At 41.6% G+C, this 72089-nt stretch overlaps 1 protein-coding gene across 1 annotated transcript; it reads right to left on the reverse strand.

Moving 5' to 3' along the window:
* Positions 1–7604: 7604 nt before the first annotated feature.
* Positions 7605–59097, reverse strand: RCL1 (RNA terminal phosphate cyclase like 1; the record flags this gene model as incomplete). The annotated part of the gene is made up of 9 exons (XM_084238465.1): positions 58863–59097; positions 46349–46420; positions 43093–43268; positions 36452–36526; positions 35402–35526; positions 25412–25537; positions 23576–23732; positions 19109–19212; positions 7605–7755 (listed from the first exon to the last, which is right to left on the reverse strand). Exons 1-9 carry the CDS (start codon positions 58996–58998, stop codon positions 7605–7607), a joined length of 1122 nt encoding a protein of 373 aa, XP_084094591.1. The 5' UTR covers positions 58999–59097.
* Positions 59098–72089: the final 12992 nt, after the last annotated feature.

Below are 72089 nucleotides of genomic sequence, written 5' to 3' on the forward strand. Positions count from 1 at the left end.
AGGGTGAATACAAGATTATGGTATCACATCCTCCTGGTCACAATGATTGGTCTGTGTATGGGCACATGACCAAGCAAGGTGATTTAATGTCTTCCCTAGGAGTTGGAAAGAGAAGTTCTCTTTCTGCTAGGGTGGTTAAACTGAGATGATTATTAGTTTGGAGCACCATTTTACCCTCTTGGTGAAGAGACCTGCTGCATAATGAAATTAAGTAGAGACAAGAATTTCAAAGAATGAGTACTCTGAAGATAACTTCTGAACCTTAGATTCTATCCTACCTAAAACCAGATCCATTCCTAGATTTTTTTTCAATTACCTAAGCATTTCTTTATCATTTCTTTGTTTAAGCACAGCTGGAACTGGGTTTATATCACTTACAAGCCTAAGAGCCCTGGCTTGAACAAGCTAATTTCTATTTTTTTCCATCAAAATACTAATACAACAATGTAGCTTTGACATCTGCCCCTATAGGGAATTAACAAGGCCACTATTTTGATAAGAGTTTCAAGATACTGCCATAACTCCTTCTAGCTCCACTTGCTATAGGTCCTTCAGCCTTTGGTCTCTGTTATGGGTTGAATTATATCTCCCACACACACCCCCACCCCAGAAAAAAAAAATATGTTGACGAGTTACTCCAGCATCTCAGAATGTGATCTTATCTGTAAATATGGTGATTGAAAATACAATTGGTTAAGATGAGGTCATCTTCAGTATGGTGGGTCCTTATATGAGACCAATACAATTGGGGTCCTTATATAAGAACAGGTGAAGAGAGTGACTCAAAAAGACACCACGTGAAGAGGAAGCATTAAAGTGATGCATTCACGAGTCAAGGAAAACCTACAGCCACAAGAGTTAGAAAAGAGGCATGTAAATGATTCTCTGAGCCCTAAGAAGGAACCAAATAAGCCAATATCTTGATTTTGGACTTCTAAGACAATAAATTCTATAAGACTATAAAATTTGTTATTTTTAAGCCACCAAGTTGTGGTACTTTGTTATAACAGTCCTGGAAAATTCATACAGTCCTCAAACCATCCAATGCTAGGTGAATGCTGGCTGCAGTACAGCTCAAGTATAGGAGTTACATCTTATCTCCAGACTTCTGAAAACATCCAAGTGCTATAGATGTAAAGTTAAGCCCTATGACTCATGTTGACATTAAATTGTTAGATGACAGACTGCTTTGAATATTGACTAAGGATTGAACAACTAAAAAGAACCCTGAGCATTTAATATATAGCCCCTTTGTTTATTAAATCTTCTAATGACCAGACTGAAAGGTAGGTATTTCCCATTTTACACTTGAGGAAATTAATCTCAGGTAGAAGGCCAATGCTACATATCAACCCGCATGGTTAGTACTCAAATATGGGTCTCATTCTTAAGTTTTTATTTCCACAGTGCTCCACCAAATCTCAAGAAACCAAAAGCCAAAAGCATTCCTCAGGAATGACTGAATTAATCTTAAAAAAGAAAAGAAAAGAAAAGAAAGCTTTCCAAAAAGAAAATCAAAAACAACTTTAAAGTCATTAGCTACACTAAAACTTAAAAGATGAACCCAGTCCACACCTCCACAGGTTAAAAGAGAGAATTAATCAATAGCTGAGTGTGGTGAGTGTTAAGATAGGGGAGGCACCCAGAGGTCTATGAGAACATGTAGTAGGGGTGGGACTCCCCCAGGAACTGCTGGGTGATTAAGTAGGTGGCTCACTTGAAGGGGTGGGCTCACAGAGCAGCATTATCAAACCACACATGTTAAAATGTAGACATAGCCCAAGTTTCTGAAAGACTTTTTACAATGTAGTCTTTTAAATTTGCTGGATATCCGGCAACTCATCTAATAATCAGCTGACTCCTTGGCAATTCTGTGTGCCTACAATTTCCTGCAAAGAAACTCTACGGTTCTCACTACTTTGACAAATTAATCTGGGATACATTTCATTTTGTAGATAGCTAATTAGTTTGCTCTTTTCTTTGCACAATTTGGAGTATTTTTCCTGTTTTTCTCGCAAACATTTTCAAAGCTTACATCTTAAGCATGCCTTTAATTGCCTAATGGGTAAAATAGCAGGTTAGTCAAAAAGGGAGCCTGTGACTGAGAAGTATGGCATTGGGGCCAGGAACCAAGGGTACTTAGCACTAACAACAGCCTTAGGTGGGCTGACTTTCTTCACTTACCAAGTCAGATACCATTTTAAACTATATGGTCCCACCAGTATCTTTCCTTCAAAACTGTAAAGAATGTCAAGTTGTCCTACCATTCCCAGATGCAGCAGGAAGAGGAGTTCCCCTTACCATCCCCCTTTCTTTGGAGTATCAGCGATTAGATGCCCAGATGGCTGCCACTGAGTCCAGCAGCAGTCCCGCCATTGTCATGCATGTGGTGACAGGGCACTCACAGGGCAGACATATGAAGCCACCACATGTCATTGCTGGGCTGGTTCACTATTTTTTGTCTTTAAGTTGGCCTCTGATTTCTAGAAATTCACCTATCTTCAGCATTTTGAACACATTGTAGCAGGAAGAAACTATTAACAAAGTAATTAATCTGAATATTTTTAGATGTTAAGGTCTTCAGAGGGGATAGGGATGGGGATTGTTCTGACCTCAGAGAAACATCTAGTGTGTTTTAAAAAAATACTCATAAACTCACTAAACTAACCACCTCGCACCACAAATAAACATGTGAGAATGGGGAGGGAGGGAGGAGGCAATTAGGGGCATCAATTGATCTTCTGGTTACTATCTCACATCACATACCCACCCTTATTCCACAGAGGAAGTGGGGGAGGTGAAATATTTAATGTCATATTTAGTGTCTCGAGCTGGGCCAGAGCACAAGCTGTGACATACCTCCTGAAAGCAACATCCCTCCTCTGCAAACTCAACAGAATGGTTTCAGCAGAGCAGGATCCTCATCCATAACCACTAGTATCAGAACAAGCAGAAAGAGAATGTTCCAGGTGCCAAGACTCTGACAGTGATTCATCAGCAGCCTATGCTCACGCTTGGGTTTGGACTGCCAGCTATGGGTCAATTATGACAAGGAGTTCGTAGCTTCAGACCCAGGCAGTCCTGGACAAAAATGACAGTTTTTATTTACTTGAGTAAAGGAATGATGGGGCTTGGCCTCTGTACAATATCAAACACTGATAAACTGTTCCATTCAAATGTTTTTTCAGACCTGGCCAACTACAGTACAAAAAGGCCCAGTTTCTTACAGAGATTCCTAGTCACTTCTAAAAAGTAGGTAAGGGTGGTCTGAATATGGAACCTCTAGGGTGTCCCTGGTGGCACAAGTTAAGCACCATACTATGAAGCAATCCTCAGCCTCTGCAGCATGAGTTCGATCCCCGGCTAGCCAGTGAGAAACCCACGTGGTGAAGCAGACCTCTCCTGTCTCGCCCGCTGCTCCCCCTCAGCAGTGTATTTCAGTCAGTCTGCCTGTTCTGTTCCTCACTCTGTCTCTGGTGAATCCTCTCACCCCTCCCCCCCCCGCATCTCTGGGCTGTACCCCAGCTCTTGTATGCATAAATAAACCTTTAAAAAAAATTGAACATGGAACCTCTAAATATAAGCCAGTTTCCATCCACTTTGGAAGCAGGTGAGGAGCAGTGTAGACACTGGCTTGTGATAATGTCTGTGGTGTAGCTTTCCCATTCATCACAGCCCAGTTGTATGTCCACAGCAAATACAACAGGTAACATCAATGGAATCCCAAATTCTAGCCTCACACCATGACCAAAGCCCCAATAAATCCATTTTTGTACCCACCTTGAATCCCCACCTCACCCAGTTGAATCCTACCCCTACTTTGGGCACAGCCAAAGCAGTAGAAATTTCTTGTTTCTCTGGTGTTTCTTTAGTTTCACAATCTACCTTTGATTTTATCCACTTCAAGTCTCCTTTACTCCACCCCCTACTTCCTTCCCTGCTACTTCCGCAGCATCCTGAACTCTTGCACTCAGTCACCATAAACCTAACTGCTAGCAGTGGCTTCACCCTGGAGCCTCCCAATATAAAAGATGTAGTGGGAAATAACCACCCCATCGTCTTTTGTTGTAGAGCGACAGTAAGATAACAGTTACCATGGTACAAATTATGTTTTGTTTTTTTTTGACTGGGTCTATCATCAGTGATGACCTTCATCATATTTTATCAGAATACAGTAAAAAAAAAAAAAAAAAAACAGCTACAAGGCTCAGCTGCGCTATGAAGCCAATTTGCTGTTTCCCTATCAGCAGGCCCTGTTGTAATCCTCTAACTTCCTCCCAGTCTTTGTCTTGATGAATATGGTAAAATAACCATTACGGAGGCAGAATAGTTGGTGTTTGTGCAGAATGTACTTGAAACGTCTTGAAAGACATAAGGAGAGCCTGGATGATGACAAGAAGGCAAAATCAGTGATTCGCCATGATGCCTAACAAGATTACAGGTATAGGGGCTTCCCTGGTGGCACAAGGGGTTAAGTCTCAGCACTGTGAAGCTTTTGGCAGTGCAGCCACTGCAATGCGAGTTCAATCCCTGGCCAGGGAGCTAACCCACATGGCGCAGCAAATCTCTCCTTGTCTCACCCACTGCTCCCCTCGGCAGTGTATTTCAGTCAATCCACCTGTTCTGCTCCCCACTCTGTCTCTGGTGAATCCTCTCAACACCACCACTACCCCCTACCCCCTGCACTCTGGCGTACACCCCAGCTCTTGTATGCATAAAATAAATCTTTTCAAAAATAAAAGATCACAGGTATATCTGCCTGAAAAAAAAAAAATCACTATGCCCACTGAAATCAGTTTCATCAGCAAAGGAGCAGAATGACCAAGACAGAAATCCAAGCTTAAAGTGCAGGAATTTCTCATCAAACTACCCTGGGAAGTAGTTAACTGGAATTAAGCGGGAGAACAAGGCAGAGACTGCAGGAGCTGAATGACATTAAATTGCGCCAGCAACCAGCCTAAATGACTTCTACCCAAGGAATAGTATTGCATCTCCTGGACATTTGAGAAGGGTTTGGGAGCAAGCTGTTTAAATAAATATTAAATGTGCCTTCCTTTTGGCAATGTCATCTCATTACCACTACTGCCAGATGTTTTCACTTCAAAAGCAGCTATACCAGATGGAGGGCTAGGAACCACTAGATAGTTCCACGTTTGCAGTAGACAAGGGCACACACCCCTTTAACCACTTGCAATTATCTGCCTGGAGTCTACATGCTACCCTATATTGACCAGCAGTACTACTTCAAGAACTTGTTCCAAGAAAAGGGAAGTTCCTGTAGAACAGCATTTGATATGTCCAAAGCAATGTGACCCCATAATTCTTTATATAAGCTTGGGCAGATCTGAGTTCAAACATCAGCAGCTCTAAGTAAGAACACAGCATGTGTAGAAGGCAGAATTCTAAGATGGTCAGCCAAGATTCTCAGACTCTGGCTTTTAAGACACTAATCTAAGTATGCTGTGATCAGTTGACCTTAACATAGGGAGATTATCCAGGTGGCATTACTGTGATGTGAGTCGTTTAAAAGCAACATTTCCTCTTGCTAGAACCACAAGAGTCAGACTGAAAGCACGAGGATTCAATGCACCATTGCTGGCTGAAAAATGGAAAGAACTTTGTAACAAGGAATTTGAGTAGCCTCTGAAGTTAAGAATTGTCCCCAGCTAGCAGCTGGCAACAAACAGGGATTACAGTCCTATAACCTGAATGCTACCAACAACCTAAATGAGCTGGAAGCATATTCTTTCCCAGAACCTTCAGTTAAGGGGCACAGACTGACGAACACTCAACATCAGTCTGTGAGATTGTAAGCATAGAACCAACCAAGCCAGCTTGAACTTCTGACCTATAGGCTTGTAGTTAATAAATGGAAACTGTTTTAAGCTGCTAAGTTTGTGGTAATTCATTAAGCAGCAACAGAAAAACCAACAAAGTACATAGAGCTTTCAGAAGTAGAGTGCCACAGCTCAAAATGGCCAGACCTTCTTCAGAGTTAGCTCTACCTCCACATCCCCCCCAGACCCCAGTCTTCAGAATGAAGACTTCTGTTGCTCTCTTTTCACTGAAAAAGAAAAAAGTACCAAGAGGACTGGTGAGGCAAAGATTTTTCCTTACTTCAAAAGCCCACCCATGAAGGAATCGACATTTCCTCTTCTACCAAACTTGATCCCATATGCACACCAAATGTAGAGAGTATTAGTTGGCAGGGATGATCCACCAAACAACCCGAGTATTTCTGCATATTCTTGCTGGGTAGGCCTTTACCAGAGCCTTTACTTAAAGCTGTGTTTGCAGAAAGCAATCTTGAGGGGTAAAATACAGTGACGCATCTCTTAATTATTGGGACATTTTCTGAGAAATGTATTCGTAGACGGTATGTTTGCAAACATCATAGATATGTATGGGGCTGCTCCCTGCATAAAAGACCATTGTATTACAATAGCTACTACATCCCTAAGCCATTTTGGGACCATGCTGCACATGTGGTGTGTCAATGACTAAAACCCCATTATGCATCACATGGCTGCATGACCCTATCTGGTGCAAAGAGCAGATGTGTTATGAAAGAGATTATGTACTCCAAGCATGCACATTCATTGGGTATGATGCAGGCCCACTGTGTACATGGCATCTACTTGAGGAGTCCCCCCACATCACTGCTGTGTTATGCTGGGGGCAAGAGAGAGCACTATGATCATGAAGCTCATGCTGCTTTCTGTGCTCTGAATAATAAAGTTCTTTCTGAACAGAACACTTGTGTTTTCTCCTAGCATCCACAAAATAGTAATACTCTAACTTATTAGCTTGCAAACAGGGTAAAATTCCAAACTGGCATTTTTAAATAAGGAGGTCTAATGTACTTTACATTATAAATTTCAAAGAAAACAAAATCTCTGTTTTGAATTTTCTTGCGCAGAAAAAAATCTACATCATTGGGCTATTGAGACTAGAATGAGATTAGAATATGGCACTTAGGATACAAGAAATATCCATTAACTTTAGTTGAACCCCTACCCTCTGCAGCACCTCCACAAACACATATAAAGAACCAGATGGAGAGCAATATCTTCTCTGAGTAGCATTCTATTCAGAAAACAAGGGACAAACAGTCTAACACATCAATTTCCAACAATGAGTTTCCATCCATATTATTTCACATAATATCTACACAGATACTGAGGTGCAAAGAAGATAGTTTTGCAAAAAGAAAGACATCAGTTCTCCACAGTTCTGGAAAACAGCCACATGACAGAAGTCCGGGAATTGTGGACTGAAGAAGTATTGCTGAAATGTGGCTGTGATATTATTCTAGCAGCTTAACTATGTCCTGAAGGCCCACTCTTTGTCCAGGTAAGGCATGAAGTTCTCACGATGACTGGGCCTCCTAAGGAACATTAATGCCACTGGAGAAATGGCTGGAAACCACATGATATAGAGATAACTTTTATTTAGATATTCTGAAATTTTTCTAAATGGGAAATTGATAAAATCCTTCAAATAAGAGGCTATCCTGTCCTGGATGAATTTGGACTTGATCCCTTTGGCATCCTTGGCAGTTTCTGCTTTGCTTGTAGGCACTGAGAACTTATATTGTGACAGTATCACTTGAGGGTCTTGCTAAGGTTGGAGAAGCCAATGCCAACACAAGTCATCAGCACTTTATCCCCACCCTTGAGTTCTTCACCACATGGCTTGGTTTCAATTTTAAACATAATCTGGAAAAAGCTCTTCAAATGCCGCAAAAATTCTATCCTAAAAAACAAAAAAGGGGGGGGAGGGGAATGAAAATGGAATTCCATATTTATTTTATATTTTATTTTATATATTTCTTACAACATTTTTCATTTTTGCACAATGTATGCATTTTCATCTTGGTTATATTCCCTATACAATTGCACCCCCCTTATTTTGACGCCAATCCCTCCTCTCCCTGCCCGCCCCCCTGTAGTGTGTCTCTGGTTTATAGTTGCTTGTTGATTTTGATTTTTTCTTTATTACAGTTATTCTTTTTCATGGTCCCTTATTTAGGTTTTCTAAATTCCTGCTATGAGTGAGGCCATCCAGTATTTTTCTTTTTCTTTCTGGCTTATTTCGCTGAGCATGATCCCTTCCAGCTCCATCCATGTTGATGCAAATTGCATGAGTTTATCTTTTTTGATTTCTGAGTAATATGGAATTCCATATTAAAAAAATTCTCCTTTCCCAACCTAGAACCCAAGCTTTTAATATCCCAAATCAAGAGGAATGACTAAAATTAAGAACTCATCAATGGTGATTAAATAGTATTTATAACCTGCCAGCTTTTAAAAAGGATTTAAACAACTTGCAATTTGCAGAGATATATACATGATAAATTAAATACATTTTTTAAAAGGTGTGAAGTTAGCACACAAGAGATAAAGAGATTAAGTCATTTAATCCTACACACTTGTTAAGAGTGGACATATGTGACATTAGCATTGAATAGCTCATGCAAGAAACAATATATATACACCCTCATTATTGACAGCATCATGAGTTAAAACCAAGAATTTATTGATGTTGATGCTCAATTTGATGACATTTGAGCACCTGCTATGATGATACTACAGTCAACTAAAAATCCCTTCTCTCCTGAAGTTTTCAATTTAGTGAAAAAGACAATTTAAGTAACTGAACGATACTATAGAGATTTAAATAAAGTAAAAAGTCAGATGGGGGAAATGTGAATATAATAGTATTTGTATGCATATGAGAGAGGCAATATTAAAGATGGCTAAGGAGGAGCTCATAATAAAAACAGCAAGGAGTATCATATGGTTGTTTGTCATCCTCCTTAAGAAAGAGCAATTCTATGGAAGGACCACAGTGAAGGTATGCAGGCTTCTATTGATCTGGCTAAGCAGATTCTGCATTGCCCCAGCCATTGTTAACCTTGAGACTCATCTGCAGAATTCATTAAAACACATATTCCTAAAAGTTCTGATCAACTGACAACTGGTGGGAGGTATTTCCATGCAGTGCATATAAGAATTACAAGTCACATAGGATATTCCTTCCCTCACCCTACAATGCTCAGGGGCCAGAAATCTATTGCTAAGAAGCAACCTTGGCGATTCTTATCAGGCAAGTTTGTGCAATACTGGTTTAATTAATAACAGATGGTCTGCGTACATGCTATGAAGAGTTCAATAACTGTGTATTGTGCTACCTTCGAATCAAGCCATCCAAACTCCTTTACTCCAGCCAGATGGTTTTTAACTCCGAATACACATGGAATCATAGAGGAGCTTTCAAAATGCTGATGGCAAGCTTTCAAAATGCTGATGCTGTTCCAATCAGTGGAACAGAAGTGAGAGTCAAGAAATAAACCGCATGGTCAGGGTCAATTGATTTTCAAAAAGAGTGCCAAGATAATTCAATGGGGAAAGAACATTCTTTTCAACAATTTGTGTTAGAACAACTCCACATGCATATCTAGACACAAAAGAATGAAGCTGGGCCTATTCCTCATATTGTACAAAAAAAAAGGATCAAACACCTTCATGTAAGAGGAGCTTACATGAAACTCATAGAAGAAAACACAGGGATGACACCACATGATCTTGGGCTAGGCAACGGTTTCTTTTTTTTTTCTTTCATTAATTTAAATATTTTATTTTATATAATTCCTATTTTTAAAAAGATTTATTTATTTATTTATTTATTTATTTATTTATTTATACATACATACATACATACATACATACATACAAGCACTGGGTACAGTCAGAAGCACGGGAGGGCGAGGAATTCACCAGAGCCAGAGCGGGGAGCAGAGCAGGCAGAAGGACTGAAGTACACTGCTGAGGGGAGCAGTGGGCGGCAGGAGAGGTCTGCGCCATGTGGGACCCTCCTCCGGTGGCCGGGGAGCAGCCGGGGATTGAACTGGCGCTGCAGAGGCTGCGGGCAGCTTCGCAACCCAGCGCTCAACCGCTGCGCCACCGGGGAGGCCCTATTATATATACTTCTTACATCTTTTTTCATCTTTGCACAATGTATGCATTTTCATTTTGGTTATATTCCCCATATGATTGCACCCCCCCCCCTTATTTTGACTCTAGTCCTTCCTTTCCCTGCCCCCCCCACCACCCCAGTTTGTCTCTGGTTTATAGTTGCTTGTTGATTTTGATTTTTACTTTGTTTTGATTAGTCTTTTTCCTGGTCTCTTATTTTGGTTTTCTAAATTCCTGCTATGAGTGAGACTAGGCAATGGTTTCTTAATTATAACACCAAAAGTCCAAAAGTAGCATGACGAATAACTAAATAAATTGGACATCAAAATTAAAATCGCTTGTGCTCACTTGGGAAGCACATATACTAAAACGGGAATGATACAGAGAAAATTAGGATGGCCCCTGCACAAGGATGACACGCGAATTCATGAAGCATTGCGTATTTTAAAATAAAACCTCAGTGAAAAAAAAATTAATCTCTTATGCATCAAAGATGCTGTCAAGAAAATGAAAAGACAACAGATAGGAGAAAATATTTGCAAAGCATATTTCCAAGAAGGATCTGGTGTCTAGTTCTTACAATTCAATAATAAAAAGAAAAACCTCAATTTTAAAATGGACCAAAGACCTGAAAAGCCATTTCCCCAAATACATTATACATATGTAGCCAATAAGCACATGAAAAGATGCCCAACATCTTTTTCATTAGGGAAATGAAATCAAAACCACTCCACACCCAAGAGAATGACTACAATCAAAAAGACAAATAATAAAGTGTGGGCAAGAATGTCAGAAATTGGAATCTCATACATTGCTGGGGGGAATGTAAAATGATGCTGCTTCTGTAAAACAGTCTGGCAACTCCTCAAAATAGTAAATAAAAATTTTGAGGAGTTACCATATGAGCTAACAATTACACTCCAAGGCATGAGAGAAATAAAAACATATACCCACACAAAAACTTGTAAACAAATGCTGATTCATAACAGTTTCATTCATAACAGTCAAAAAGTGAAAACAACCCAAATGTCCACTAACAGGTGAATGGATAAACAAAATGTGGTAAATATCTGTACTACGGAATGTTATTTGGGTAAAAAAAGGAAGTGCTGACACAGATTACAATATGGATGAACCCTGAAAACATCATGCTAAGAAGCCAGTCACAAACGACCACATACTGTGTAAGTCCATTTATAGGAAACGTCCTGAGAGACCAATCTAAAGAGGCAGAAAGTAGATTAGTGGTTGCCTGGAGCTGGGTGGTGGGGGTAGGGAGTGAGGGGACAATAGGGAACAACCATGAATGGGCAAAGGGTTCTTTCCGGGGTGGTAAACATGTTCTAAAATTAGGCTGTGGTTATGGTTCTACAACTCTGAATATACTAAATATTGCTGAATGAATGGTACATTTTAAGTGGGTAAACCATGGTATGTGAAATATCTCGATGAAACTGTTCTAAACAAATACATTTTAATATATATGTAGGTGTGCATGCGTGTACGTGTGTGCATTTGTGAGGTTTTAAAAGAGGATTGATCCTGGCTCCCACCCTCACACAGTATATATCAAACTTAGTATAGAGCCTGCTGCAATGAATTTCTACCCTCTTCTATCCTCCCATCCTAGCTCATGTAGTTAAAGGCAGGAAAACGCAAAAGGAGGGTCTGAACAACTTCCTTAACCTGGTCTGACTGAAATGACTGGCATGTCAGGGGTTTAAGAGAGGAAACACTCCTTAACCAGAAAAGTAATTCTGGTGAGAGCTACATACTGGAAGAATAAACTGCCCCACTTCTCTGCTCTCCTTTCCACCTAGGATGGATACTACTTTCTGCTCATTTTTAAAATAACATCCTATTTGCCCACTTTCCTATAGTCTTCCTGAGTGAATAATCCCTCTGAATGTCTGTAGCATTTTTGGCCCTACTTGTGGTATCTAAGTAAATGCTTATGTTTTGTTATCTCCACAACTGCCCCTTTCCTCTTGGTAAATGATATACGCATGCCATTATCTATAATACCTGACAGGAACTATATATAAGACACTACAATAGGCACTGAATAGAACGTTGAAATTAGGGTTAGTTTTCAGAAATGATTTCAACATTCTTAGTAATTAAGGGGAATCAGTTCTTCCTCTGCTGGCTTTCCTGTCTGACTAACCAATTGGAATTTTCAGTTTTTTGCTCTCAGTCCCAATCTCACAACCTTCCCATTTTGTCCTCGGGAAAAGAGAAAACAAACACATCAAGCCCATAGATAAACAGTCCACATCTGTGGGCAAAGCTTCCAGCTGGCACCAGTGCAGAAAAAGCCAGCCATCTCACCCACTCGTCTGCATTTTGAGAAGAAAACAGCTTGTTCTCTCGCTGCTCTTCAGCTATAATACAGGTCTGAGGCACGCTCTGCCCCCAGAGTTTCCCCAGCCTGCTTCACTGAATCGTTCACTGTGCTGGGAAAACGAGACACCCTCCCAGCTGGCAGAATTCCTACAGGGCCTCAGTTTGCTTCTGATCTCTTGGCAAAGGGAGAAACACAGGCTTGAGTGTACAGGTCTACATATTTGCAGCCTTTTGGACATTTGCAGCCTTTGGATCAGTGAGAAAAAGCAAAGTTGGCTCCACTTGTTTACATAACGCTCTGCCAACCTCTCAGCCAGTCTGAGGAGACTGTGTAAGGGGACTGGGTTGAGCTATGTTTCAGCATGTTTATCCCCCTACCTCCAACCCCATTCTCCCTGTATCCTCTCCTGTAGCTAAGACATCAAAGAGCAAAGATGTTCAGAAGGTGTGAAATAACCATAGGCAATATTAAATCCCAGCAGTTTCTTTAAGAAAATGAAACTTAAATGAAGAATAAATGTGCCCTATATCTGTGCAGTTGAACAAAGTCACTTCCAGTGTTGATCCACAGGCCCCCGAGACTGTAGGCACGCACAGGCACTGCAAGGTACGACCTCCCGAGTGCAGAACACTTTCTTTTCCTTCTCTTCCAGACACCATAGTACAGTAGATATGTAGTAGACCACCCTTCTGAAACACAACCACATAGCCAGGCAAACAAGAGACCCACAGCATGCTGAGAGCAACTCTGTTCCTAGCAGTGTAATTGGCAGCTATTCAGATCAACTTTAGGCAACTGGGACACTATGCAATTCCTATGTGAAGGATTTTTCAGGACAACATGGTTTATTTTCAGGAAAAAATTCAAAAATCCTACTTTTCATAAAAGCCTCTAGTTCACCTGTCAGGCAGACATCAGAGAATTCTGGACACAAAGATCATTTCTCCTGTGTGTTTTCAAAGGTCAGGTTGTTCCCCACTACTGCTTCCACCACCTCCACTGCTACCACTACTGTTAGTTAACAGGCAGAAGCCAATAGCCCCATGGTCATCTGCCCTTTGAATCTCAAAAGCCTGAGACTTACCAGGTTGCCTGGCTCACCCCTAAATACAATCCCACTCACTAGGGTCCATCTTCTGAAGCTGCTAAGGAGTACAGAGTAATTATGGGCAAGTTCTCTCTTTGGTGATCCCACAAACACAAACCACAACAGAAGTTGCTGTCTCCTGCTTCACCAAGCCATTTGGATACTGGGGTACAGACTTCATAGGCCTAAGGAGTTGCTATGGAATCGAGGGGAATGATTTGGGAGTGGAAGAGAAACTCTAGATGAGGGCCCCTGTAGTCAATTCACAACAACTTTTAAATATATTAATGGTGCCTTTTCTACCAAACTGGCTTTCCCAAGGCTCAGATGACCTCTGCTCCAAGAATGCTCAATGACTGCTCAAAACAAGTTCGTGACTGAACTCATCCCAGAGCCCACATCTCCCTACGTGAAGGTAGCCCGGGCTTCCTTCATAACTGAATTTAAACTTCATTCTTGGAACCAAGACCAGCCTTTTCACCTGAAAGATAAGGCTATCACTTGCTTTTTACCATATGCCAAATATATCCTGGGACTCAAACTACTTTAAACCACTTCACAAATGTCAGGTGGAGGGATATATGCTAGCTCAGAGAGAGGAGTTAAGCAACTGAACCTTAAAAGCAGTGCACTGGGCCAGCAGGTCCCAGTTTTCCTGGAAAATTATCTCACTTCATAGTCACACAGCTATGCTGCAGATTGGACAAGCCAAGAAGCCTCATCAGGAAGCATTTAACAAGGACATTGGTTCTTGCTCCCCACACTTCACAAGGAGTGGGAAAAGGTCAACTATTAAGTCAGAAAAAATAGCATTTTTTTGGTTTATTTTAGATATCCAACCACAGATTGAGATCATCGTAGGGCAGCATTTGAAAGGAAGACTGAAAAGATGTAGCATTGCATCCTCTTTCAGAAAAGAGGGCGCCTGGAGTCCAACAATATGGGAGATCCGGCTCTTACACAAGTGCACAGTGGTCAGGGAAGCATGGACCGTGGAAGACAGTCTAGGTCTGACCCGTCCTTGATGACTGTGTGGCCCTGAGCACATGATTAGACCTCTCTGTGCTTCAACCCCCTCACCTTTAAAATGGAAAATGTAATGTATGCCTCTACTACCCTCACAAGGTTACCATAAAAATTAAATGAATTCATATTTGTTTAAAAAAAAACAACAAACATTTAAAACAACACCTAGCATACTACAAACACTTCAAGTGTTTGCTAAATAAACACCTTGCAGAATTCTAAGGGAGAGTAAATGTGTGGTTTGCTTATTAATGTGACAGTTGGAAGTTAGCCATAAATTAAAAAATTAATGGGGCTTCCCTAGTGGCGCAGCGGTTGAGCGCTGGGTTGCGAAGCTGCCCGTAGCCTCTGCAGTGCCGGTTCGATCCCCGGCCACCAGCGAGGGTCCCACATGGCGCGCAGACCTCTCCTGCCGCCCGCTGCTCCCCTCAGCAATGTATTTCGTCAGTCTGCCTGTTCTGTTCTCAACTCTGGTTCTGGTGAATTCTCTCACCCTCCCGCGCTTCTGACTGTAGCCAGTGCTTGTATAAATAAATAAATCTTTAAAAATTTTAAATTTAAAAATTAATGGATAGATTTACTGACAGGTGCGCAGACAATTTAGAGTTGATTTGAGGCTTAAAAGTGCCCAAAACAGGGCCTCCCCTGGTGGCGCAGCAGTTGAGTGTTGGGCTGCAAAGCTGCCCGCAGCCTCTGCAGTGCCAGTTCGATCCCCGACCGCCAGCGAGGGTCCCACATGGTGTGACAGACCTCTCCTGCCGCTCCCGCCGCTCCCCTCAGCAGTGTATTTCGTCAGTCTGCCTGTTCTGTTCCCTGCTCTGGTGAATTCTCTCGCCCTCCTGCGCTTCTGACTGTACCCAGTGCTTGCATAAATAAATAAATCTTTAAATTAAAAAACAAAAAAGTGTCCAGAACAAGTTTATCTGACCTCCTGGTGTTCAAAGTGACCTCAATGGGAGACTTCCCAGACTGGGGTAAGGGGGGAGGTATCCAGCCCTGATGAAGCTACATCAGGCCTACTGCACTGCTGCGAGCACTAAGCATCTGCCCTCATCTCCACAAGCCCATGACATATCAGAACCACTGACCTTTCTGTGGATGAGACTGAAGTCCAAAGATGTTAAATAACTTGTCCACGGTACTGGAGGGTAGAACTATACTGAAATCAGAGGCTGGACACTAAAGCCAGTGTACTGGCAAAATGCAAAAAGCTCTGGTAACTGCAGACTCCAATCATAAGCAATTTCTGAAAGTGCTAATGAAAGTGTTCACTGATATCCATTTTTCTTGATGTTAGTCCTACTTTTAAATAGCTTAATTCTCCAGGGGAGGAGGAGGGAGAGGTATCAGAGGGAGGGAGGAAGGAGTAGAGAGGACTGAGGTGATGTTGCACGGGTACACTGGTGAAGGAAACTCTATGGAGACTACACCTGAGGTGGTGAGGGGAAGCAAATACTGTTTAAAAATGAACAATGATGTAAAAAAATTAAATTAATATTAAAAAATAAATAAAAATAAAAAATAGTTTAATTCCTCCCTAAACTATAAAATTAAGCTTTTTGAGAGCAAGGTAGAACAACTGTCAGCAAATGTAAACCACCTAAATTGCAACAACTTAAACAAAATAGTTCTCTACATACCAGTGTGTTACCCCAAATTATTTCATTTTACTAAAAAAAATCTGGCCTTCCCAAAGAATTTTACACATACATAATTTCTTTCTCAAGTAACACAACCAATAAACAATGGCAATCTCCTGAAGACAGAAGGGAAGAAGAAAATAAAGAAAGAACATAGAGACCCTTATTTTCCAGAAAGGGTTTGAACATAACATTGAAAGGAGAAAAAAAACCGTCTTTTAATCCCAGTTCTCCCTAAGCAAAAACTTAAAAACCTGGCACTCCCTGGTGGCACAAGGGGTTAGGCAACACACTATGAAGCAATCTGCAGCCTCTGCAGTATGAGTTCGATCCCTGGCTGGCCAGGGAGCAACCCACATGGCGCAGCAGACCTCTCCTGACTCACCCACTGCTCCCCTCAGCAGTGTGCTTCAGTCGATCTGCCTGTTCTGTTCCCCACTCTGTCTCTGGTGAATCCTCTCACCCCCTGCATCTCTAGCCTGTACCCCAGCTCTTGTATGCATAAATAAATAAATCTTTTTTTTAAAAAAAAAGAAACTTTAAAACCTATTTATACACATCAAAATGTGCAAGGTGCCAGGAGAAATACATTTTCTTAAACCAAGAAGATCTTGTTTCTATTTTTCTTTGAGAAATTTGAGGTCTTCAAAAACAGATTCCTTTGACTTTAACTTCACATAAAAATATGTGAGATAGTTTGGTCTCTAAAACTCTTGAATCCAACTAGGATAAACTGTTTTCCCTACCTCAACTGCCCCAGTGGATTTTGCCCCTTTCCCACATTTAACTGTACACACACAATGTTACCTTTCCCTATCATTCCTGAAGGACCCACATTTCCTCCCATCCTTGTCCTTTATCATTTTGAACTACTGTCCCCTCCCACAGTAATGAAGGGTAAAAGGGTCCCATAAAAATGCAACTTTTTAGAAAGCCAAATCTCTTACCCTTTCTTGTGTTAACTTATGAAAAAGGGAGGCTACCCTTTCCCACCGCCTGGCAGCCCCTCTTGCATGAAGCCTGAGAGGCTAGTAATCCAGAGGTAGAATGTCTTGCAAGTCCCAACCCTAGTCTCAAAATAGTTTTGCAATTTGTCCTACTCCCTGTGTAAAGCTATATTCAGAACAGACACTTTGCTTCCAAGAGATATAATAAATGTAGGCAAGGATTCTTGACAATAAGACATTACCATTAATGTTTGATAGGGGTGAAGGGCTGAGGAAGAGAGGGTGTCAAGGAGGACAAGGGAATTTTTTATATGTCCAGTCACATTTTGACCATCTCCAGGGAGTTTGCTGACTTCCAAGTTTTATAAGGCCCTGAAGTCAAAGTGAAAAAAATGTCTAAAACAAAACAAAAGGGCAAAGAAAAATAAAAATTAAATATATATTCCATTTTTCACAATGTTCTGCCAATGCCACATGACACAGCCTAGTGCTGTGCAAGCAGCCAGGCCTTCAGCTGCAATGAGGAAGAGGCTGGAAAAGCAGCAACAATGAAACGAAAAAGGTGAAGAGAGCCATGGTGTTTGCAGAGCTATCAGGTGCTTCCAGAATGCTCTCTAGGGAAGAGAATCTGTGTACTAGGATACGGTACTCCCAACCCTCATCTCCTCCCCAGATGCCTTAACTATAATGTCTATTTTAGCAGGATGGATTCCTGATGTTAGTGTGCCTCTTAGGATTACTCAATTTCAGGTTTCCTGTCCTACGAAATACTTTACACAAGCTATCAGAAGATAATGTGGTCCTCACCAGTTTCCTGCTTATCAGTCTTCCCCCACTGCCAAACAGAATGTATTCTCTTTCATTTGTTTGTTCCAAAAAAGCCTCTCAACACCAACTCAAAAGAAGAAAGAAACTGGGCCTCCCTGGTGGCGCAAGGGGTTGAGACGCAACCTATGAAGCTATCCGCAGCCACTGCAGCACAAGTTCAATCCCCAGCCAGGGAGCAACTCACATGGTGCAGCAGACCTCTTGTGACTTGCCCGCTGCTCCCCTCAGCAGTGTGTTTCAGGCATTCTGCCTGTTCTGTTCCCCACTCTGCCTCTGGTGAATCCTCTCACCACCCCCCATGCCTCTGGCCTGTAACTCAGTTCTTGTATGCAGAAATAAATCTTTAAAAAAAAAAAAAGAAGAAATATCCCAAAGAATTTCTTTCATGCTCCAGCCCTCCACCCAACAGTCGCAGGCCATATTCTGACAGTCACTGCCCATTGGCAATGCTCACCCCTTTCTCAATGTGATGGCACCACCATTCTTCAGTTATCACAGTACTGTACCTTTCAGATATACAGCATCGGTACCATGATAACCGAAAAAGGACAGTTCAGTCTCATATCTACCTTAATATTTTCTCCCACACAACCCCTCTGCCCCAAAGATGGCCATATAATGACCTTCAAGTATATAAGCATGTATATACACACACAGGGATATAACAGTGCTCAAACAGGCTGTTTACAGCAACTTCATTTACTATCACTGGGAAGTGCTTCTTTCACTGTGCTGTTATAATTCACATCTTCCTATGTGAGCTGCTCTTTTTGGTGAGTACTTAATTTAATACCTCTGCAATCAATTTCTGTTAACATGTAATAGTCTCAGACTCACTTCTACCATCTCCCTACTAGTCCAGTGGCATTCCTATAAACTCAGTCTCTTTCTTTCTTTCCAGTCAGTTCACATCCTACCATCTTGGACAAAGCTAGAGGAAAGAGGGATTTTTAAAAAAACTAACAACAAAACCCAAGCTGTAATAGAACCAGTTTACTTTCCCTAAAATGGAAAAAAAATTAAGTACAGACACAAGTACTGTCTACTAGATATCACATTAATTTAATGGCATGGGAATAAGGAAATGACAGCAACAGGAAGCAAAATAAGCAGGAATGACAATTTCTGACTCATTTAAGGATCAGTACAACCAGATGTTCACAGTACCAGGCTATACATGGTACAACACCTTTGTCATCTTGTACAACTGGAAGATTAAACTGGACAGAATAAAGAGGTTCAAAAAAACAACTCACGTGTAGGGAGAGAGTGGTCCTAGCAGGACTTTGGAAACATCCTGCTGTCCAAGGGTCATGAGCAAAAGAGCCAGGCTCTGATTGGTCGAGTCCACACATCCACCCTATAAACATAAACACTTTAAAAGTTAATCGTTATACCAACAAGAGAGTGGAAAACCAACAAAACAGAAGAGGAAAGAAAACAGAAAAGGATACCCAGAATAGCAGAGTCCACATAAAACCAGATTGTGATGTTCAAGCAATGATAAAATACAACATGGATCTTTTAAGAGTAATCTTTACATCAACTATAGTTAAATCAATGCAAATTGTAGTAACTAGAACTAACAGAATGGACATTCAAGTCTATCTGTGAAAGATAAAACTTTCCCTTCATAATTAAAATAACAGCAGGACATATAATCAAAAAATATATAATCAGTTCTAGGAAATGTATAGTTAATTACCAAGCATTAACTCAATGACTTACATTTATTTAATCTGTCATAAAACACCACAGTCACTCAGAAATAAAAGGACCTTTATCTTAAAGGGCCTTAACAATAGTTATTCAAATAGGTCCAAACTGCTTGCCATATTACATTAGTTTCTCCTCTTTATCTTTTTCTGTATATGTTAAAATTGGAGAACTACTGAAATCACATCCTTCCATTCTTATAGCTTATGTATTATTTTTCACCACTTTTTCATCTTTTCCCACCAAATCAATAAGCACAAGTCATTTCAAAAACTTTCTCCTGAAGTACAGTTGCTTTGGTTTTCTTTCTTCTTTCACTCTTGAATTTCTCAAACATTTCAGGCATTTGCTTCTTTTGGATGCATACTACTACTGTTTAAATTAGTGGCTTAAAACTGTCTTTATTTCTTTTTTTTTTTAAAGATTGATTGATTTATGCAAGCACTGGGTACAGTCAGAAGCACGGGAGGGCGAGAGAATTCACCAGAGCCAGAGCTGGGAGCAAAGCAGGCAGAAGGACCGAAGTACACTGCTGAGGGGAGCAGCGGGCGGCAGGAGAGGCCTGCGCGCCATGTGGGATCCTCCTCCGGTGGTCGGGGAGCTACCGGGGATAGAACCGGCACTGCAGAGGCTGTGGGCAGCTTCGCAACCCAGCGCTCAACTGCTGCGCCACCGGGGAGGCCCAAAACTGTCTTTATTTCTGCTCATTCTTTCTAGTATAATTTTAGTTAAAAACCCAAGCTAATACTGTATAAAGTGAAAGCAGGATAACCTTGAATTTCTACAGATTTTGTAGACATCACAGTAAGAAACCCAGTTTCTGACCACAACACAACTGTCCAAGGCTAGACTCTTCCAGATTTTGAATATAATAGGTAGCCACTCATTGTTATTTATATAAATACACCCCCCTCCTTTTAATGCTATTTATATAAATACACCCCCCTTTTAATGAATAAAACAATTCTCAAGAACAGACAGCCATTCTGTCAGATAATGCAGTAAAAAAATAAGGGGATTTATACTACTACTAGTTTTTATGAAAATCTATTGCTTTTTCTAAACTAGTTGAATTAATAAAGGACAATATTTATCTTAATTAGCAAATTTTACAGTAAGAGAAATCACAGCATTTATGAGGGTCCAAAAAGGAAAACCTGAACTATGGAGAAGAATGAGAATAAAAATTTGTTCTTTCATAAGAGTGTCTAAAATTAAACTGTTAGGGCCTCCCTGGTGGCACAAGGAGTCAAGCACCACACTATGAAGCAATCCACAGCCTCTGCAGCACGAGTTCAATCCCTGGCCAGCCAGAGAGCAATACATATGGCAAAGCTGACCTCTCCTGGTTCGCCTGCTGCCCTCCTCAGCAGTGTATTTCAGTCAGTCTGCCTGTTCTGTTCCCCACTCTGTCTCTGGTGAATCCTCTCACCCCCCGTATCTCTGGCCTGTACCCCAGCCTTGTATGCATAAATAAATAAATATTTTAAAACAAAAAACAAACCAAAAAAAAAAGCACAAAAAAAACTAAATTAAATTAAACTGTTCTTTTTAAGTCTTTGCTCCCTATCACCATGGTTGCCATTCCACCAATCGCAAATGATTTTTATTATGTACTGGACCAGTATTTTAATCTAACAAATATGCTAGGATCTGTGTATAGGACACCATGGAAGGAGAGAGCAGGGCGATCTCTACAGCAGAGGATGCAATCCTTAGTGTGAATGGTTTCAATGTCACTGCAATAGTGATATATGAGCAGAACCTAGACACAATTTAACCTGAAGCCAAAGCTATGCAGAGCAATAGGACAGCCAGTGCTTCTTACCCTGCACCAGAGGGAGGATTTGGGGAAGAAGGAACTTAAGTGGCTCCTGAAGAGTAACAGATTTGGAGAAGGAATGAGAACAAGAGAATGTGGAAAAACACGATCCAGAGACTAAAAGGGGGCTGCATGCTGTCTTCAGATAAGTATATGAAACATAGGGAGAAGGTGAATTAGGCATATTAAGGTAGGGCTTTTCTGAGCTGGTCAAGAGTTTTTAATTTATCTTGGAAGTGAGAAGCAAATGGAAGTCTCTGAACACAGGAGTGAAAAGATTAGATCAGTGTTTTAGGAGAAGATTTAGACTGAAGGTGTTAGAAAGGATTTGGAAAGGACTTCATCTCTGCAAGTGGTGACAGGCAGTACATGTAGCCTAGGTCTGGGAAGGTGGAGGTGGGTAGTGGATGGAGACGACAGAAAAGATCAACAGGAAATAGTGCACATAGGAAGCCTGAAATAAAGTCAAGAAGTACTGGTAATCGATGAGGCATAAATGGAACAAGAGAGACTAGATCAAAAGATTCAAACTTAAGTAAAAATAAATGACAACTTCAAAGGCAATATTTTTATTATTCATTTAAATTATGTCATGATGGGCCTCCCCGGTGGCACAGCGGTTGAGCGCTGTGTTGCGAAGCTGCCTGCAGCCTCCCCCGGCTGCTCCCCGGCCACCGGAGGAGGGTCCCACATGGCGCGCAGACCTCTCCTGCCGCCCGCTGCTCCCCTCAGCAGTGTACTTCGGTCCTTCTGCCTGCTCTGCTCCCTGCTCTGGCTCTGGTGAATTCTCTCACCCTCCCGCGCTTCTGACTGTACCCAGTGCTTGTATAAATGAATAAATAAATAAATAAATCTTTGGATGAATGAATGAATGAATGAATAAATAAATAAATAAATAAATAAATAAATAATGTCATGCCACAGAATGGAGAATTATTCATAAATACATTATTTTATCCTCTTAATTAAAAATCCTAAACACATACAAAGGAACTTTTCTTAAAGATTTCAAAAAATAAAACTGGTCTTTAACTGCCAGTTACACCTGACTTGCTTTGGTTTTTTACCTTCTCTCCCCTTATGATTCTGCTGAAGTTCTTTTCTCTTCTCACCATTAAAACTTACCTAGCCTATATTCCAACCCAGCAGGGCTAGGTCTCTACTCTAAGACTAGTTTAGTAATCCATTAAACTAGTTCATGCTAAACTGTTTAATGGGCAGGATCAGGTTAACTCCTTGGACCAAGGACAATGAAATGATTTGAAGTAGAAGTTAATTAAAGAAAAAAATTAAATAACCTAACCCAGACTGCATGTTTTTTTTTTTTCCTCTTGTGGACAGACATGCTATGCTTTTGCCTGGAGGGATTATGATCTGCTATTTATAGGGATATAAAACCCAACTCCAGCTGTGCCTATAGGCTCCCACTGAGCTGTTCTGTAATGTGATGCTTCCAATTCCCCCAGATCTGCTGGAAGAAAGAGAAGGGTTCCCATGGTCAGATAGAGGCCCTACGGGTCACCAGAGGAAAGAAACCTGCCCAAGTCAACAAGAGTTGTATAGGGATGCACGTAACGCATGCACATTCTTTCCTCACAAATGTCTAGATGACAAATTCCTGAACAAAATAACAAACAGGGCAACCTGATCACTTACCCCAACTTCTAGTTAGTTACTACCCATCTTTTACAACCACTAAAGTTAGCATCAAACATTGGACTAATTCAGCATCAAAAAAGCTGAAGTCATTTTGATTCTGAATCAGTTGTCACATTCAAATCTAGATTTCCAGCTTCCCTGGAAAACAATGCCCCCCTTCCATTGGGCACCTGGGGAAACTGAGAGAAAGTACACACTTTGCTCGGGGTGGTATGTGGCCTTCAACTGCCAGTCACACCTCACTTGCTTTGGTTTTTTACCTTCTCTCCCTTTATGATTCTGCTGAAGTTCTTTTCTCTTCTCACCATTAAAATTTACCTAGCCTGCATTCCAACCCAGCAGGGCTAGGTCTCTGCTCTAAAACTAGTTTAGTAATCCACTAAACTAGTTCATGCTAAATTGTTTAATGGCTAGGATTAGGTTAACTCCTTGGCTTAAGCTTTTGGAAGAGAGTTGCCAAGAAATATGAGAGAAGAACGCTTCCTGATGGTTCCTCTTTCAGAACCTGCAGAGGTTGTAGACATACCCTATAGATTTCTTCAAGCAGGAGCTTAGCACAGTTCCTGCCAAGGTCCTCTGGAAGCACTGCTGTTCCTTGGCCCTGAGGGTTGGAAGCCAGTTCAGCACTGAGGAAGGTGCCATTGGTGGTCTCAGCAACCAGCGACAATCCAAAACCTGGAGACCTGAGGATACAAAAGCATAGGTACTGAATAAGGATAATGAGATAGGGTTCATAATCACCACATAAGAGAAGACAAACAGCATTTTGCACACCCTTCTTCCACTGTCAAAGAACTTGCCCTGAGAATTTTTAACCATCAACACATATAATAACAAGGACTCCCAGACACTTAGCACCTATTTTGTGCCAGTTTCTAAGTTAGGAGCTTTGATACTACAACTCTGCAGGATAGATATCATCATCCACATTTTACAAATGAGGAAATGGAGAACTTAACTAACTACATCCACATAGCTAGAAAGTGGCTGAAACACATTTCAAACACAGGTCTTCCAGACTCCAGAGCCTAAGCCACTTCTCCACCATAGCACTTACTCAGCCCTTACTCACAGCCCGTTTGGAAAGTATAAGAAACCTGGAGAATAATCTGATTACAGCTCTTGAGAATATCAGGCTTTTCCCCCCATAATAAAAAATACAACAGAAGCCAGAAATGGCTTAACACCTTTATGCTTTTGTCCCTAAGGGACGTCTCTAAATTCAGAATTCAATTAATATAATCAATGAGCTGGTGCCATGTTGTTTTATTTCTACCCCCCCAACATCCAGAACCTAACATCTGCTGTCCAGAACCTCAGCTGATTCATTCACTCATCCAACAAACATTTCTGGAGAAGTATCCAGGGACAAGGAACTTGGGGCACTATAGTAAACCACAAGTGTTCTTGACCACTTGGAGTTTAGTGACAACCAGTTTGACACGTAACAAAATCAGTCCATAAGCAATTAAAAGCAAGTTTTGTTGCATAATATTTTCAGATTTGATACAGCGATTCTACTTTGCCCAATGACTTTTTTTTTTATCTTTTTTTTTAATTAATTTATTTATTTAAGCACTGAGTATAGTCAGAGACACAGGAGGGTGGGAGAATTCACCACAGCCAGAACAGAGAGTAGAACAGGAAGAGTGACAAAGTACACTGCTGGGGGGAGCAGCAGGCTGCAGGAGAGGTGTGCGCGCCATGTGGGACCCTCACCCAGTGGCCGGGGATCGAACTGGTGCTGCAGAGGCTGTGGGCAGCTTCGCAACCCAGTGCTCAACCGCTGCACCAACGGGGAGGCCCTGCCCAATGACTTTTAAGTAAATGTGTTACCAGGAAAGGTGCAGCAGCCTTTCCAGCAATAAGGCTATATGCAATCACAATACAGAACCCGCCTCCTTTAACAATTCAACACATGTGTTCATGAAGTATTTGGTGGTGTGTTCCCCTTAATGGAGAGAGAAGATGACTGGCACTTAGACCAAGAGAAGATTTTTTTCACTAGATTTTATTTACTCAGGGTGGAAGAACTTGTGTGTGTGTGTGTATACAGAGTGTAGATGGGATTTAAAGTTCAAGACACTATTTGTTAATAACTAGGCTTTCATTGCCCTAGGCCTAGGGACTAGACTCCTCCACTCCCAGTGCTGGTCATTGTGACATTTTCCATATGATGGGCACTCAAAAGATGCCTGTTGCTGACAACAGTTAGTCAGAAGGAAATCATTTCTGAAATCATTCTTCCTCTGACTGCCCAACCTCAGAGCTGGCAGCATTAATGTCATTCAGAACAGTAGTTAGAAAATAGCTGGGGCAGCTTCAGAATTAGCCTCCAAAAACACTTTTGGAGTTGACTTACTTTCCGGAGTTGACTCCTTTCATGTGGTCTGTGTAAATATAGATATCGGGTATAAACTTGTTGAGGATGCTCCTTGCAGAATCCACAATCCGGTTAGCCATCTGAGGTGATACACGTACAGAGTACCTGCAACCTAGAGTTAAGGAGGGCATTCTGCTGGGACTCCAGAACAAAGAAAAGTCAGTTATAAAGCTAGCAAATACTATGGAACTGTAATAACAAACTAGGACTTCTAATTACAGTCTATTTCCCAACTATATTTACTTTATAGTAACACAACCTAATTTTTTTATCACTCTATAATTTTTACACTGCGATTTTAAAAAGCTAAAATGCTCTGGTTAAAAAAAAATCAAGCAATATAGAGAGTTGGAAAGCATAAAGTACTTCCCAATTCTGCTTCTAGACTTCCTGCTAACATTCCCTCCCCTAGAAATGGTTCAGCTCAATTTTGGGACATGGAAAGACAACTCTCTCACTGTATGACAACAGCCAGGTTCCCTGTGAAATATCCTCTGACCCCCCTCACTGCTATAATCTTTCTTTTTCAGGACCAAAGGAAAGGATAGACACTACCTGGGTCAGGCCAAGCATAAGGCAGCTGCTGTTTATAAAGATCTAAAAAGGTTTATTTGTTTTAAACTTACAGAGCCTATTTTCAGTTATTTAAATATCAATTACCCCATTTTGTCAATGATACAGGCTTCCCATACCTGCTATTTATGGTCATAACACTGATAATTAGCACTTTTACAACACAGCACACTCAGGAAGCAAAGAAGGAAGGAATTGGTAACTCAAATGAAAAGGCTGGTATTTGAGAAAGTGGAAACTAGTAGCTTATATTAGATTTGAATGCAGAGACTTGCTGTCCCTAAATCACAAATCAAATAAAAAAAAATGTACTGAACACTTTTAATCTACAATATACAGTCAAGAGCTTCCTCTGTATGTGGGATGAGGGATTATAGAAACAGAGAGGTAATATGTCATCTCCCACTACCTAATACCCTAATCGGGTTTCCAACAGGGAAAACAAGGGATATGATGTGCCCATCCCTGCACACAAAAATTACTTTCAATAACACAATTTCCATTTGAGCTAGAGAAACAAAAAGCTCAGAGACTGTGCAAAGAAACTGACGCCATCTCTTCCCTTTTATGATCCATCCTGAACACCCCACTGTAAAAACAATCCTTCTCCATGAGAATCCCCCCGTAACTCTAAGCTCTTCCAGATCTCACTATCAAAACTCTTCAGTTTGGTCAGTATTCATCCCCAGTCTGGCACCATCATACCCCCACCCTTCCAAATTATCCAAATTCTTCAACCTGGACTGCCTGCCTCCATTATTCCAGCCCAGAGTTCTCTTTCTCTCCTGAAACCCTCTAGCCCAGTACCCACCTATGGTCACTAATTGAACTTACCAGACATCTTCCTTCATACACACACATTTTGTTCTTGCTCTTCAATAAGACCACACACTCCACAAGGGAAAGGACTCTATTTCTGTATAACTCAGAACTCTCTAATACACTAGTTTTGTACTCAAAAATATGTGATAAATATTTGACTTGACTCAAAGGACAAACCCGAAATGAGGAAAGAGCAAAGAGGGATTTTTCAATACGCACACAGAGCCCAGTTACATCACCACCTCTCTGTCCAGAATGTACTTTGACCACAGGCATCTCAGACAAACAGTCCCGGATCTCATACCCTTTGGACCTGGGGGATGATTTTCTTCTGAAGCTGCCCACCCTTCCCAGGAAAGCACAGCTGTCCTATCTTAACACAAAAACCTAGAGCATTCATGGTTCCCAAAGCTCTTTCAGGTACATAATCATCTTATTTTATACCCACTGTAATTCTGGGGCAAGGGTCACAGATTCTTGGTTCCAGAACTCACACTGAGGAAAACATCTAAGATTCAAAATTAAATAGATCCAGCTTCCCAAAGACAACTTCCTCCCCTAATGCCTCCAGAGATGTGGAAACCAAAAGGTAATAGTACCAACTCAAGGCCAGAGAGAACCTATGCTAGAATTCAGGCAGTGAAATGAAAAAAGGAAAGGAGCTTTAAAGTCGGCTACATCTCAGAGTCGCCACGGAGCCACCTGGCTTGGAAAGGAGGCCCTACCAAGGAATGACTATGAGTTCTAGAATCAGACAATCCACCTTCAAATCCCATTTCCAGCAAAGTGCGTCACTCTGATCTCATATGCTGGTCTCTGTGCCTCCATTTCCTTATCAGTAAGAGAAGAATAATCATTAATACTCTCCTCAGGGTCTGGAAGCTCAAATGAAATAATGCATGTAAAGCACATAGTGCCTGGTGGTGGCAAGAGTCCAGTGGATGTTAACTATTGCTTTTCTTACTGTTACTTCGACATTCAAATCCAAAATAGTTTCTTATCCTTCTGGAAACCAGAGACCTCTAGGAATGTGATAAAAAGCTATGGACTCTCTTAAACATACATACCCCCTATTGCAGACAATTTCAGGGGAATGTGATAAAAAGCTATCGACTCTCTGAAACACACACACACCCTACTGCAGACCATTTCAGGGAAATGTGTACCTCCTGAAGCCCACTGATGAATACCATATGAAGAACTCTATCCAAGACAGATTCATAGTTACAGTCCATAAGAAGCTCCCCCCCATTCTTCTCCCTTCCTGTTGTTCAAGGTCAGAGAAAGGTAAAGAGACTGTGTATATTTGAGAGGGAGAGTGGGGGAGAGGGTAGGAATGGGGGAAAAGATTGAGATTCTCTAACCACCTTCCTTCATGGTTAGAGAAAGGAAACCAAATTGTCCCCAAAATTACAACTCTCTCCAATCTTCTGCTTCTACCCCAAGCTTTTTCTTTTAATTCTTATATACCAAATCATCACTACTGGGACAGAATCACAAAATTAAAACACAGTGTTCCCTTCTCTCATCCTGCATCAGGTAGGTAGAAAATGAGAATGGGTGGCATTAAACAAAGATTAAACCTATGCCCCTCACAAAGGGAAAAGATGCATTTTGGGGGGTGACTCAGTTAAAACCACAAACACACTCAAGAGTAGAGCTAGTTCTCCCACCTTGATCCCTCCTATGAGGAACAAAACCTCAAGCTCAGCCCAACAGTGGTTAAAAAGCAAACAAACAACAACCAAAAAAACCCACAAAACCAGCTAAAGGTTTTTCCAAAGGGAGTTCTTTTATCCCAGGCTCCAAAACTGGCCAAGAAGGTTGGATCTCAATTCAAACCCACATTCCTTGGAGGTGTTTATAAAATGGGCAGTTCTGTCAGTGGCTGGAACATTTGGTTTGCAGACAGGGATCTGAGACCGGTGCTGCAATAACTTTCCTCAGGAGTTCAGAGAAAGGTTCTCTAAGCAGAGGTGTACTGAGGATGATTCAGATGTCCTACCCCACCTCAAGAAAGGGGTGGGGGGCCTTCCTAGTGGCGCAGGCGGTTGAGCGTTGCACTGTGAAGCTGTCCGCACGCAGCCTCTGCAGCATGGGTTTGATCTCAGCCGGCCGGCCGGCGAGAATCCCACACGGCAAGGCAGACCTCTCTTGTCTTCTTGCCCGCTGCTCCCCTCAGCAGTGTACTTGGTCACTCTGCCTGTTCTGTTCCCCACTCTGTCTCCGGTGAATCCTCTCACCCTCCCGTGCATCTGGCCTGTACCCTGGTTCTTGTATAAAAATAAATAAATCTTTAAAAAGAAAGGGGTGGGACTCAGGACTTCACCAGTCTTTCTGGCTCAGATTCCACATAAGAAAGTCTCAAAGAAAACCACGAAGAAGCCAGGGAGGAACAAAGTCACACCGCAGGTGCCTAGGGGCACAGCAGTTCTCTTAGCTTTCACATTCTCATCCATACAACCCCAGGGGCTTCCCCATTTCCCAGTGTGGTCATCAAAGCCCTCCTCAGAAGGTTTTGTGCACCCAGTACAGAGAGTACAGGAGGGACTCGAGTATGACAGCCTTGTTACACTCGTATTATTAACAGAAGACTTTGTAAAAAAACACATGCTGGAAATCACATTTCTAGACTAGCGAGGATAGATTCTCAGCACAGTTCACTGCCATGATACAGCAAAAAGAAAACAAATCTCAAATGAGAATAACCAAATTGAAATAGTCCTGGCAGTGAGGTAGGATTTCAGGTGTAAGGCCACTGCCACAATATTTTTGGTAACAGTGAAAAACAGAAGAAAATTCAATGACCATCAAAGAGTTTAATTTGGGGTCCTTTATATGGTGAAATACAATGTTTCCATTAATACAAACAAGGCTTGAGTTATAAGTAACTGAAACAATAAGACATATTTGGTAAAAGAAAACAAACACTCATATTGCATTTCCATTTCTCCATAACCTGTTTTAATCTCCTCAAAATCAGAGAATATAAGAGTTAAACGTCACCTTCAGAAGTCAATTTAACTACGCACCTGGGGGTTCCCAGAACAGGAGCCAGTTCTCCCTCACCCTCTCTCTTTACATGCAGGGGATGCGCCCCTTAGAAGGACTCTGGTAAAGCCATGCTGAGAACAGACCATATCCAGCGTTTTTCGATATAAATTCACTGTTCCTGATCCTTAGAAGAACTTCAAGCAACAGTGTAAGTTTGATCTTTTATCTCAACAACAGCTCTCTCTACCTGGTGGTTGTGAGGCCTATCCTATTCCACGTCCTCTTCACTTACTAATAAGTTCACCTGGGTCTCTGAAAAATTAGTTCATTGCACACTTCTTTTCATCCAAATAAAACCTCCTCCCAAGTCCCCTGAGGAATACTAATTTGACCTTAAGCATCTTCCCCAATCCTGAGAAGACTTTACCTACTTTGTCAAACTTCCCTTTAACCCCCAGAAAGTCATTCCCCAAACCTATCAAGTGCCCTGGCATCCAACACCTGCCCTTACCCAGATCTTGTCAGCACATAGAATTTTACCACTTTTAATATTTGAAATCCAAAAACACACTTCCCTCAACACAATTGCTTGTTTCTTCTGCACAGCACACATATCTACTTTCACTAGACTGAATCTTTAACCTGTTACGGTTTCTAAGATTTCCCCTGACCACCTGGTTTCTTGACTGGCAAGCCCCTACTACATTACTAGTAAGGAGTACACTGGTCGTCACTACAAAGAAAACGCTCATCAATACTCCCTCCAATTCAGACTTCCACACACTCACCCAGTCAATCCATAACCATCCCAGGATGAAACTGGCCCTCCTGCTGTCTCTACTCTCTCTTGCTGCCAACTGCTACTATACACAGCCACACAGTCATGCAGTTGGCACCATGATACAATTGCAGCCTCAGCAGGGCCCTTATTGTTGTTCCACAGCCTTTTTCTTTTCTTTGGTTACTACACCAAACTGTATCCACCACCACTGTCACACTCTTATCCCTGACCAAATCCTAACTGAGTCACAATTCAAAATTCCTCCCAACCCGCTTCAAATCACCTCCAGACAGCTGGATCAAGAGCCATCCTTATCACAGACCTTCATATCATGTCTTTAATCCATCCCCTGTCAAACAATAATAAAAATAATAGCAGGGACCCCGCTCGTGGCACAAAGGGTTAAGACGCAACCTATGAAGCTGTAGCAGCCTCTATAGCACGCCCTGCCGGCCGGCCAGCCAAAAAACAACCCACATGGAGCAGCAGACCTGTCCCGTCTCACCCGCTGCTCCCCTCAGCAATGTACTTCGGTCAATCTGCCTGTTCTGTTCCCTATTCTGTCTCTGGTGAATCCTCTCACCCCCCACACCTCTGGCCCGTACCCCAGCTCTCATATGCATAAGTAAATAAATCTTTAAAAAAAAAATAAAAATAACAGCAGCATACACAAGCCCAGCACATCATATTAAATAATACCTCATCCTCATATAATCTTCATTGCAGGTATGGTATGACACTATACCATGTCATAGTATAGTGGGTCCAAAGATAACTGAATCAACCAAAGCTTGGGGCCAAGATCCTATCATCAGTGGTAGCACCAGAGTCACTACCCACAGCAGTGATTGCAATATCTGTGCTTTAATCACTTTGCCACATTGATTAATAAGTCTCCCTCTCTCAGGCTTAAATCTGTTTTACCTAATCTACATAAATAATCAAATAATTGCCAGCTCATGTTTTTTTAAAGGGAAAGAATCTTCTCAACTCTCTCTTCATCAAATTACCTGATCTTTCTTTTTACTACTGTTTCCTGTAAAAAATTTCCCTCTCAGATACTCCACAATCCAAAACTGGTTACTGACCTCTGTTTCTACCACTCTTGGAAAGAGTACCTCACAGGGAATCAGCAGCAGCCTGCTGTGAGTTCTTCGCCTATCTCCCCAGCCAAATGCTGACTCCTCTGGATCGGGGCACTGACCTGGGCTTCAAGAAGCTGCATTTTCTTTATTTTCCTCCCAACTCTTTAACTTTTCCTAGTCTGCCTCCTGGAAGCACTTACTTCACTTCCGCTTTCAAGTTTTACTGATCTCTCAGGATTTTCATCCTCCTTTGTAGTGTACATGGTAGTTTCAATCCTTCTCAAATCATTCATTTCTGGACTTCACCTTGTCTCCAAGTTGCAAATCTACATTTCTAATTTCCTTACCAAAGTTACCTCCCTGTAACCATCTTGAAGAAGCCTCAAACTTAACATGAATAAAACTGATTTTAATCTTCACCATCCCCAACCCTGCCACAGCCCACCCCAAATATTTGTAGCTATTATCAAAACAAACATCTCCAGCCAGATGCCTAAGTGAGAAACAGCAAATTTATCCAAGTATATAAGGAATTCATACAACACAATATCAAAACACAAATAACCTGATTAAAAAGTGGTCAAAGGATTTGAATAGATTTGAATAGTTTCTCCCCAAATATACACAAATGGCCAAAGGGTACATGAAAAGGTGCTCAACACTTTTAATCATCAGAGAAATACAAATCAAACAATGAGATGTCATCTCAAACTGCTAAACAGAAACAAACAAAAAAACAAAAACAAACAAAAAAATGTGGTGAAGGTGTGGAGAAAAGGAAGTCTTACACACTGTTGGTGGGAATGTTAATTCATATAGCCATCATGAAAATAAATATAGAAGTTTCTCAAGAAATTAAAAAGATCCATATTGAACTGAAAGGGGTTATGCTAAGCAAAATAAATCAGAAAAGGGACAAATGTTAAATGATTTCACTCAGATACGGAATATAAAGAAATAAAACAAAGGAAAGACAAAACAAACCCTACAGGGGCCTCCCCAATGGTGCAGCAGTTGAGCGCTGGGTTGCGAAGCTGCCTGCAGCCTCTGCAGCGCCGATTCGATCCCCGGCTGCTCCCCGGCCACCGGAGGAGGGTCCCACATGGCGCACAGACCTCTCTTGCCGCCCGCTGCTCCCCTCAGCAGTGTACTTCGGTCCTTCTGCCTGCTCTGCTCCCCACTCTGGCTCTGGTGAATTCTCTCACCCTCCGCGCTTCTGACTGTACCCAGTGCTTGTATAAATAAATAAATAAATCTTTTTTAAAAAAAAAAAAATCTAAAAATCTGAGTGTAGAATTGAGGCTATAAATCAGAAAGGGCTGGGGCTAGGAGACTAGGGAGCACAATGGACGATGTAGAGGATTATTAGTGCTTTGGTTGTGGACATGGAGTTACGGCAATATCCATCTGAAGAGGTATAAACCTATGCCCTTAAAATATATACGGTGTTGGGCCTCCCAGGTAGAGCAAGGGGCTAGGCACCACACTACGAAGCAATCCGCAGCCTCTGCAGCATGAGTTCGATCTCCGGCCAGCCAGGAAGATCCCACATGGCAGGCATACCTCTCCTATCTTGCCCACTGCTCCCCTCAGCAGTGTATTTCAATCAGCCTGTTCTGTTCCCCAATCTGTCTCTGGTGGATCCTCTCCCCCCTCACATCTCTGGCCTGTACCACAGCTCTTGTATGCATAAATAAATAAATCTTTTAAAAAAATATGTACATATATATATACAGCATTCTAAACCAACAAGACCTCAATGAAAATTAATTTTCAACAAATAAGATTTTTAGTGAACATATACAAATGCTGATTTATAATAATGCATATCTGAAAAGTATGTAAAAATAGGATTGTTATAATGCAATCCTATTTTAATAAAAAAAATTTTTTTAAATCCATGAGATCTAGCAATTCTACTTCTAAACATACATCCAAAATAATTGAAATCAAGATCTCATAGATACATATGTACTCGTATGTTCATTTCATCATTAGTCATAATAGCTAAGATATAGAAGCAACTTAAATATCCATTGATAGATGAAGAAAATGTGATATTTACATACAATGGAATATTATCTATCCCTTAAAAATGTCACAACAGGGTACTATAGAAACTATAGTACCCTGTATTAAGTGAAATCAGCTAGACACAGGAGAACAAACATTACATGATCCCGATTATACATATAAATAATCTAAAGTAGTTAAACTCATAGAAGCAGAGACTGGAATGGTGGTTGTCAGGGGTTAGAGAGGGGAAAATGGAATGGTGGTTGCTAAGGGTAGAGAAGGAAAAATGAGAAAGTGTTGCTAAAAAGTACAAAGTTTCAGTTATGCAACATTAAGACTACAGGGTCCACTGCACACCTTAATGTACCTATAGCTAAGAATACTGCATTTATACTTAGAAAGCTGCTAAGAGGATAGACCTTACGTTGTGATCTTGTCACCAGAAATTTAAAAAATTAATTTTTTTTGAACTAAGACAGAGCCTCCCTAGTGGCGCAAGGGGCTAAGTCACAGCACTATAAGGCTATCTGCAGCCACTGCAGCAAGAGTTCGATCTCCGGCCAGGGAGGTGACCCACATGGCACAGCAGACCTCTCCTGTCTTGCCTGCTGCTCCCCTCAGCAGTGTAGTTCAGTCAATCCACCTGTTCTGCTCCACACTCTGTCTCTAGTGAATCCTCTCACCCCCAACACCTCTGGCCTGCACCCCAGTTCTTGTATGCATAAATAAATCTTTTTAAAAAATTTAAAAAAAAAGACTAAGATGGCAGGAACAATCTTTCAGAGGTAACAGACATGGAAGCTGATGGTACTGATTATGTCAATGGTTTCACAAGTGTATACTTATCTCCAAATATTAGTTGCACACATTAAAGTCTGTGTGGTCATTCGTATGTCAAATAATAATTGTAGCTCAAAAAAGTTTTTAAAAAATTAAGGTAATTAATTAATTGATTATCAAAGTCTAAGCAGAGTAAGCACTAAACAAACAGTAAATATTATTCCCTACATCCTGTACACAAAATTAGCCACTCTCTTAGCTTCCCCCACTCACTATGCATACATCTACATGATTTTACACATTATATCAAAACTATGTGCTTGCATATTTCATTTCTTCACCAAGTAATGAGATCTCCCTTCTGAGGAAGAGATTTCAGTGCATTTGGAGGCCCCAAGCCACAGCTTTTGGGAGAGTATTACATATATGCAAGTTATTTGCTGAGTTAACTGAATAAATCAATTTAGTCATGTTGAGGCAAACAATAAAGCATCATATCTCAACCAACAATTACAATTTCATTGTCAAGAATTTTCCAAGATTGGGTCTCCCCTGGTGGAGCAGCGGTTGAGCGCTGGGCTGCGAAGCTGCCCGTAGCCTCTGCAGCGCTGGTTCGATGCCCAGCAGCCAGTGAGGGTCCCACATGGCATGCAGACCTCTCCTGCCGTGCCCACTGCTCTCCTCAGCAGTGTGCTTTGTCAGTCTGCCTGTTCTGCTCCCCACTTTGGTGAATTCTCTCACCCTCCCGCGCTTCTGATTGTACCCAGTACTTGTAAAAATAAATAAATCTTTAAAAAAAAAAGAATTTTCCAAGATTATTGTCTAAAATGTAAATAACCCTGAGATGTAGAGTTGTTATGAGCCATTCTTAGTGCGGTAAGAAAAAAATAAGAAATCTTATCCAAATGCAAAGGATACGCCATTCCTCTGATTCGTTTGATTTTTCCTGGATCTGTGAGTTGAACAGGTTTCAGGAACTTTCTTATGGGACATGAGAAGAACACCTCACCTCCTCCCCCAGGAGGCATTCCCCGTCGCACAATCTGCATATATGGGGAGAAAGAAGAAATGAGGATACAGCAAAAAGTGGATTATCCTGACACCCAATCTAGAAGGTTTATACTAAAGGACTCTTCTTTACAAGACAGGTAGCTCTTTCACATTCAACTTGTCAATCCCTTCGAGATCAACAGCACCTTATGTTAGTTTCAACAGGGCAGTGTTGAGCAAAGACACCATATGGTGTGTCAGAAAAAGGAGCAGATCATGTCAGCATATCCGAGTCAAATTTCAGGCAGGACACTTCACCTCCAGGGCCTGTTTTTTCATCCTTAAAATGAGGGACTGGCCTACTTCATCAACTGATTCCATTTTTTAACTATCAGGAACTTCCTTTTCTCCTCCTATGCAAATAACTGATATATCAAAACTCTATTTATTTAAAAAATAACAATGTAATAAGAAGGAGAGATGCCAGACATCTTAAGATATCCAGTGTTATCACATTGGATTGACATGATTTCTTTCAACAGCTTGAGTCCCACTCTGCCTACTGCTAACAGATGCTTAAGTTACTTCTACTAGGTCTTAAAAATACTGAAAATTCTCAGAGGCATCCAAAATGCAAGACCATGGACATAGTTATATCCAAATGATCTAGATCAGAGAGGCTGTATGCCAGAATCCTGGCTCCACTATTTACTAACTGAGTGACAGGAATGGAGTTGTTAAAGGAGCAAAGGAAGTTAATATATGTGTAATGCTTACAACAGTGCCCACCACAAAGTTAACTGTTGGCTACTACTATCATTATGAAAGGGTCCCTTTTTTAGCTCAAAACCTGTAACATGTGGTTCACGAATTCTGTGGCTCTTCCCATAAATGTCAACTTCAAATGTGACACACACTAGGAGTCATAAGAAAATGCTTTACACAGATATACACAGCCAAGAATTCACACCTTCTTACCTTTAGCTCAAATGATTCACCATCAATCCCAAACTGTTTCAAGAGAGGAAGGGCTGTTGCCTTGAGAACGTCAACCTGTAGAATTATTTCGGGAAAAAAAAAGATTAGTTAAAATCCTGAGCAGATGTGGGCCTCCCTGGTGGCGCAGGCAGTTGAGCGCCGCGCTGTGAGGCTGTCCGTAGCCTCTGCAGTGCCGGTTCAATCCCCTCCAGCCTCAGAGCAACCCATATGGCAAGCAAACCTCTCCTGTCTTACCTGCTGCTCCCCTCAGCAGTGTATTTCATCAGTCTGCCTGTTCTGTTCCCTGCTCTGTCTCTGGTGGATCCTCTCACCTCACCCTCCCATTCATCTGGCCTGTACCCCGGTTCTTGTATAAATAAAATAAATATTTAAAAAAAAAAAAATCCTGAGCAGATGTGAAAAAGAAAAAGCCCATGAAGCAGGCTGAGGCTTAGCAACAGATAGATGATGCAGCCTGGTAAAGAGGAAGGACACTGGCTTTAAAGTGAGGTGGGCCAACTCTGCTCCCAAGACTGTGATTTTATAAGCCACATGGGCCTCTCTGAGCCCTGCTTTTCTCATTTATGATATGGAGACCTACTCCTACCTTAGAAGTCATTTTGAGCATCACAGACATCCTGCAAAAGGAATCTAGAAACTCCTGGACTAATACAGAAAACAAAATGGGACCTCTGTTCATTCTTACGGATATAAACTCTATGGAAAAAATATCAGCATTTTTTTATTCATCTTTTTCCAGCAAGGTTGCTTAATGTTTAGAGATGATGACACTCTAAGCCAAAGCAAACCAAATGAACTATTCAAAGACTACCTAAGAGTTCTGCTGATACCCAGCACACAGGCAGCTAAAGGTAGGTAGTGGTTCTACAAGGGAGTATGGGCCCATGGGAGAATGATAGGTTCAATAAAGCAGCACAAACCCCAAAATGTAACTGACTGCACCCACAAGACTGTGCCAAGAATGCTATTTTAATGTCCTCTCCATTCAGAGGTCCTAGGAGACCTGGGCTTACTTCTTAGTTACCTGTGGTTTCCTCATAGAATGTAATAATGATAATAAAATCAATTTATCTAACAAGTCAGTGAATGTAGCCTCAAAGGAAACAAGGAAAAGAAAATTACTCCCTTACTTATTCCCAATGGAACAAGCCCACACAGAGACTGACCCTATCAGGAGGCAGTGAGAGTAGTTCAAGCAGATGATGCAGGGAAAAGCCCTGGTCTTGATTCAGGCTTTGCCTCTGGCTGGCTTCAGACCAGCTCCTTTGGCTGGTCTCAAAGGAGCTCAGTCTGCATGTCTTGAAGTTGCTACCAACTCCCACATGGTGAGACTCAAAAGAATGATACTGTGGGCCTCCCCTGGTGGTGCAGCGGTTGAGCACTGGGCTGCGAAGCTGCCCACAGCCTCTGCAGTGCCGGTTCGATCCCCGGCCACCGGTGAGGGTCCCACATGGCGCGACAGACCTCTCCTGCCGCACGCGCTGCTCCCCTCAGCAGTGTATTTCGTCAATCTGCCTGTTCTGTTCCCTGCTCTGGCTCTGGTGAATTCTCTCACCCTCCCACGCTTCTGACTATACCCAGTGCTTTTATAAATAAATAAATCTTTAAAAAAAAAAAATCATACTGCAATAAGGCATTATAGCAGAGAACAGGCCCCAACTAAATATCCTGATAACAGAAAATTAATCAGAGGTGAAAAAAAAAAGACCTATGGGATCTAGGATCATATTCAGAATAGACAAAGTGAGACAGCAATAGTTATGGGGAAAATCCATTAAAGATTAGCTGATTTCAATTAAATATTAAAGCTAAACATACACCACAACTTAAAACATGGAATTGGGATTGCCAGAACCAAAAATAATTCAGCTAGGCTAGAAATTAAGGGTGGTTAAGGAGAAGGCCAAGACAGATTCCTGGAAAAAGTCGGGGAGGGAGAGGCTAGGATGTGGGTTACTGCCTGTAAAACTCCCTAGAACTTGGTAGCCACCAGCTCTTCTGGGGAAAGAAAAGCAAGAAAACAACACCCCTCTAGCTCATCCTACCTATACCTGGAGGCATAAAGGATCAAATAAAACTTACTTTGAGGGTATGGTTCTGCCTTGTAAAGCACTCTCCATCTGACACAGAGGGCAGGCAACTTGGCGTGGTGGGACAAGGGCTGGAAAGCAGGTATGGGCTTGAGTCCCACTCTGCCTCTTGCTGGCAGGGACCTGAACAGTTCCTATTATGTAAAATGAGGGGCTTGGCTGGACATGTCTCCTCCTGCTCCAGACTACACCAAGTTATCTGTTATCTCCTCTCCATTCAGAGCTCCAAGAAGACTGAGGTCCTTCCGTATTCGTTTGTGAATTCCTTAACGAATGTAAGGATGACATTCAAACTACATTTATCTAACAAGTCAGTGTGCTCTGAACACTAGTTTTACCAAATAGGAATGAGCTGCAAGTTTTCCATAAGAAAAACAGAATCTTCACTCTGCAGTTAGAAACAGCCAAAGTCTGATCCAAGCACCACCCCCCTGCCCCAGGCAAATGAGTACCCTGACACTTCAGTGAAATCAATCAATAGGAACAAATGTGATCAGATTCATGCCAAATAGAAAAGGGCAAGAAGCTGCTGAGTTATCTTGTCTGAAACTGTGATAAGAACACCCACCTCACGGGGTTGGTACAAGAATTATATAAATATGGGGCCTCCCTGGGGGCACAAGGGGTTAAGGTGCAGCACTATGAAGCTATCCGCAGCCACTGCAGCAGGTGTATGATCCCCAGCCAGGGAGGTAACCCATATGGCACAGCAGACCTCTCCTGCCTTGCCCACTGCTCCCCTCAGCAGTGTATTTCAGTCAATCTGCCTGTTCTGTTCCCCACTCTGTCTCTGGTGAATCCTCTCACCACCCTCGTGCCTCTGGCCTGCACCCTAGTTCTTGTATGCATAAATAAATAAATCTTTTTTAAAAATTAAATAAATACGGATATATGTATGTACACTTAGTGCCCAGCTCACAATAGGCTTTATGGTACTTTATTTCCTACTCTTTACTCAACTTGTGCCTGTCTTATATATGTGCCTCTAAGGATATTACTCTCCTAATGGTCAATGAAGTTTCTCACTGCAGTTTCTCCCAACTCAACTCCTGGAAGACCAACTCTGTGATTCATCCCCAACTTCTTAGATTTGTCCTACTTGGCTCCTCCAAATATTTAATATTTATACCTCCACAGTCACTGTCTATAGCTCCTGTTCTTCCATTCACACCTTAAACACTGATTTTCTCCTTTTCTTCTTCTATTCTCAGTCCAGGGACCAAAAGCAAAACCTATAAAGCCCACAGAGACGAGAAAGGGAATTTTAATGGGAATGATGAGGTCAACTAAGACCTGTATCCAACTGGTAAGTTCATGCCTTATTCAAAGAGAACAGCTGCTATTCAGCTCCAACCAATGTCTGCTGTGGATGTTCAGTCATACAGAGTTGCCACATCAACCAACAATAATACAAAATCCGGGGCTTCAAACATGAACAAATAGTTCAGTAATACATATGACCACCACACTCTATACAAGCCAGAGGAAAAAGACCTGTAGGATTTTCAGTCAAAAAACCACTAGTGCTCAACTTCAGAGTCTTACAGAACTAAGTATCCTGATGTTACCTCTGGGGCTACAGACAATAAATTCCAATGGCCAACTGATCATCCCCATGTACATATCCTGCCAATATCCCAGGGAACAGAGGAACAAAATAAACACATCACCATTTACACTGCTGCAATTTTTCTCTTCCCCCTGTCAAATTCTTTCTGATCACTAGTCTTCAAGTCAACCAGGACAGAAATCATAGAGATTATGATAGCTCCCTATCCCAGCACTGATCAATTGTCAAATTATGAAGTTTCTCCCTCCACATTATCCTTAATACCTGTCCATTCCATTCCTTCCATCTCTATCATGTTTAAAATTAGTTGACACCTCTCCAACTCATCCCTGTCCAGGCCTCCACAGCTATCTTCCTAAAATCCAGAATGTCTATGGTTTCCCATCCTCTAGAAAACTCAATCTGAGCACTCTGTTTGTACCCCTGTCAGAAGTCAGAGGCATTCAGCCTGTAGTCTCGCCAGCTATTTACCCCATGAGACCAAGTTCTCTAAGAGCAGTACTCATTATATTTATTCTTGTGGGCAGGGAAGATGAAGACATGAATTGATGGGAAAACCACACATTTAAGAGAAAGCTCAAAATGAATAAGTCACAAGCAGTAAAAGTTATTCTTTATCCAGTATTAGGTATTATCCTAGGCTAGAGTCAGGTACTTTTAAGCAGTCATTTTAATCATAGAGCAAGCAAAAGCAGGTAGTCTTGCAGTATATTAAAACAAATTTACAGCGAAATAAGCCAAAAAGAAAAAGAAAAATACCGGATGGTCTCACTCATAGCAGGAATCTAGAAAACTTAAATAAGGGACCAGGAAAATGAATAACTATAAGATAGTGAAAATCAAAATCAACAAAAAACTATGAACCAGAGACACTTTTAGGGGGGCGGGAGGGGAGGGATTGGGGTCAGAATGGGGGGGCTGCAATTGTATGGGGAATATAACAATAAAATTTATTTAAAAAAAAAAAATAAAAAATAAAACAAATTTATTTTCAATATTCTGCATAAAGGATTAGCACTATTTCTGGGAAACTGTCATTGTTAACACATAAAACTTTTAAAATATTGATTGTAGTTTTTAAGATCATTAGCTATTGGGCCTCCCTGGTGGCACAAGGGGTTGGGATGCAACCTATGAAGCTATCCGCAGCCTCTGCAGCACGAGTTTGATCCCAGGCTGGCCAGGGAGAAACCCACATGGTGCAGCAGACCTCTCCTGCTTTGCCCGCTGCTCTTCTCAGCAGTGTATTTCAGTCAGTCTGCCTGTTCCGTTCCCCACTCTGTCTCTGGTGAATCCTCTCACCCCCCACACCTCTGGCCTATACCCCAGTTCTTGTATGCAGAAATAAATAAATCTTTAAAAAAAAAATCACTAGCCATTATAGAAAAAGTACAAAACTGGACACACATAGTGCCAGTTTCTTATATGCTTCCGGGCCTTTCCCCCTTATTCAAGGTACCTTCCCCCACTTTCAAACTAAAAGCGTAGGGGCACCCCTTTCATACTTTAAGTGAATGGTGCATTTCCTAGAATCTTCCAAAAAATACAATATCAAAGGCAACCATTTCAAACTAGTTTAAATTTCTTAACAGCTTTATGCAACATTTCTTTATATTTAAGAAATTTCAGATCTTGTATGGTACTCAGGATCCTAAGAGTACATGTACCTGAATTCCCAAGAATTGAGGATTATGTCTTCTAATGCTTAAGAACACATTAATTGTGTTTAACAGGTGTCTTGTGAATATCAGCAGTCTCCAGTTTGGGGCTCACTATACCACCTAACTGTTCTTCTCTGGTTAGGAAAGCTACACACTTCACATTCTGCCTTAGAACCTGCCCATTCACTGATCCTGGTCCACAGTCTATAGAGGTAAAGATAAGTATCACCAGTGAGGACTTCACACCATGGAACTCAGCTTTAAGATACCTTCTCTGAAGGGCAGAGTATCCAAAGGTGGGGAATCCTTCCCTCCCTATGAGAGGTCTAAGGCAGATCTGGACAGGACTTCACTAACCCCACCCTCTCACCCCTCCCCTGCCGCCCCCCACACACACCAAAACCCATCCAAGACTGGCTCTAAGGCAGCCACAGTGACCCATGAAAACTCTACCTGAACATTAAATTCCCTATAAATGCAGGCAAACTAGCATGTTAATAAGAAGCTTGTTGGAGCCTACAAAGTATCAGTGCTCACATATATCTTTCCTGCCTTTTTGGCCTTTTTTTAAATTTGCAAACTTCTCAGAAAAAGTCCTCAAATTTATGGCTGAAACCTGAATAAGTCAGATTATGCTTCACCAATACCAGGAAGATATTATTTTCTGCCTAAAATGTTGGTCTGCAGCCTCAGCTATCACATGACCTTACATAAACTCTACTCTCACACACCTAGACAACACAGCCATATTTCGTGTCAAGCTTAATGAGACTGCAAGCATGTGTTCTGAAGGTTCTTAGACACAATGGAAAGCACCTCGATGGATGTTAACAACTGTGACTAAATTTGATAATTATGAGTCTTGGTTCATCTGACTCCTTGAGTGGTAAACCTCTAAATCTCAAGGTAAATCACACAAGAAACAATAAACCTGTGCCTGATCAGGTGGTCGTTTGCAATAGCTGGGTTGTGACAAAAGACAAAAAAATAGTACATCGGCGCCTCCCCTGGTGGCGGAGGCGGTTAAGCGCAGCACTGTGAATCTGTCAGCAGCCTCTGCAGCACTGGTTTGATCCCGGCTGACCAGCGAGGGTCCCACATGGCGCAGCAGACCTCTCCTGTCTCGCCCACTGCTCCCTCACCAGTATGTTTCATGCCTGTTTTGTTCCCCGTTCTGTCTCTGGTGCATCCCCTTACCCTCCCATGCATCTGGCCTGTACCCTGGTTCTTGTATAAATAAATAAATATTTTAAAAAATAAAATAAAATAAATAGTACATCGTTTAGCCTTATTACTCACCGAAGGGTCAACCTGGTCATTGGTCACTCCTCGTAGAACTATTCTTAGTGGGTGCTTCATAAATGGAGCCAGGCACAGAAGACTTTCCAGGTAATAGCCAATACCACGAAGAATACTACAGTCATGTTCCACGGATCCACCATAAAGGAGACCAGGCTGATAATATAAAGTCGTTCCTTATACCGGAGGAAAGAAGGGCACATCAGCAGAAAAAAATAACTAAGTGTCATAAAGGCAACAACAAAGGCAGTGAGTCCCAAAGGGAAATTCTGACAAGGACATCCAAGAGAATTCAAAATGTCATTCCTAAGAGCCTATACTTCACTCCAAATACTGACTCATTACTGTCAAGCCCCTGTGGTAGTAATAAACTGTGAGTGCAATTTAATAAACAGTAATAAATTAAACCACTTCCGAAGCCATCTGAAATGCCAAAGTTGTGGCAGGGCACAGAGGAGAGAGTCTAACAAAACCCTGGTCTCCAAACAGCACACTCTCAGGCTAGACTGATGAGGGATTTAGAAATGAGGTTCTGAAATCATTACACCTGCAACTAGCTTCTTCTAGGCCCTTGAAATGGGATTTCCCACGTATTGCACTCACCAAACACAGATGGCAAGCACTTTGAGGCAACTAATTCCACTAACATAAGCTATTTTAATCATAAAAAATGGACATACATAAAATTATTTAACAGTCTTAGTGGAAACTTATATATTGTTTACCCTTTCACATATTCATGTAATCCAAAGAGTTTCTTGCTGGATTTACATTTTGAAGGGAAAAAAAAATATTCTAATGATTTAGGGGGTACAAATGGTTGAAAAGGAATTTTTGCTGCTCAAAAAATAAAAAAGGCAGGTTTAACTATATTAAAAAACAAAATGTTAAGAATCATATCAGAAAGTGGAAAAAATTCCACATCAGTTATTCTAAATACTATTAGAGCCATAAAACCAATCCTTAGGACAAAAGGTTAAAAAAAAAAAAGACTATATAACCTCTAAACTGCAAATTTGTTGGTGCCTACAAATTAATCAAATGAGAAATGGACCAGTTCATCAGGATGGTAGATTTCTACTTAGGGTGTGTCTGGGTATGCATGCGTGTGCCTGTGCATACACATGCATTAGTTTTGGGGGGGACATGAGATAGTTCCCAACCTAAGCTAACAATGTGGCTAAGAAAGAACAGAATTATCAGCCCTCTAGTCACCAATAAAAATTGCTGGTAAAGTCTTACCAATTTCAAAAGAAACATGCTAAGGGAATCTTGGCATGCAAAGGCCATCTGAATGTCTCATGCTTGAAATCTATTGTCTGTAAGGTTGAGTTGATGCTGCTACAGATCACCAAGTGGTGTAGGGTCAGTTACGAAACCAAGTTCATCTTCTTTCTTAAGAGAGCCAATATATGGGAAACCAGAGTTTCCTTTGTTCAATATATGTACAAAGGTACATAATTCATGCAGTCAGCCATGGATGTTTGCCATGGTGTCTTATATCATAAGTCAATTAACATTATGGGTAGATTCACTACTTCATTCAACTTCAGTCAGTATATACATTTTTTTTTTCTTTTTGGTCATCAACATTATAATGAAATGAGACTGAACAAACAGATTTATTTCAGGACCTACTGTACAGGATAGATACAACAGTGTCTAACAGAACAAAAACAAAAAGCTAGAAATAAGCTACATGTTGGGTCTCCTTGGTGGCTCAAGGGGTTAAGACGCAACCTATGAAGCTATCCACAGCCACTGCAGCATGAGTTTGATCCCCGGCCAGGGAGCTATCCAAATGGAGCAGCAGATCTCTCCTGACTCGCCCACTGCTCCCTTCAGCAGTGTATTTCAGTTGATCCACCTGTTCTGTTCCCCACTCTGTCTCTGGTGAATCCTCTCACCCCCTGCACCTCTAGTCTGTACCCCAGTTCTTCTATGCATAAATAAATAAAACTTAAAAAAAAAAGAAGAAATAACTTACATATTTCTTGGTAAGGAAGCAGTTAAATAAATTATCATGTATTCAAATAGAACACTATATAAGGTTCACTGAAATAGTGACATGGATCTGCATTTGACAGCAGAGAAATCTCTCTAAGATATTTGTGCTAGTGAAAAATAAGTTGGCTGCAGAACAGTATTAAGAGCATGATCCTGGTGATGGTTTGGAATATAGAAACGCTCATGTAAGCAAATGCATACAAATGGCACACACCCCAGGCTGTGACCCTGGCTGCCCCTGGGGAAGGGATTGAAGGAAGAAACAGGTGAAGGTACAGTCATATTTTTTTGTATATATTTTTGTAAACTTAATTTAAAAGACAATAAAATTCAGTACACAAAACTATCTCACAGAATTTCTCATAAGATTTGAATGTAGGGCCTCCCCAGTGGCGCAGCAGTTGAGCACTGGGTTGCGAAGCTGCCTGCAGCCTCTGCAGCGCCGGTTCGTTCCCCGGCTGCTCCCCAGCCACCAGAGGAGGGTCCCACATGGCGCGCAGACCTCTCCTGCCGCCCGCTGCTCCCCTCAGCAGTGTACTTCGGTCCTTCTGCCTGCTCTGCTTCCTGCTCTGGCTCTGGTGAATTCTCTCACCCTCCCTCTGACTGTGCCCAGTGCTTGTATAAATAAATAAATAAATATTTTTTTTAAAAAAAGATTTGAATGTAATGGGGCCTCCCTGGAGGCACAAGGGGTTAAGTACCACACTATGAAGCAATCCGCAGCCTCCGCAGCCTGAGTTCGATCCCTGGCCGGCCAGGTAGCAACCCACTTGGCGCAGCAGACCTCTCCTGCCTTGCCAGCTGCTCCCCTCAGGGGTGTATTTCAGTCAGTTTGCCCATTCTGTTCCCCACTCTGTCTCTGGTGAATCCTCTCACGGCCCCCGCCGGCATCTCTGGCCTGTACCCCAGCTCTTGTATGCTTAAATAAATAAATCTTCAACAACAACAAAAAATTTGAATGTAACAATATAAGTAAATGAACTTTGAAAAGATTCACATAAATATTAGGTATAAAATACTTTTATTATCTAAAAAGATTTGAAATTTTCACTCTTCTACCTTCCTTAAATCAAGTGTATACCACCTTAATTGACAGATTTCATATACATCTCCAGGCAATTGTATCAGAGACAGGAAACTGGATATTTCCATCTGAATACAGTATTTATCCCACTGAGAGGAGAAGCTGAGAAATATTGAAGTTGTACATGTAAGTGCTTTTAGTAATGGGAAGAAAAGGAGAGATTACCTGTTTGGTTTATTTCAATTCGAGAACCATTAGTTATTTTGTCCAATAGCCTTATGAAGCTGGCTTCAAAATCTGTGGGGAAAAGAGAAAACAGATTGGCCTCATGTTAAGTAACCATTTCCAGAGAGCACCTATCCAGGTATTGCAGTGAAAGGCAGATTACTTACATCACACTTAAGCTCTTCTTCAGAATCTGGGTAGGATCACTAGTTGAGGAACCTGAAGCAGCTAACTAGTGCTGACTAGCATGTACACATTTGGTAGAACTATTAGAAATAATTCAGTTTTCAGAATCTACAAATATTAGCAACTTTGTGAGCAACATGTTTTTTTAACTTCTACCTGCTCTGCATCAGCAACACATGCCAACTAAGGGAGAAAAAGAAAAATAAGGAAGAGGTTCAAAGTCAAAATCTTACTTCTTCCAGAATATCTTAAGAGGGCAGATTAAATTGAGGGCCAAAGACAGTCTCAGAGTCAGTAAGAACAACTCCTTATCTCTTCAACAAATTTTCCCTTCTCTTTTCTTCTATTGATACCATCTTACTAACCTAGATCTATCTAACCAATTCCATTTGTTTCTACCATTATAAAGATATGTGAACATACAGTATTGTCACTCCTTTTAAAAATGCATTAAAAAAAGACTGGTGAGGGCCTCCTGAGTGGCGCAGCGGTTGAGCACTGGGTTGAGAAGCTGCCCGCATCCTCTACAGCGCTGGTTTAATCCCCGGCTGCTGGGCGAGGGTCCCACATGGCACACAGACCTCTCCTGCCGCCCGCTGCTCCCCTCAGCAGTGTGTTTCGTCAGTCTGCTTGCTCTGCTCTCCCCTGTGGCTCTGGTGAATTCTCTCACCCTCCCGTGTTTCTGACTGTACCCAGTGCTTGTATAAATAAATCTTATTAAAAAAAAAAAAAAAAAAAGACTGGCGAGGGCCTCCCTGGTGGCACAAGAGGTTAAGATGCAACCTGTGGGGCTGTCCACAGCCTCTGCAGCATGAGTTCAATCCCCGGCTGGCCGGGGAGGAACCCACTGGCGCAGCAGACCTCTCCTGGCTTGCCCGCTGCTCTGTTCTGTTCCCCACTCTGTCCTGTTCTGTTCTGTTCCCCACTCTGTCTCTGGTGAATCCTCTCACCCCCTGCACCTCTGGCCTGTACCCCAGCTCTTGTGTGCATAGATAATTAAATCTTTAAAAAAAGATTGAAGGAAAGAAATACCAAATGAGGTTCTTTTCATGGCAAGATTTAATATTCTTGTTTATATATTAATGTTCAATTTTGCTATAATTCTTCTTATGAACATACTGTTACCTAAAATATAAAAGCTGGCTCTTCTTTGAAATGGGGGTAAGGTGGAAAGGAAGGAACAGATTTCAAATGTGGAATAAGAGGAGACAGAATGAAGATTCTGACAGAATATGTTCTCTAGCTTTCCCCTGAATTATCTTATACACATGTTCACGCACGAACCCTAGCTCAACTTCCTGCCCATGAACAAGGACAGGTAAGGCAAATCTTTAATGGTTTTGATGACATTACAACTGTCTGCTGCTTTTAGGCAGTTTCCCCTCCTGCAATAAATGAGTAGAATTCTCAAACACAGACTCCAACAGTCACCTGAACTGATCCCAAAGGATGAGCAGATCAACTAAACAATTCTCATCCACCTGTTCTGATTACTTAATGCTCTCCATACCTCCTGTCACAACAGACTCTGCAATCTGTACAAAGAGCACTGAGCTATAAGTCAGAGATACTCCACTAAGCACTAAAATAAGTAACAGTGGCTAATAACAGCTGGTATGTATAAAACTTAGAGCCATACATTCTCACATTTAATCCTCAAAAACACAAGGCAGCTAATGCCATTCCCATTTTATAGTAAGCTGAGAAAAAATGCCAGCCAGTTTGTCCTGTCATAAGACTGGCAAGTGGCAGAGCCAGAATTTGAGCCCAAGTCTGTTTTCCAAAATCCATGCTCTGAACCACACCATATGGTTTGCCAATTCCCAATTAGCTTACCCAATTCAGTTCAATCCTTCAGAATTAACTTCCTCCTCCAGAAAATCATGAACCCTTTCACCTGTAGGCAGTAACCTATTGAAGGTTCCTATAGGCAATTTAATGGGTCCCCAATCAACATTTATGTTTAACAAAATTAAAATAGAATAAACAAGAGCAGAGTAACAGTACACAGTAAGGGTGCTGCTACTCATGAAACTTTAGTCTCAGTTTTACAAATATTTGTATTTATACAAGCTTGTGAGTAGTATCACAAAAGTTTAAAAGTAACTCAATTACAAAATGGAAGCAAATTATTTCAATGGTCATTTTATATATACAATTTTACACTTCTAAAATCAGACATGATCTCTAACACCATACTATTTTCTATTTATGTGTATAGCAAATGCAAGGTACTCTGCATGAAAAAGGAAAGCTCTTGATTTGCTCAAGATTTTGAGGTATCTAAATGGAAGGAAATAATAAGCATTTATTTTTTTTTAAAGATTTATTTATTTATGCATACAAGAACTGGGGTACAGACCAGAAATGCAGGGGGTGAGAGGATTCACCAGAGACAGAGAGGGGAACAGAACAGGCAGATTGACTGAAATACACTGCTGAGGGGAGCAGCGGGTGAGTCAGGAGAGGTCTGCTGCGCCATGTGGGTTGCTCCCTGGCCAGCCAGGGATTGAACTCATGCTGCAGAGGCTGCAGATTGCTTCATAGTGCGGAGCTTAACCCCTTGCGCCACCAGGGAGGCCCCATAATAAGCATTTATGATTAAAGCCCAAGATTAAATTCCACAGCTTTGGCAGATCAGAAAATAATTGTTTTAGAAATAAAATTTACTTTTTGTAATTCATAGAGCTGTTAAGCATGTGCACAGTTAAAAATGCCCAGGGGGAAAAACAAGAATAGGAAGAGAGTGGCATCTAAAGTGACCTCCAGACAGGACCATGCTCTGGTCATGGCATATAAATGCTTCCGAGTTAGCATTCAAAGAACCAGATACAAACCTAGTTCCAAATCCTGGCAATAGTGAAGATATAGCTCCATCACCTGGTACAAAGATCTCAAGTTCACCTTATAATGGTACAACCTAAGACCCCAAACTACTTTAAGACAAGATGTGCAGGATTCCTTATCTCTTCACTTCCAACACACCCTTTTTTTAATGACTTTTTATTTTTTTATTTTTATTTTTTTATAATTTTATTTTTATATTCCCCGTACAATTGCAACCCCCTGATTTTGACCCCAATCCCTCCTTTCCCCGCCCCCCCACCCCAAAGTGTGTCTCTGGTTCATAGTTGTTTCCAATACACCCTTTGTGACTCTTCCTCACCAAGACTGCTCCAGGGAGTATAAAGTTTCTGGTATCTAAAAACATTAGGGGAACCGTCCTAAAAAGAAGCACAACTTTAGCGCGTTGAGATAACACAATTAGGTTCTAAAACTATGAGTATCTAAATGAATACCATAATGATTGGGACAGTGGCTACCAGTAAGGGCATGAAAGGGAGATATGAGCACACAGGGGTGCAGGAAATATCCTATTTCTCAACCTGGATGGGAGTCACACTGTTGTACATTTTATAATCCTTTAAAGCACTATTTTTGTGCTATACATTTTGTTAAGCTATTCTATTTCACACTTCAGAAAAAAATCTTTAATTTCAGGATTCCTTAAATACTTCATGTGCCTAATGTCTTCTCTCTAGCACCCAAAGTATGTGAGCTCATCATGTCTTTAAAGAGGTCTTATGTGTGCCCCTATAAGACAGTGGCAATCATCTGTCTGATCAACTCCTGAGAAAGGCAAAAAACCAGGTCTCAACAAGGGGTGAAAGGAAAGCAACAAATGATTCACACTTTAACAAGGATCAAATAAGTACAATTTCAACACGAAAGTATTATAACAAAACAAATATCTGAAAATACTGTTCTGGTTTAAAAAAATTGTGGCATACCTATTTATCATCACTCAATAGCCTAAAATTAATGAGATTTTTACATACTAATATGAATTGTCTCTATGGTACACTGCCAAAAAGTAAGATGCAGATGGACATTTGTGTTCAAATATTCACAATTCATTTATTTACGGAAAAAAACCAGCAAACTAGTAATACCAGTTGCTTCACAGGAAAGAAGATTGGGAAAGAGACAGAGACAGACTTTATAAACCCCTATTAACTTTGAATTTCCTGCTATATGTAAGTTTTCAAAAATACCTACAACTTAAATTGTAAAAACCACAATTTACATAGCAACAAAACTGCTCTCTTTAAATAACCTATGAAAGATCTTTATAATACTATGTAGCCTTTTAAAATATATTCTCACTATTTCATTACATGAGGAAATATACTACATAAAGAAAAAAATTAAAAATATTCATACAGTGTGATTTCAATTTATTTAGAGAATTAATTACAAGATGAAACAATGAACTGTTAACACACAAAGTTAGCAGTTATTATTCTCCTCACTAAATTCAAAAAATAGAAATTACAAACATGTACCCAATTCTCAAAATAAGTTAAGACAATTCACAGATTTTAAAGAAAATTTTTAAGTAGCAAAACAGACCAAAAAACCAACACATGGCAATTCAAGATCTCAAAGGAATATGGCATCAAAGGAGAACAAATCTCTAATCCTGTCAGATTAGAGATCAAAATCACAAAATTAGGAAAATCAAATAGATAGCAAAAAATGTAGAAAGACAAGTCAAAGTAATATGAGAACTCAGGAAAGCTATGAAAGAGATACAGGAAATTTCAGAAAAACTCATGAATGAGCTCAGAAATAAAACTGATGAATGGAAGACAGAAATTGAAGCTTAAATAAGAAAACACCAGAGATTCTGGTTGTAAAGGTCTCAGTAAATAAGACCAAGAGCTCAAGTAAAAACTGTGAAAGCAGCATAGACCAAACTTAAGATCAAATTAGTGACCTTAAAGACAGCAATGCACAAAGGACTCAGATGGAAGAAGAGAAAGAAGATATGGGCCTCCCTATTGGCGCAAGGGGTTGAGCACAGCACTGTGAAGCAACGCACAGCCTCTGCAGCAAGAATTCAATCCCCAGCCGGCCAAGGAGCAACCCACATGGCGCAGCAGACCTCTCCTGACTAGCCCGCTGCTCATTCTGCCTGTACTGTTCTCCACTCTGTCTCTGGTGAATCCCCTCTCACCCCCCACACCTCTAGCCTGTACCCCAGCTCTTGCATGTATAAATAAATAAATCTTTAATTTAAAAAAAATGTTGAACCTTTGGGAAAAAAAGAGAAAGAAGATTTAAAAAAAAAAAATGAAGAGGCACTTTGGGAACCATTCAACTCCATTAGGAAAGGATAGGGATAATGAGTAATCCAGAAGGATAAGGGAGAAGGTAGGAATAGGATGAATGGGGAGCTTATTCAAATAAATAATATAATAATATATAATTTCCAAATATAATAATATATAATTCCCAAACCTGGAGAAGGAACTGAATACACAGGTCCATGAAACCAAAACACCTAATAATCTAAATGGAATGAGACCTAAACCAACACATGTAGCAGTAAACATTTCAAGACAAAGAAAACTGAAGGTGGCTAGGGGGAAAAAAAGCAGGTAAATTATGACGGTACTCACATCAGGATTTAGTCAAATTTCCCAGAGGAGTGTGCAGGTAAGAAGAGAATGAAATAACATATTCAACATACTCAAACATAAAAATTGTCATCCAAAAACACTATATCCTACAAGTGGGGTTTACTCCAGGAATGAAAGTCTGGTTCAATATTTGAAAAACAATCAAAGCAGTATTAACAGCCTAAAGAAGAAAAATCATCTGGTGATTAGTGCATAAGATGCATCTGACAAAATACAACACTCATTCATAAATTCTAAAAAACTCTCAGCAAAACAGGAATAGAGGGGAACTTCCTTAACTTGATCAAAAAGACCTGAATAGGGGCCTCCCTGGTGGAGCAAGGGGTTAAGCAACGCACTATGAAGAAGTCCACAGCCTTTGCAGCACGAGTTCTATTCCCGGCCAGCTAAGGAGCAACTTACATAGTGCAGCAGACCTCTCCTGTCTCGCCCACTGCTACCCTCAGCAGTGTATTTCAGTCAGTCTGCCTGTTCTGTTCCCCACTGTCTCTGGTGGATCCTATCACCCCCCACATCTCTGGCCTGTACCCCAGTTCTTGTATACATAAATAAATAAATCTTTAAAAAAAAAGACCTGAATAAAAACATCTAAAAAATTATATATAGCTAACATTATACTCAAGCGTTGAAATACAGTTAGCCCCTAAGATAGGAAGGTTTGCACTCTGCAGTCTTGTCAATATCAATATCCTGGTTGTGACACTATACTATAGTTTTTCCAGATGAGACCCTGGGGAAACTGGGTAAAGTATAGACAAGATCTCTCTGTATTATTTCTTACAAATGCTTATGAATCTACAATTATCTTTTTTTTAAAAAAGACTTATTTATTTACACAAGCACTGCGTACAGTCAGAAGCACGGGAGGGTGAGAAAATTCACCAGAGCCAGAGAGGAGAGCAGAACAGGCAGACTGACGAAGTACACTGCTGAGGGGAGCAGTGGGAGGCAGGGGAGGTCTGCGCGCCATGTGGGACCCTCACCCAGCGGCCGGGGATCGAACCAGCGCTGCAGAGCTTTGCAGCCCAGCGCTCAACCACTGCGCCATGGGGAGGCCCTGAATCTACAATTATCTTAAAATGAAAAGATTAGTTAAAAACAGTAAGATGGTACATAGTTCCATACAGAACAGTGTTTTACCGCTTTCTAAAAATAGGACATTAGGATTCTTGGCATTCGTATTTAAAATATGAGTGCCTTGGGGCCTCCGTGGTGGCGTAAGGGGTTGAGCACCTCACTATGAAGCAATCCACAGGTTCTGAAGCATAAGTTTGATGCCCGACCAGCCAGGGAGCAACCCACATGGCGCAGCAGACCGCTCCTGTCTCGCCCACTGCTACCTTCAGCAGTGTATTTCAGTCAGTCTGCCTGTTCTGTTCCCCACTCTGTCCCAGTCTGGTGAATCCTCTCATGCCCTGCATTTCTGGCCTGTACCCCAGTTCTTGTATGCATAAATAAATAAATCTTTTTAAAAAAAAATATGAGTGCCTTGTTTTGGACAACCAATAGTCATCACATGGAGAGAACCTTAACGGTCAATACAGTCAACAGCAGTATAAAAGGGCAGGTACCCAATCAATAAAATCAAATAAAAAATATTCTATCTACACTAATTAATACAGACCACTAATTAGCACAGTCATCAAGTCTTCCCCAACTCCAGTAAAAGTAAAAGTACAGGTCCATCATTGTGATATAACAAGAAACATTTGGTTTTTGTCCCAGTTCTTGGCACAGATAGAAAAGTCTAATAAGAACATAAATGTTCTGTTTCTGAAGAGTGAAGCAAAAACTACACATGTGGCTGTCTGATAAATAAAAAACATTCCAGGGCCTCCCCGGTGGCGCAGTGGTTGAGCGCTGGGTTGCGAAGCTGCCCGCGGCCGGTTCGATCCCCGGCTGCTCCCCGGCCACCGGAGGAGGGTCCCGTATGGCGCGCAGACCTCTCCTGCCGCCCGCTGCTCCCCTCAGCAGTGTACTTCGGTCCTTCTGCCTGCTCTGCTCCCCGCTCTGGCTCTGGTGAATTCTCTCACCCTCCCGCGCTTCTGACTGTACCCAGTGCATGTATAAACAAAACAAACAAACAAACCAGCAAACAAATAAATAAAGCATGCCTCTATAAAAAAAAAAAAAAATTAAAAAAAATTAAAAATTAAATAAAAAACATTCCAGCATCATTTTTCTTTGGAGTTTGGATTCTTCTCATTATTTACAATCCCTCTATCTTAGAAGGAAGTTTTGTGATATATTAGCTGACATGCCTGAAGTCAGTATGACCTATGTCTCATCTCATTCTGAATGCTTAAACAATTTTCTTGGTACAAAATCTGCTATTACCAATCTTAAGGATATGGGGGTAAGACTTACTAATTAAGTCCACAGGCCAGATATTGAACATCAGCACTACTAATATTTTGGACATAATAATTTTTTGTGTGGGGAGCTGTCCAATACACCCACCAGATGCCAGGAGCTGCCTCCTGTTGTGAAGAAGCAAAAGTCTCTCCAAAAATGGCCAAACGTCTCCAAGGAATAAAAAATGCTCTAGATTATAACCACTACATTATACATACAGCACGCAAATATTTGAGAGACACCACTTTATTAAAGGAGAAACTTTAGGGCCTCCCCGGTGGCGCAGCAGTTGAGCTCTGGGTTGCGAAGCTGCCTGCAGCCTCTGCAGCACCAGTTCGATCCCCGACTGCTCCCCGGCCACCAGAGGAGGGTCCCACATGGCGCGCAGACCTCTCCTGCCGCCCGCTGCTCCCCTCAGCAGTGTACTTCGGTCCTTCTGCCTGCTCTGCTTCCTGCTCTGGCTCTGGTGAATTCTCTCACCCTCCCGCGCTTCTGACTGTACCCAGTGCATGTATAAATAAATAAATAATAAATCTTTAAAAAATAAAAATTAAAAAAAAAAAGGAGAAACTTTAAACTGAAAAAAAGGCACCCTTCTCTTAAAATATCTGAAGTGTTTCCTCATAGAAATGGGAACAGATTTTGGGTGCCTAAGAGCAGAACTATATCCAGAGGATAGAATTTACATAATAAAAAAATCGGCTAATATTTATTCTTCACACATACCAGGCACTGTTCGGTGCACTCTGAAGTATTCCATTTAATCCTCACAATAACCATATGAAATCAGTAGTATTGGACCCAATGGATAGGTGCAAAACCAAGGCTAAATTATTACAGATTTGCTCAAGGTCAAAGAACTAATTGCAAAAGGCAGAACCAGCATTAAAATAGACATCAAACTCGGGCCTCCCTGGTGGCATAGGAGTTGAGCGCTGGGTTGCGAAGCTGCCCGCAGCCTCTGCAGTGCCAGTTCGATTCCCAGCCACCGGACGAGGGTCCCACATGGTGCGCAGACCTCTCCTGCCACCCACTGCTCCCCTCAGCAGTGTATTTCGTCAGTCTGCCTGTTCTGTTCCCTGCTCTGGCTCTGGTGAATTCTCTCACCCTCAGTGCTTGTGTAAATAAATATTTATACCCAGTGCTTGTATAAATAAATAAAAGGTTCTTAAAAACTCTGAAAAAGTATGACCATGCCAAAATAAAGGTTTTATCTCAATCTAATAAAAAACTTTTATTCTCAAAATCACTCATTACCCAAAGGGCACAGAAACATTCATTCAAAAGGGCACCTGCACCCCTATGTTTATAGCAGCACTATTTACAATAGCTAAGCTATGGAAACAACCCAAATGCCCAAAAATAGATGACTGGATCAAGAAGATGTGGTACATACACAAAATGGAATATTACTCAGCAATCAAAAAAGATAAACTCATGCACTTTGCAGCAACATGGATGCAGCTGAAAGGGATCATGCTCAGCAAAATAAGCCAGAAAGAAAAAGAAAAATACTGGATGGTCTCACTCATAGCAGGGATTTAGAAAACCTAAATAAGGGACCAGGAAAAAGACTAATTATAATAAAGAAAAAATCAAAATCAACAAGCAACTATAAACCAGAGACACACGGGAGAGGGGGGATTAGGGCCAAAATAAGGGGAGTGGGAATTGTATGGGGAATATAACCAAAATGAAAATGCATACATTGTGCAAAATGAAAAATTATGTAAGAATTAAATTTAAAAAAATCACTATCTCAACCCTGTCTGTTCAGATCAGACACATCCAGAAAGCCCTCCTTCCTAGCCTCCCAGGAATTCTCTGCTCTAACTCCACTGAGACAACACTCAGGTCTTCCTACTTCAAGATACCCTAGCTACTTATTCAATTTCTTCCTACTTAGGAAGTTCCTTAAGCAGTGAAACCACTTTCTCACATTTATACCCCCACAAAGTCATGCACATACTGGGGGGCTTAATAAAGCTTTTTTTCTGAATGACTGCTCCTGAGGCACAAGCCCTCAGCACCACACCCACCCTCCAAAGCTTATACCAGGAAGAATGTTTAAGCAAATTCCTTCAAGAAATGAAATTCCTGTATTTAAGCTAAAGATTTTACTGGATTTGTTCTGAGTTTTATCAACTCTGAGAATCTGAGTCAGGAAGAGTCAGAAAAGAGATGACTGGTAAAAAAGCAAAACACTACATCTTCAATCAAACTATCAAGAACTTTTTTTGACTATGTCCACATATTATGGCAGAGGGTTACATGTATTTATGTATATATGTAAATGCATAGATACCTATTCATAGTAATACATAAATATATATACATATATATCTATGAATTCACTTCACTGATATACACATATCTAGAAATTAAGCAAACATCTCAAAGATTCCTGAGATCTTGAAGTTGGCACAAAGAAGTCTATTTTAATTTACCCCTGTGTATATTAATATGGTGAGTCAAATAATGCTCTACATAGCGGTCCTCGTGAAATAACAATAATTCTGTCAACAAGTACTACTGCCCCATAGGCACTAGAGTCTGGCATCCTTTCAGTGAAGTGTCAGGTGGCTAAGGGAATTCATGAGTGTGACAGAGAAGAGATGCTTACAGTGATGAAGGAAGAGAGGGAAGTATTCTTTAGAAGGTTAAGCATTAGTTTGGAGGGCATCTGTCTAGAAACAAACACGAAATTGTATCTCACCAGCCCTGGATCTCTTTTAGAAATCCCTGGTAAGCAATCTAAAATACTTTTATTTCTTTCACAAAAAAAGCTGTGGGGACTCCCTGGTGGTACAGGGGGTTGAGACAGCATTGTGAGGCTATCGGCCGCTGCCGCAGGATGAGTTCAGTCCCTGACCAGGGAGCTAACCCACATGGCACAGCAGACCTCTCCTGCCTCATCTGCTGTTCCCCTCAGCAGTGTGTTTCAGTTGATCCACCTGTTCTGTTCCCCACTCTGTCTCTGGTGAGTCCCCTCACACACACCCCTCCACCCCCCCCCCAACCCCTGCACTTTTGGCCTGTACCCTGGTTCTTGCATGCATGGAAAATATGTCTTAAAAAAACAAACAAACAAAAAGGCTGTGTCTAGTGTTCATATAAGTCTATCTTCTTACCATACCCAGCTAGGGGATAATTCTCTGGGGTAATTTGGGTCTTAAGGGGAGAGCTGGCTGTTAAGGTAATACCTCAGAGTAAAGCAATCAAGCAATTCCTTTACCCAAAGGCCAGCCTCAATATAAGGCAAGAGATGTAATGAAGAACACTGGGCGTAACCATGCTAACCATCCCTCCTTAACTTCCTAAGTGTTTCTGAACAGTAGATTGAGGGCAGGAATCATGTACCAATACAAGTCTTTCCGATCCTCTCTCCAGGTTCCTCTCTACATTGTGGACAGTCTTCTGGTTCTTTCCATCCTAACTTTGCATTTCCATCAAGGACACACATTGTGCTCTTATGTGCAACCAATCACCATTCAAGAGAGGCAGAAATAAAACTGTCAAAAAAATTCATTAGACAGATAATGAAATGGGCTGGCCACGTAGCACAAGAGCCAGTGCAAAATTAAACAAATCGACATGACCCCGAAAGCTTCCAGAACCAACCAATTTGCTGATAGGTTTTTCCTTTTTTTCTTTAACCAAGTCTCCTAATTTGGGATAACCACACAGAAGCATTTAAATGAATGTGTCTTGTTCCAGGGGGCCAGCTGAAAATCGCCGCCATTTAACTAGATTTTTTAATGGGGCCTATTTTTAATCTAGCTCCCTTTGCAGAGTAAAAGTGGAGCTTGGAAGGCTGTAATTCAGCGCTTGTCACCACCCTTTACTAAAGTCAGGACAACTGGGCCGATGACTGTTAAAATTTGTCCCAAAGCTCCTGTCATACGCACATCAATCAATCACAGTCACGGCTGAAAACAAACAGAATTTTTAAAAATTCTTTAATCCAGCCAAGGGGAGGTGTGAGGGCAGTGGAGAAATCATGGCGACAGGGACGCTAGTGTCCAAGGGGGCAGCTGCTTCTGAGACCTGTTATGGGTCAGGGCACGGAACCACCCAGTGGTACTTTTCTCTCCAAATCGCTCTCCATCACTGCATCTGTCCATTCATCACATTTCGGACTAATAAGCTGTTTTTCTCCTTTGAGCGGTTTAAAGAGAAAGAAAGAAAGGCAAGCGTGGGGCGACGCCTGTGATTTTTTTTTTTTTTTTTTTTAGTCACGCGTAATGCTGGAAAACGTGCAGCTGTTTACTACGAGCGCCCGGGAGACGCCAGCGCAGAGCGCAGCCGAGCGCACCCTCAGGGCCCGACCCCGCCTCCCCCACAGCCTGGGGCGCGCGCTGGTGTAGGGGAGCCCCGCTACTCGCCCTCCCCAAATCACCGCGGGACCCCGAGGTTCCCCTTGCGCCGGCCCTTAGGGCTTCAGCTCCGTCTCCCCTCAGCCCAGCGCGCTGCCCACCCCGAGTTACCTCGGAGGCCCGGGTTGTCGTCTCTAGCCCGAATTTTTCGGATTTTGACTGGGCGCCCGCTCAGGGTGGACAAGACCAGACGCTGGCGCAAGAAGTTGCAGCCCGCGTAGCTGAGGGAGTGCGTCTGGGTCGCCATGTGCGCGCCCTCAGCAAAGGCTGGCGGGGCCGGGGCGCTGCGACTTCGCGCGGGTGTGGAGGCGGCGACCCCAGCTGCGGCCGCGGCTGTGGCTGTGAGGACAGGGGTTCCCTCTCGCAACCCTGCAGCCCCCGGCGCGTCCACGTGGTTTGGAACAGGAAGACGGAGAGACGAGGCACCGGGTCAGAGGGGAGAGGGGCGGAGCCGGTGACCGCCTCCCCGCCTGGGTGGGGGAGGCCCCCGCGCCGGGCCACGCCGCTATAGGCCCGCGCAGGTCCGGGCGGTGCCCCCGCCGCGCCACCATTGGCCGGCGCGGAAGCGGGGCGGTGCCCGGGCCGCGCTGCCATTGGCCCTCAGTGGATCTGGGCGGTGCTCGGGCCCCGGCAACAGTGCGCGGCTGGAGGCTGCTGAGTTGGGGAGGCGGTGTGGGCCGCGGGGGAGCGGAGACGCTGAGGCGCCCCTGCTGGCTCGGTCTCCTCAGGGTCTCTTCCGGTGGGGGGGCAGTGGGAGGCGACGGACGGGGATGCGAGCCTACTACGTGCTGGGTACTTAGCCTCCCCACGTAGGGCAACCCCTGGGCTGTGGAGAGTGTTAGCTCTGCCGCCTTTTTCTGAATAAAGAAGAAAACTGGATTGGTGCGCTTCGCCCTGTTGCAGCCACCATGCCAAGCGCGCCTCAACTGCTGTCCTGTCATTCCCCCGAAGCCCTGCAAGATAGGGCCATTCCCATCTTCTCCATGGGGCAAGACTCGAGGAACGCTGAGAAGCCGCCTTCCTGAATTCCTTTCCCTGAATTCCCTGCGCACACCCCTGAATTCCTGTCCCTTCAGTTCTGGGTTAGCAAACCCAGAGGCAACCTACACTGGGACTCAAGTTTGAGGACACTAGACCATTGCTTATTTTATATAAGACCTCAAGTTTCGCCCTTTTCTTATCTGTCCCTTCCTTTGCAGTCACTGTCTTCGAGCTAAAGTCTGATTCTCTCATCTCACGTGCCTCAAAATCAGGTAGTTGTGATCACGCGCGCGCGTGATCACGCACACACAAACAAACACACACACATTGCTACTCCCTCTTTCTTGTCCTCTTCTAACCCCACACACCAACATCGTCTCGGCTGTTTAAATTATGTCACTGCTCAAAAACTTTCAAAGATGTGTGGTTAACTATGAAATGACTACAAACTTAGAAGTCCGGCGTCAGAAGGTGGGTTTGCAGCAATTCTTGGACAGTGTCACCAGATCATGAGTTCAGAATACATGCGTTGGGGGATGGTTGGTGACTGAAAAAGTGGGAACTTGAAAAACATTAAAGAAGGTAGCCAAGGGCCTCACTGGTGGCCTAGGGGTTAAGTCTTAGCTCTGTCACCCCAACCACCTAAGTTCAGGAGCTAACCCACAATGGCACAGCAGACCTGTCCTGTCTTGCTGGCTGCTTCCCTTAGCAATGTATTTCAGTAAATCTGCCTGTTCTGCTCCCCACTCTGTCTCTGGTGAATACACACACACACACACACACACACACACACACCCTGCAACTCTGGCCTACACCCCAATTCTACACAAAAATAAATAATAAAAATATTATCCAACAAAATACTTTAAAAAAAAAAAAAAGAAAGAAAAGTAGCCAGTCTTATGTGAGCAAGAGTCAGTTATGAGCAACCATCAGTGAGGTCTGAATAAGGTGACAGATTATTAAAGATGTGGGTAGATTTTAGAAAAATCAATCCTGAAGTCATTGAGATGGGTAGTCCATTTATATTATTGTTACCTCTTCAGATTGCCTTTTAGGAAGTTTACATTGATGGGAAGAGGAGTCAACACTCCTTAAGAGGCACCAGGGCCCCTTGAATCCTGGTATGGGGAATGACAAAGGAAAGACAACTCATCACACCAGGAGTGGGTTTTTTTGCATATCATCTTAATTACCCAAAGACCTTTTTTTTTTTTTAAGATTTTATTTATTTATACATACAAAAACTGGGGTACAGGCCAGAGTTGTGGGGGGTGAGATGGTTCACCAGAGACAGAGTGGGGAACAGAACAGGCAGACTGACTGAAATACACTGCTGAGGGGAGCAGCGGGCGAGTAAGGAGAGATCTGCTGCACCATGTGGGTTGCTCCCTGGCCAGCTGGGGACCGAAACTGGTGCTGTAGAGGCTGCGGATTGCTTCAGTGCAGTGTTTAAGCCCTTGAGCCACCAGGGAGGCACCCAAAGGCCTTTAAAAACAACTTTCTAGGGCACCCCTTTTCAGTACCCTATTCATATCCGTTTAACTCTTTAATGCAAACCTGCTTAAATTTCCTCCAACAGCATTTATATCCATTGGTTGCAGTTTTCCCACCTGCAGCAAAATCAGCAGGTCAAAGGTGGTAAGGAATTAATATACCCAAAAGTCACCAATGATTGATGGGGTTCGATTTATGAATACCCCAGCTACCTCAACAGCACTGAGATGCAGATGCTATAGTGTTTCCCCAGAGGTTTTAAGCTCTGGTTGCCCAAAGATACTTTCTTAAGTACCCTTCCCAATTCCCTTCTGATATTCTCTGGAATTAACGCCTAGTAAACAACTTTCATTCAATTTATTGTGTCAGGGTTTTCTTCTCTGCAACCTCAAAATAAGTCCTGATTTTTAGAATTTGGGAACTGAGGTTCAGAAAGAACAAATGAATTACTGAAAGTGACATAGCTAGTAAATGGTAAAACCAGAATGCTCTCTCTCTCTCTTTCTCTCTTATTCTCTCACCATATACCTTTAGAACCTATACCTCCAAAAGAAATCTGGCTAGTGTGAAGCTGTCATGCTACCCAGACCACACATAGAGTGCCAGCTGTTCCCACTGACAGCTAGCAATAACCACCAGACATGGGAGTGAACGAGCTTTTAGATGATTCTGGCCCGGATGAGCTTCTAACCAGTCTTTGGAGCCACCCAAGCTGACACCATATGGAGCACAAATGAGCTATCCTCACTTAGCCCTGCCCAAATTGCACATTTCTGAGCTAAATAAATTGTTACTGTTTTAAATTGTGGCTTTAGGGGTAATTTGTTACATAGTAATAGATAACAGAAAATGCACATCCCTGAATTCCTTTCCCTTCAGTTCTGGGTTAGCAAGCCCCAAGAAACAACTTGCAAGAGATTTGGAAGGCAAAAGTGAAGTCACAGCCACATTCTTTAATGTTTTAAAGGCCACTACAGAGTATCAGACTCTCTTGCACCTCACATACTTATCTGATGTTGACCTTACTGCCCTGGGGAAGCAGCCAGGCCTGGAGCTCCTCCTGCTCCCATGTGATCCAACTTGAGCAATGCCAAGTACTGAGCCAAATGTATATTTACATGGCTCCATGACAAGGACACTATCTTCTGCTAGTTACTCACATCACTGAGATGTGTCTGAGGCTTATAGTCAATGAGACTGAAACAGGTTTAATTCATCCTGCTGATTTTGGCTCTATCTCTAGGCACAAAGACAAAGGCCTCACATACACTGTGTACCTAGCTCCCACAGCTGCATAAAGCCAAATCCATATAATGTACCTCTAGTGAGTGATTCTGCTTCTTTGATTGAATCTTGATTGGTACATAAGCCATTATTACAAGTCTACTGAGAGGAAGGCTCTATGCTAAAAGCTCAACATGCATGATCTCATTTGTTCTCATACTAACTAGCTCAAAAGTTGGATTATAGGACCTCCCCGGTGGCGGAGGGGTTGAGTGCTGGGTTGCGAAGTTGCCCACGGCCTCTGCGGCGCTGGTTCGATCCCTGGCTGCTCCCCGGCCACCGGAGGAGGGTCCCACATGGCGCGCAGACCTCTCCTGCCACCCGCTGCTCCCCTCAGCAGTGTACTTCGGTCCTTCTGCCTGCTCTGCTCCCCGCTCTGGCTCTGGTAAATTCTCTCACCCTCCCGCGCTTCTGACTGTACCCAGTGCTTGTATAAATAAATAAATAAATCTTTAAAAAAAAAAAAGTTGGATTATAAGTACATAGGAATTCGTGATATAATCCTCTCTACTTTTGTTTATATTTGGAATTGTCCGTTACAATTTTCTTTATTTGCTCATAGATCCTTCTTTCACACTAAATGATAAATGACACATACCTTGCCTTATACTCATTTCCACAAATAGTTCCATTTTAATAAAGCTAAAGGTGCACTTGCTTAGGATATCTGATTTAGGGGCCAGAGTAGAAAATGATTCTTTCCTGTTCATATAGAAAGTTGCTCAACATCACCCTTCCATCCTCTCTACTATCTCATCATGGATCTATGGGATTTTTCTCACTTCAGCCCAGAACTAATGCTTATACTCCTCCAGTTTTAGAATGAATTTCTGTATATAGTTCCACAACTAATCACAACTACACTGCTGCTTGTCTGTACATCTACCGCTGTATGTCCTGGTTATTTGGTGCTCTAGCAATACTAAGTGATCCAGTAAGTGTAAGAACTGTGTCTTATCATTTAAACAGAAATAGAGTCTTATCGTTGTGTCCCCGGTGCTTTTCACTTAGTATAGTGCAACAAGTGTGACTATAATTAATTATCTAATCAATTAATAAAAAGATGCATGACTAGCCTAAATCGATAAATAAAACTGTTCAAACCAGTGGTTCTCAAACTTTTGCATGTATCAAAATTGCTTACAAGGCTTGGTAAAATAGATAGCTGGGCTCACTCTGACAGTTTTTTCAGTACACCTAGAATAGGATAAGGCCTCAGTATTTACATTTCTGTCTACTCAGGTGATGCTAATGCTTCTGACCTCAGGACCACACTTTGAGAAGCTTGAAAAAAAACACATGGGATGCCTTCAAATTGTACCAATATATCATAAAAGGAGTCCATCCCAGAAGACAAGATAAAATGGGTCAGAAATATTATTTGAAGAGTGAAACTTCCCAAACTCGATGAAATATGCAAATCTACCTATCCAGGCAGTTACAGTGACTAGTTAGAAATTGCACTTCCAAATGAGAGCCAAGTACTAGCTGACACCTTGATTACAAACTTAAGAAGTCCTGAAGCTCAGAACCCAGCTAAACTGCACCCTAACTGTGACTGTGTTCAAGCCACTAAGTTTGTGGTATTTATTACACAGCTCTGGAAAACTAATATACTGGGTTTCAAACTCAGGTCTGTTTGGCTTCCGAAGTCTATCAAAAGTGTAAACTGAGGCTTTCAGAGTACCACGAAATTCATAAATCATACAGTCTAGTCCCTCTGTATAGATGGGACAGTAAGCAGATGCCTACCCCCTTCCAAGGGAACAGCTAAGAAGGCTGGGATATTGAGCTGGAAAATACCAGCCTGTGTCCCATTTACATTTAGATGACAACCAGGGACAACCATAACTAATGTCTTTAAAGATTTCTCTTGATTCTTAGAGACCTATTGACTGTGAGATTTAATCTGTTTTCCTGTAATTCTTAGCAGTAAAAGCATTGATAACATTTGAGAAAGATTGTGTCCTTGTTTCAGAGTCTTTAGGAGAGGAGCAGGATGAGGAAGCCGCATCTTGTGTCACAGACATACATAAGCTATCTTCATTGATTATGAAAGTAAAAGAAAAATGGAAAATCAGCAGATGATAAACAGAGCAGAATTTTTAAAGCACCGATTGCCATCTTGAAGCCATCATATATAATTATGAAACATTATGATTTATAATTATGAAAATTCAAATATGAATTGAAGCCTGAAGCACAAATGTGGTATTGTTACATAAAAGATACAGCCCTGATTTTCTAAAACTTCTTAAGTTCCCTTATTTTATTCATTTGCTCCATCAAATCACACTCATCACTCATCAAATAACATGTTCCAATATTTTATTCAGAACCATGTGTACCAAACATTTTTCCTGTTGTTGTTGTTGTTTTAGTTTAAATAACACATTTTAAAAATTTTATTTTTATTGGGTGAAGTTGATATATCACACTGTAAATGACTTAGGGGAGTAGGTTCAGACATCTTAAGATGTTTACTACCACACCACACCTAGTACTAAACATCTATAATCCTTCACCATAGCCCATTGGGCCCCATTTTTTGCTCCCCATCCTCTACCTCCCCTCTGATAGCCTCAATTGACTGTTATAAAAATACTAATACATACATAGGAATATTGATGTATTAAAGGTCAAAAGGTATCTAAATGTTGATTAACTGATGAATGGATAACAAAATGGAATATATCCATACAGAGGAATATTATTTGGCAATAAGAAAAAATGAAACACTGGTACATACCACCTTATGAATAAATATTGAAAGCAAGCTAAGATAAAGAAGCCATATACATACATACACAAAACTGACATATGTGTGATTCCATTTATAGAAAGGGTTCAAAATAGATAAGTCTGTAAATACAGAATGTAGATTAGGTGGAGGCAAAGATGCTTATTAGAAAATCCAGGCTCAGGGGCCTCCCTTGTGGCGCAGGCGGTTGAGCGCAGCACTGTGAAGCTGTCCACAGACACTGCAGTGCAGGTTTGATCCCCACCAGCTGTGGAGCAACCCACATGGCACGGCAGACCTCTCCTGTCTCACCCACTGCTCCCCTCAGCAGTGTATTTCGGTCAGTCTGCCTGTTCTGTTCCCCACTCTGTCTCTGGTGAATCCTCTCACCCTTCCGCACATCTGGCCTGTACTCCGGTTCTTGTATAAATAAATAAAATCTTAAAAAAAAAAAAGTAGCGGAAAAAAAAAAAAGAAAATCCAGGCTCATATTCCATCATCTTGACAAACCCAGGATGAAGCAGACCCCTCTTCCCAGCTAATCTGCCATAGGACCCCACTGACTCACAAAACCCATTTCAACAGTAGTCACAGTAGTCTGAGGGAATATGGTGCCTAGATTGGCCAAACCTGGGTTACATGCTCACCTTCTTTGTACATAAAGTAGAAACAGTGCCTCTCAAATTTAAGAATGAAACATGAAAGAGGAGTAACTTCCTTAAGGAATATTAATGTGCTGTTATCACAAGAGACAACAAATGATAGATAGGCAAAAAAACAAAAAAATGCATGGCTACTTTCATTAAACCCACACAAGGCCAAAGGGTCACATCACATAGACTTTCTTCATGACTTTGTGGAGTTAAAATGTCATAATATGTGATATTTTTTCAACTCAGCATATCAGAAAATGCACAAGGATAAAGAGTGAAGGGCTAAGAGGTGAGGAAGACTCAGATCCTGTTCTCAAGATGTCCACAGCCCAACCCAGTGGCTTTTAAGCTTTTATCATATAAAAAATTTACCTAAGCGTGGGTAGGGGGGTAGGTATCTTACTAAAGATGCAGATTCCTCAACTGCCATCTCAAATTTTCTGATTTGAGCGATAAAGACAATTCTAGAATATGTCTTTAAAAAAGCTCTTCAGGTGATCCTGCAGATTCCTCAACTGCCATCTCAGATTTTCTGATTTGAGAGATAAAGACAATTCTAGAATGTCTTTTTTTTTTTTAAAGATTTATTTATTTATTTATACAAGCACTGGGTACAGTCAGAAGCGCGGGAGGGTGAGAGAATTCACCAGAGCCAGAGCGGGGAGCAGAGCAGGCAGGACCGAAGTACACTGCTGAGGAGAGCAGCGGGCAGCTGGAGAGGTCTGTGCGCCCTGTAGGACCCTCGCCCAGCAGCTGGGGATTGAACAGGCACTGTAGAGGCTGCGGGCAGCTTCGCAATGCAGCGCTCAACCGCTGTGCCACTAGGGAGGCCCTAGAATATGTCTTTTAAAAAGCTCTTCAGGTGATCCTGTTGTGGCAGGGTCCAGGAACTAAGATTCTCTCACATGATTGAGGAGAAAAACATGAAAAAAGAAAGTACCCAAGTGTTGCTGCAAGACCAATGTGAATGTCTGGAAGGCAAGGAGAAATAGTGTCCTTGGTTAGCTTGTCTCATGCATTGTACTCAAGAAAGGGTTTCTTATTAAGGAAACTAAAGGATTATATCCAGACTACCCTGAATGTTTCTGATTATGATGAGCCTGGGGATATTTGGGAGAAGCTAAGAGCTGACCTTCATCTATTTGCTTGTAACATTATGGTACATTTGCTCTCCATTAATCCATTGAGAATTTTTAGAGTATTACAAATGAATTTATCTTTCAGAATTTAACCTTCCCTTCATTACTTTCTTAACTGAAAACCTTCATCCTTCTAAAACCTACATCCTAAAAACATCATCATCATCAAAAAACTACATCCTTTCAAATTGCTTTAATGTATTTTCACATTTAAAAATAATTATTATAGACTATTGGGATTCCATTTGGACCGACTCTTCTAATAAGGAAGAAGATACCTTAACCTGCATTTCCTCAATATATTGAAAACTATCTCTGCCGTCCTTTACACTAGGTTTTTGAGACTAGAGTTTGTATAACTTTAGGAAATTGTAGACTATTAATAGAAGGGGAAAAAGGAAACTAGTTGTCACCATTTAGAGAATATTCACAAATTCTTCAATACTCTCTTTAATAGGCAAATCCTAATTTCCCTTCCCTGGAGTATAGGTTGGACTTAGTGATTCACTTCTGGTGAATAAAAAATAGCGGAAGAAACAGCATGACTTCTAAGAGGAGGTCACAGCCTCCTGATTGTTTTTTCTTTTGAGTTGCTTGCTGTGAAAAAAGCCAGCTGCCATAGCAGTAGGATACTCCAGCAGCCCTATAGATAGGTCCATGTGACAAGGAACTGAGGATTCCAGTCAACAACTAAGTGAGCGAGCCATCTTGAAAGCAGATCATCAGGCTGGTCAAATCTTCATGTGACCATAATCCCAGCCAATATTTTTTTTAAGATTTATTTTATTTATTTATGCATACAAGAGCTGGGGCATAGGCCAGAGGTGTCAGGGGTGAGAGGATTCACCAGAGACAGAGTGGGGAACAGAACAGGTAGACTGACTGAAATACACTGCTGAGGGGAGCAGCGGGTGAGACAGGAAAGGTCTGCTGTGCCATGTGGGTCAGCACCCTGGCTGGGGATCAGACTCATGCTATTCATGCTACAGTGGCTGTTGATAGCTTCATAGTGCTAAGACTTAACACCTTGTGCCACCAGGAAGGTCCCTGGGAGTGCACTCTTCCTGGTTTACAGGTGGGGGTTGGGGGGACAACTTTTGCTGTATCCTCACATGGCATAAAGGGAGCTACCTAGCCCTTTGGCCTCTTCTTTAAAGGCATTGATCTTGTTAGGGGGAAAAGGATGAAACCCGTTTAATATCGGGGTGACTCTATAACAATCTCATTTGTGAGGGCTCCACCCTCATGACCTAACTGCCTCCCAAAGTCACCACCAACAAATACTATTACAATTGTTAGGGGGAAAAGGATGTCCTAAAGCTAATTCCATACAGGTCAGGCTTCGTGGACTCCACCCTTACTCCAGACCAAAGCCAAAAGACTTGGGAAGAGACAAATCCCATCACCACCAAAGGGAAGTTGCTGGAACCTGAGGGTGGGTTTAAGCAGCCAGGTTTGGTATAAAAACCAGACATGTGGGCTTTGGGGGATTCCCTTTTTGGCTCTCCACCAGCTCACAGTGCTTGGCCAGCTCTGAGAGTGTTGGGTTTCCAGTTGGGCGGATCAGGTAGGACACAATTAAGACTTTATTTCCCTATTTTCTCCCTGAGTTGTACATTTCCTCAATTCCCTTTCCCTTGTAAATAAACCTTTTATTAACCTTTTGTGTGTGCCTGTAGTGGAGTATTAATAAGTACCTTTTAAGCGCGTGGGTGAGGACCCACAGCCAGGCAACCCGTTTTATATCAGGGCTGCTCCATAACACATTGAGATCAGGATTTCAACATATGAATTTTGGGGTAACATAAACATTCAGTGCTTTGCACTAACTAAATCCTTACTTTTCTCATTTTCTCTAGGTTGGTGAAGACTAGCTCACCAGACCAGAATGGAGTACAGAATCCATTGTTCTGGCCAGTGTTTCTCAACCACATATATTAAATAATATTTTACATGAGTTCTTGTTAGTTTTCATCTCTGAATGTTGCTTTTTCCTAACCACAACCATTGAGTTATAACTACATCTTGCCCTGGGACCTAAAGCCCTCTGTCCTCTAACTGCAATAATGTTGAATCTACTTAAGAGAACTAATAGCAAATTGTTTCCAAACCAAAGGAAGCATTTCAAAAGTTCTACTCACACCTAATTTTTCTTAATTATAAATGATGTGTTAAGTATATTATAAATCATTTTTATTTATCCATTAAAATTAGGTGTCGCCTCAAGGGGCAGCAGCTTTGGGAGTGGCTTGGGATGGAGGAAAGATAACTCAAAGTCCAAGTAGTGAGAGAAAGAGAGAGAGGGAGAGAGAGAGAGAGGCCAGCCTAGAGGGGCTCACATCTCTGGAGATGCAGTGCCTTCCCCATGGCCAGTCTTACATTTGTTTGTTATCAGATTCAGGGAAGGTGGGTAAGTATGTAGAGGAATGTGTGGAAGAATGTTCCTGGTGGGGATATGTATTGGGGATGCATAATAGTCTGGCACAAGCTAGTGGGAGTGAATAGGGGCTATTGCCTGGGGGGCTCCATTATTGCTGATCAAAACATCCTATCTCTAGTCCCTGTTTACACTTAACTCCCTGTTAAGGTGGTCTAGCTGGTTATGGTAATCTGGCCATAATGTCTGCCAGTTTTCAGCAGATATTCTTATATGAAGACTTTTGTCCTGATGAGAGACCCCCTGCCTGACCCTACATTTTAGCTTGACCAGTAGAAACTTTGGGTGTCAAGCAAAATCTTGAGGAGGGGGGTGGTGGGGGGGAACCACAGTTAGGCATCTTGTTTCATTGTCCAACTGATTTTAGGTGTGACCATGCATTTTGCTTTGAACAAAGAAATGAGAACACAAATTATATGTATCACTTTCAAGCTGAAATTCTTATTTTCCTTTGCCATAGTGACCAGCATTTTTCTAGTTATTAGTTGCTGGGACCTGGAGTAGAGACAAATAGTATGTAGCAACTGACCTACTATGGACAAATAGCCTGAGTAAGAAATAAACCTGTATTGCTTTAAGTTACTGAGATTTGGGATTGTTATTAGTGAAAACAAAACCTAAACTATTCTGACTAATAAAGCAAAGTGATTTAAATGTGGTTTTATATTATGGTGACCTAATACAGTTGAAATACAGTTTCAATACAGTTGAAAACATTAGAAAAGGCTACCACTAAGACTGCACAGCGGTACCAAAGGATTTCTCTGTAACTGAAAGTACAAGGGATGTAATCTGTGTATTTAATATCAGAATATAGGTCAATTAATTATTCATGGAATCTTTGGCTTTCAGAGTGAAAAGGGATATTAGAGATGACCAAGTCCACTGCCCTATCCAATAAACAGTCCACTTGTATCATTCTTGGGGAGTAATTTTCTCGGAGCTTCTTGAAAATCCCTAGGGATGACAGTTCATGTCACATGAAACACCATGTTCCATTCCTCAATAACTCTATTTTTTTTTTTAGAGGCATGTTTCATTTATTTATTTATTTATTTGTTTGATTGTTTGTTTTGTTTATACATGCACTGGGTACAGTCAGAAGCGCGGGAGGGTGAGAGAATTCACCAGAGCCAGAGCGGGGAGCAGAGCAGGCAGAAGGACCGAAGTACACTGCTGAGGGGCGCAGCGGGCAGCAGGAGAGGTCTGCATGCCATGCGGGACCCTCCTCCGGTGGTCGGGGAGCAGCCGGGAATCGAACCGGCGCCACAGAGGCCGCGGGCAGCTTCACAACCCAGCGCTCAACCGCTGCGCCACCGGGGAGGCCCCCTCAATAACTCTAATTATCTAACAACTTTTTATATATCAACTTGACTTCTTTCACTTTTATTGCAATGCATTGGTTCTGTGAGTAAATGAAACCCTCTTGCTATAGAGCCCTAATGTACTACCTTCTCCTGGTGAAGTATACTCAGTCTTTTGCACTATTCATCAAAATCATTATTCCAGACCATTCTCTTTCCAGTCTCTAACCTTTGGACTATTATTCAGTCTAATAACCAAAGGACTCCAAATTTGGTGTGCAGTATTCTCTACTCCCCTCCCCCTGCCAAACCCTCTCAGCCTCCCTCCCTCCTCTACCTCCCCAACTTGGCTGCTGCTGGAATGCAAGCCCTACCACAGTAAAGTAAACCCATAGATGCTTCTGAAAAGTCTTCTAAGAAATCAAAACCACACCAAAAAGTAATGGCTAATAGTTAGGTTGTGAATTATAATAACAAAAAAAAAAAGAGAGAGATCTCTGAATGTTGCCTTTAGGGAGGAATATCAGAACAATAGACTTATTGTTTAATTCCAACTGAGTAATTTTGGGGACCCAGTCTGAAACCAGAGAAGGGAATCCAGCTGCAGGGAATTCCAAGAAACATCAACATGTGTGTACTTCTTGGAGGGAAATTTCCAGTGATTTCTGGGAACACTTAGTAACTTCTGTGCTTACACATGTTTGGTGTATAAAGGCAAGTACTAACCCCCAAAGAACTTCGTTCAGGAGTTGACACAGTAAGTCTTTATATTTTGTTTTAAATAATGTGCCCTCGTTTCTTCCTGATTTATAAAAATATTGCATGCTATCATAGAAAATTTAGAAAATGCCCCAAAAAAGTAGAAATTAAATCAGTTATGACCAGTACTCATACAATAAAATCCTTGCATATTCAGTAGCTAATGGCATTTCTATTAATGGTAGGTTTGAAGTAACAAAATTATGGTTGAAGATTATTTGGCCATGTCCTTAAAATTTGTCTAACAGCATTTAGAATTTTAAACCTTTAACTCTCCTCTTGCTGCTAGAATTACAGAATTTATTTCAATTCCCTGACTTTATAAATAAGGTAATCAAGAGGAGTAAGTGACAATTTCATTGCTCACCAACCTATCAAAAAGTTTCCCAGTTTGGCTATTTTAAGCAGCACAATCATTTCAAATACAACATGTCTAAAAACTGAACTAATTTTCTACTAAAATCTGATACTTTTCCTAGTTATGTCATTCTCTTTTTTTAAGAAATGAAGTAGTGTTGTATTTCTGGTTCCCCAGACTTACAAT

This window comes from Talpa europaea (genome assembly GCF_964194135.1).
Source record: "Talpa europaea genome assembly, chromosome: 7".
NCBI lineage: Eukaryota > Metazoa > Chordata > Mammalia > Eulipotyphla > Talpidae > Talpa > Talpa europaea.